This window comes from Apium graveolens, chromosome 3 (genome assembly GCF_009905375.1).
Source record: "Apium graveolens cultivar Ventura chromosome 3, ASM990537v1, whole genome shotgun sequence".
NCBI lineage: Eukaryota > Viridiplantae > Streptophyta > Magnoliopsida > Apiales > Apiaceae > Apium > Apium graveolens.
Genome location: NC_133649.1, coordinates 38,308,067 through 38,380,155, shown reverse-complemented (window position 1 = coordinate 38,380,155; position 72,089 = coordinate 38,308,067). Strand labels below are relative to the sequence as shown.

General features: G+C 34.5%; 4 protein-coding genes across 9 annotated transcripts; 3 read left to right on the top strand and 1 right to left on the bottom strand.

Moving 5' to 3' along the window:
* The first annotated feature begins 32,652 nt into the window (after positions 1 to 32,652).
* LOC141712154 (cysteine-rich receptor-like protein kinase 43) lies at positions 32,653 to 37,246 on the top strand. 3 transcript variants are annotated; one of them, XM_074514976.1, is made up of 6 exons: positions 32,653 to 32,792; positions 33,432 to 33,599; positions 34,733 to 34,943; positions 35,060 to 35,297; positions 35,476 to 35,626; positions 36,428 to 37,246. In XM_074514976.1, the coding sequence occupies exons 1-6, from the start codon at positions 32,757 to 32,759 to the stop codon at positions 36,797 to 36,799; spliced, it is 1,176 nt and encodes a 391-aa protein (XP_074371077.1). In that variant the 5' UTR covers positions 32,653 to 32,756; the 3' UTR covers positions 36,800 to 37,246. The 3 variants fall into 3 exon arrangements, with proteins under 3 accessions (XP_074371077.1, XP_074371078.1, XP_074371079.1); XM_074514977.1 differs by lacking the exon at positions 32,653 to 32,792 and adding an exon at positions 33,061 to 33,299 and having other exon boundaries at positions 36,428 to 37,243; XM_074514978.1 differs by lacking the exon at positions 32,653 to 32,792 and adding an exon at positions 33,061 to 33,337 and having other exon boundaries at positions 36,428 to 37,243.
* Positions 37,247 to 38,054: 808 nt separating this feature from the next.
* LOC141712152 (uncharacterized) lies at positions 38,055 to 44,770 on the top strand. 3 transcript variants are annotated; one of them, XM_074514974.1, is made up of 10 exons: positions 38,055 to 38,562; positions 39,706 to 39,801; positions 39,916 to 40,000; positions 40,244 to 40,365; positions 40,805 to 40,829; positions 40,923 to 41,006; positions 41,116 to 41,145; positions 41,241 to 41,346; positions 41,601 to 41,665; positions 44,172 to 44,770. In XM_074514974.1, exons 1-9 carry the CDS (start codon positions 38,473 to 38,475, stop codon positions 41,662 to 41,664), a joined length of 702 nt encoding a protein of 233 aa, XP_074371075.1. In that variant the 5' UTR covers positions 38,055 to 38,472; the 3' UTR covers position 41,665; positions 44,172 to 44,770. The 3 variants fall into 3 exon arrangements, with proteins under 3 accessions (XP_074371075.1, XP_074371074.1, XP_074371073.1); XM_074514973.1 differs by lacking the exon at positions 44,172 to 44,770 and adding an exon at positions 42,066 to 42,297 and having other exon boundaries at positions 38,056 to 38,562; XM_074514972.1 differs by lacking the exon at positions 44,172 to 44,770 and adding an exon at positions 42,041 to 42,297 and having other exon boundaries at positions 38,059 to 38,562.
* Positions 44,771 to 45,506: 736 nt separating this feature from the next.
* Positions 45,507 to 47,248, top strand: LOC141710680 (transcription factor BEE 3-like). Of its 2 annotated transcripts, none has more exons than XM_074513227.1 (6): positions 45,507 to 45,986; positions 46,132 to 46,251; positions 46,357 to 46,422; positions 46,508 to 46,576; positions 46,775 to 46,852; positions 46,943 to 47,248. In XM_074513227.1, the coding sequence occupies exons 1-6, from the start codon at positions 45,606 to 45,608 to the stop codon at positions 47,078 to 47,080; spliced, it is 852 nt and encodes a 283-aa protein (XP_074369328.1). In that variant the 5' UTR covers positions 45,507 to 45,605; the 3' UTR covers positions 47,081 to 47,248. The 2 variants fall into 2 exon arrangements, with proteins under 2 accessions (XP_074369328.1, XP_074369329.1); XM_074513228.1 differs by having other exon boundaries at positions 45,513 to 45,986; positions 46,952 to 47,248.
* Positions 47,249 to 59,147: 11,899 nt separating this feature from the next.
* Positions 59,148 to 65,746, bottom strand: LOC141712151 (cleavage stimulating factor 64-like). The gene is made up of 7 exons (XM_074514971.1): positions 65,589 to 65,746; positions 65,414 to 65,491; positions 64,676 to 64,714; positions 64,093 to 64,581; positions 63,930 to 64,013; positions 59,623 to 59,790; positions 59,148 to 59,516 (listed from the first exon to the last, which is right to left on the bottom strand). The coding sequence occupies exons 1-7, from the start codon at positions 65,682 to 65,684 to the stop codon at positions 59,391 to 59,393; spliced, it is 1,080 nt and encodes a 359-aa protein (XP_074371072.1). The 5' UTR covers positions 65,685 to 65,746; the 3' UTR covers positions 59,148 to 59,390.
* Positions 65,747 to 72,089: the final 6,343 nt, after the last annotated feature.

Genomic DNA, 72,089 nt, shown 5'->3' with positions numbered 1-72,089 from the left:
CCCATCCAACTCCTATCACACAGACAGGTATACATTGTGTCCCCTATAGTTAGGGTTGTTTATCTCAGTCAGAATAAGAGAATATCAAAGGAATCCAAGATCAAATGAATTAAATTGGAAAGATTTCAAAGCTGATATTTCTGAAGGAAATGAAATCCAGAGAACAAAATTCTGGCACTAAATGAGCAAGTGGTGTCACATCACCAAGAAACTATCCACTAAATAAGAAAAGTGGAATTAAATTATCATAACTTGACAGAGCAAGAGCTATCAAAACCTGAAAAATAGGCTTCATGACAGCCTCTGGCATATTTAAAACACAGTTATGATTGAAAATGAGTGTTAGGGAATATATCCTCTAACAATTACTTCTTTTGAGAAAGGCCAAAAGAAATTATAGAAAGAGAAGGTATTGCCAAAGTCTTAATGCTTATCTTCTGTTTGAATTCTTCTGTTGACTCGTCATCCGATTCTCGACACTTCTTCATATTCCAGGGATATCGATAATCTTCATCGTCGTCAAATCGTAGTAGCCTTGGAAGATTCCACCATAGAAGTTTGCAGCTTCTCGGAGTTCCATCCAGCTCAACACAACCATCTCGAACGAATGCGCCTATCTTAACTTACTCGTTGGCACTATATCAGATAGTCCAACAGGAACTCGATATGAGCTCAAACGTCCTCACATAGCTATACACACTCCTACACACTCTCGTTTCTAGTTTACTATAACCTTAGCTCTGATACCAACCTGTAATGCCCCCAAATCCGGGGTCAGAGGATTTGGTCGTCACTATGAAACCTCAATCTAAATCAACCTGTTTAATCAATAAATAAATGTCAGCGAAAGATATTTATCATTATGACCCCAAACTAATCCAAGATCTTTTAAGGTTACAGTTCTAGAAACAAGAATTCCAAATTCCATCAATAAATTCTTCACCTCCTTTTAAAACTCTTTTCAATAAATTCCAACTCAAAACTAAACCCACTAGTAAAACTTCAAAAAGAAGTATACTAGGCTCAACTATAAAATACACAATTATAATATAATATAATATAAACAACTTTACACAAAAGAACTTACACTAATTCCCAAAGCCTGGACCAACCACCTTTCAAGAGCTTCTTCTTGCTTCCTCGAATTACGCGGCTAAACAGCAAGCTAATCCTCACTGGAGGTTAAATTTAAAAACAGGCAAGTATGAGCGAAAGAAATGCTCAGCAAGATAATTATGACATATATAGGGTCGTTTTGATATAAAACTGACATCTACATTAGAGCAGAACATTTAAAATCATAGTTGCCGAATCATAAAATTTTAGTTGAGGAATCCCATATTTAATTCCTTAATTATATTGAAAACCATTTTGATATTTTTGAGCGAAATGCTTCAGCAATACTTTGAATCTTGACGAGAATAAAACTCGTAAAACAGTGTTTACGGAAATATCGTAAACAATTCTAACATGAAATAATGATTATGAATTGAATCGTAAACTTTACTCAAAACCGAACTCTTGAAATTAATACTTATTTTGTTATCATATCAAATTAGATATCACTACGAACTTTGATGCTCACAACATCCCATACTGAAGTCAACACCAATCATCTGTAATAATACCACCTTTGATATTTAACAACAAACTAAGTATTCTCAAAATAAGAAACTGAATCAAAACCACATTTCATCTTTTATCCAAAAACAAAATACTTAATAAATCATTCCTTGTAAGATGTCAAAAGCAATATAATAATTTAGATTGGAATCCTCGAACGACGGTGTGTTGCCGCCGGTGATCAGCCGCGGAGCAACACCGGTATGCCAAAGCATATCCAACTAAACAAAAGGGTACCCAAGGCACATATCAGCCTAGCAAGGTGTTATATCCTGTATAACACATAGCTCATGCTGGACCGCCACCATGGCCTCTTATGCAACCATCCAATCTTAAAACATTTTTATTGAAAGGGGTCATAATACTCGACACCCTTATAAATTTTATTTGCTCATTCACTTGGGCAGAAAACCAAAACAACGTCATCTTTCTCAAAATCCACAACATTTATAAATCCGATAATTGGATAAGTAAAATCATTTAGCTACTCTGAACATAGAATAGCGGAAGAATACTTGCATAAACAGAATTATTTAATTCAGCGATATGTAAAACATTTATCGTATCTAGACTGAGAATAGGGAAAACAATACTTGCATGATACGATTCAAAATAAATATCACTTGAACAATAAGTGATGATGGAAATACTTGCCTTTGGGTTTTTAGCAGTTAGTCACACTCGCAAACATGCATCTATTCTGACATTCCGTCTCAAGACATCACCGTCCTTCTTTTCAACACTTGACTGATATGCTGCTCCTGCGATTGCTAGAAGCCCGATACCCAATACCATTCCATCTCATTCTTTATCCAACATCTTGTCCCGATCAACTCGAGAGATCCGCATCTATAATTAAAAGATATAGCTTTAATTGTCTAAACGATAATCACTCGACGAACTGCGCGTCAAAATCCTATCGTCTACCCATACGATAACCCACACATAAATATAACAGACAATCACAGGACTCTTAATCCACATACACACATAATTCATATAACACGTAATCACATAACTCACGTATCACATAATTCATATCACACAGGACTCGGTACGTTTAAAACTGAAATTGGGTCAAAATACTATTTATCGATCAATAATCGACTTAGAATGACTTGTAAAACAAGTAACCTTTCGAAACAAAATGATTTGGGTCTCAAAAGTATTTTTAATGAAAGCGGAATATTTTTCTGAGTCTGTACGCGTTCGATTCGTATTAAACAGACGAACGGTTGATTTATTATGAATTTTTGAACATTTTTCGGAATAAAAACGGGTCTCTAAATCATTTTATAACTAAATAATAGTGCTCGAACACCCGAAAATTATTTTATAAGAATTATTGAGCCTGGAAAATAATTTAAAATAATATTTTAAAGCTCGAACTATTTTTTGGAATTTTTAAATCATAAGAAATAATTAACTCGAATTAAATAATCAATTAAAATTCATTAACTAAATAATTTGGATTTATTTTTGAATAATAATAAAAATAATAATCTTCAAAACTAAAAATAATATTTTCTTGGAAATCGGACAACACCTCCTCTATTTCTCGGACTGCCAGTCGATATCATATCGACACAACCTACAACAATCAATACAATAATTTATATTTACGCGTATAAACACTCCAGAAATAAATAACACGGCTACCTGAACCAAAACTCGGACCAAAAGTGACTTCTCCAACAATTCCTAAAAATTATGAAATAAATATATAAACACTAACATGCTATAATATACATAAGTACGAAGGCGGAATTTCGGAATCGTTACCCAAAATAAATTTTGATCACCCTGAAGAGAATATCTGATGTCCGGAAAATATCTCCATAAAAATCCGAAATTAATAGCCAAAGACATATACACGCTGAGATGCCATGTGGAGTAATCACCACCGTCATACTCCTTTTTAATGTCCACAAAATAAATTAAAACGAAAATATAACGGAAATATGCCCCGCAAATTTTCTTCTCAAAACCTTGCAATATATATACCTATGCGTAGGTATTGAAGCGCTTATCGTTTGTATATATACCAATTGAAATTTGGATATACGGTTGAGAATATATGAATTTTTGAAAATTAAAAGTATATAAATAAATAGAGAGATGAGAGAGCATAGACAGGCAGAGAAGAGGGGGGAGGTAATGGAGACTGCGGTAAAATAAAGGGATGGGAGTAGTTGCGTAGGTAAAAGAAATGGGGGTGGGCGGGGGGGTGGATAGCACAGGTGGGGGGCAACAGGGAGGCGGTGTGGTGTGTTTTGTTTTCGGTTGGTGTTTTTTTTTATCACAGCAGGGACACGTATCTTGCAATCAACAGGGACAAAACACTTGTACTAAGACTGACACGTATTTTTTTCTTGAGCCCGATTTTATTTTGTACATTGCATTTTAACGACCTAATTTGGGGGTAAAAATAATCTCAAAATTACCAAAATAATTTTAAAATTTCCAGAATAATTAAAAACTAGTAAAATAAAATTTTCATAATTTTAAAAATATTTTTGAGTTTAACATCAAACCTGCATTTTGCGATTTAACGAACACAGGTGCGGATAAATATAATCCGAAAAATTACCAAAATAATTCTAAAATTCTTGAAATAATTAAAAGTAATAAAAATAAAATTTTCATATTTTTTAAAGTATTTTTGACTTGCGCGCTATACCTGCATTTTAGAAATAATGAACCGAGTTGCACTTGAAACAAATTCAGAAAATCACGAAAATAGTCTTAAAATATTACAAATATTCCGAAGTTTATAAAAACATAAATTCTGTAATTTCAAAACACTTTTTGAAATGCAATTTATACCCGCTTTTAACAATTAAACGATTCAACGCGCGAGTAAAATTAATCCCAAATATTCACAAAATAATTTTAAAATTCTCAAAATATTCCAAACTTAAATAAATATGAGTTTTGTAATTTTTGAAAATTTTTGGAATTAAATACGGATTTTACAAATAAATAAAATCAGAAAATCATACAAGGCTAAATAATTGATGAAATATTGATTTCTAAATTTTATAAAATCCCAAAAATAATTATTTTAATTATAAAGTCATAAAATAATTTTAAAGATTATTTAAATATTTATGAAATTAAAAATTTCAATAAAATCACTTTTAAAGACAAAAACAAAACGATACGACTCAGTAATTAATAATACAAATAATCCTCAATTACAATTGAGTCCCACACAATTAATATTACATACAACACATAGCAGACATAATATACATCCAATCCCTAATATTACTAAATGAACCCAATTTACCGATATCAATAAAATGATCGGTTTTCAAATAAATTATTGAAAATAATACATTTAAGTAAATATTTTTAGAAATTAACAAGGATCGATATACACTTAACAATTAGAACATTACCATTTAATAACACCAACTCGTCAAACAAGAATAAAATATCCACAATTTTATTCCTTCATAATCAGAAAATCACCTAAACATATTCAAATAATAATTCTGAAAAATATGGAATATCACATCTAAAATTAAATAATATCAAGTAGTAATTGGCCAATGACACAACGGGCTTGTGTCGGTCATAGCCTTCCAACATGGTAGAAAGTGGTTCTTATTTTTAAATCATTGTCATTTCGTGCTACAACCGAGGGCTTTGATTTCGAAATAAGAAATACTTGTCTATTACATAGAGATGTGTACATTGAATTAGAATCTAAAGGTCGGTACGTGCTACAGCCGTGGGCCGTTGGAGACTGATTCAATTGTACGAAATGTTGGGTTAGACTTGACTTAGAATATTGAGTTGTCGTGCCACAGCCGTGACTCAATTATTTAAGAGGCTAAACTTATATTAGGGAATAACATAAGATGTAATTGACAAGAGTTGTCTGCCTATTGAACATCACATGACGTTTCGTGCCACAGCCGAGGTTGTGTGATGGAATGTAGGATCCCTATTCCCACTAGCATTATGAATGCTTAATTTTTACTTAGGGGGTTGAAAAAAATTAGATAAACTAGTGGGAGACACTTATGAATAAAGACCCGATTCATATAGTGTTTTGAAATGAAATTGAATATTTACTAAGTGTTGTTATGTGTTTATCATTTACAGATTTACTATATTCGTCATGTCTTCTGCACTATCACTCCGGAGCATACTAGATGCTCACAAGTTGACTGGTCCTAATTTAGCTGTTTGTTTTCACTGTAACAAGTTGGGGCACTGGAAGAGGAACTGCAAGGTTTACCTTGCAGAATTGAAGAAGAAGGGTAGTAAGACTACCGCTTCTGATTCAGGCATGTTCATGATCGAAGTTAATATCACTAGGTCAAATTTCTACTTGGGTATTAGATACCGCCTGTGGTTCTCATATTTACAATTCGTTGCAAGGATTAAAGGGAAGTAGGACTCTTGAAAAAGATGAGGTAATTCTACGTATGGGCAACGGAGCAAGGGTTGCGGCCATATATGTAGGATCATTTAGTTTACATATGCCTACGGGCAAGACTATTATTTTGAATAATTGTTATTACGTTCCCTCTATTATGAGGAATATTGTTTCTATTCCTATGTTGGATGTGGATGGTTTTTCATTTATTATTAAGAATGATGAATGTTCTATCCTTAGAGATAATGTTCTTTTTGGACATGACATTTTAAATAATGGTCTGTATGTATATGACGTAGAGCATAATTTACTTCAGATTGAACAAACTAATAAAAGAAAATGAGATGATGAAAATCTGACCTATTTATGGCACTGTAGGCTAGGTCATATTAGTGAAAATAGACTGCGGACATTGCATAAGGAAGGGTTACTTGACCCCTTTGATTTTGAATCATATCCTACATGCGAGTCTTGTCTATTGGGTAAAATGACCAAATCTCCATTTAGTGGACGTGGAGAGAGGGCTGCAGATTTTCTAGGATTTGTACACACAGATGTATGTGGACCAATGTCTACGCAAGCCATGGGTGGATTTTCGTACTTCATTACTTTCATAGATGATAGATCTAGATTCAGATATGTGTATTTGATGAAACACAAGTCTGAAGCCTTTGAAAAGTTCAAAAAATATAAACATAAAGTGGAGAAACAAACCAAACACAGTATTATAACTCTTCGATCAGATCGAGGTGGTGAATACTTGAATGGAGAGTTTCTAGATTATCTCAAAGAAAATGGTATAGTCTCTCAGTGGACTCCTCCGTATACTCCACGGTTAAATGGGGTATCTGAAAGGAGAAATCGAACTTTGTTAGACATGGTTCGGTCCATGATGAGCTATGCGAATCTTCCAGTATTCCTATGGGGTTATGCATTGGAAACCTCAGCATATTTACTGAATAATGTGCCTTCCAAATCTGTTCCTCAAACACCATATGAGATATGGAAAGAAAGGAAACCGAGTCTTAAACACGTTAAGATTTGGGGATGTCCAGCTTATGTCAAGAAAGTTGACCCAGATAAACTGGAATCTCGATCCGTAAAATGTAATTTTGTGGGATATCCTAAAGAGACTTTGGGGTATTACTTTTACACCGATCATCGGGTGTTTGTCTCTAGACATGCTACCTTCTTGGAAAAGGAGTTTATCCTTGAAGGAAACAGTGGGAGCAAAATTAAACTTGATGAAGTTCAAGAAGCACAAACTACTACGGATCAAGTGGAAACACCTGTTCAGACTGAATAACCTTCTGTGGAACAGCCCATTCGTAGGACAGGGAGAGTGTCTCGCCAACCTGAGAGGTATTATGGCCTTGTCATTAAGAATGACAATGAGTTGTCAATCATTGATGATGATGACCCTGTGACCTATAATGAGGCTATGAGTAGTGTTGACTCAGAGAAATGGCATAGTGCCATGAAATCCGAAACGGAATCTATCTATACCAACCAAGTATGGACTCTGGTTGAGGCGCCTGAAGGTGTTAAGCCTATTGGGTGCAAGTGGGTATACAAAAGAAAGATTGGAGCAGATGGCCAGGTGGAGACCTATAAGGCTAGGCTCGTGGCAAAAGGATTCAAACAAAGGCAAGGGATTGACTTTGATGAAACTTTTTCGCCTGTAGCCCTGTTAAAATCAATTCGGATTTTGCTTGCAATTGTTGCTTACTACGACTATGAGATCTGGAAAATGGACGTGAAAACGGCCTTCCTCAATGGGGAACTTGAGGAGGAAGTGTATATGACACATCCGAAGGGTTTTCTTTCCAAGGGAAATGAACACCTAGTGTGTAAGCTGCTGCGAACCATATATGGTTTAAGGCAAGCTTCTCGTAGATGGAACATCCATTTAGATGAGACAATCAAAGAGTTTGGTTTTATCAAAAACATAGATGAACTATGTGTCTACAAGAAGGTTAGTGGGAGCGCGGTAACATTTCTTGTATTGTATGTGGATGACATACTTCTTATAGGAAATGATATACCGATGATACAATCAGTCAAAGTATGGCTATCAAAGAACTTCACCATGAAGGACTTGGGAGAAGCATCCTACATTCTCGGTATGAAGATCTATAGAGATAGATCTAGAAGAATGATAGGTCTTACCCAGGGTACATACATCCAGAAAGTGCTTAAAAGGTTTAGCATGGAAAACTCCAAATGAGGTCTCATACCGGTGAGCCATGGAGTGTCCCTTTTCGAAAAAATGTCTCCTAAGACACCTGAGGAAAGAGAACGTATGAGTAAGATTCCTTATGCTTCAGCAATAGGATCTATCATGTACGCGATGTTGTGTACAAGGCCTGATGTTGCTTATTCAATTAGTGTGACGAGCAGATATCAGTCCAATCCAGGTGAAGACCACTGGAAAGCAGTGAAAAATATCCTTAAGTACTTGCGAAGGACTCAGGACATTTTTCTTGTTTTTGGTGGTGAATCTGAGTTGGAAATAGAGGAGATGTCAACGTCGAGAGAGTTGACACACATAACAACGTAGCAGACCCACTCATAAAGCCACTTTCTCAGAGTCACTTTGATCGTCATAAAGACAAGATGGGTATTAGATACCAGAGTGATTGGCTTTAGTACAAGTGGGAGATTGAAAGAGATATGTCCTAAGTCCAATCATGTATGAGGATTTAGGAATAACTTTTATGTAATTTATTTTGATTTCATTGATATTAATAAAAGACTTGTTTTATTTTTATTGCGGGCTCTATCTATTTAAATGTTCAAATAAGATATATCACAGTTTAGAGTAAAGCTTTTTATGGATTGTGATGAGATAATAATAATGAGACCTCAAAGATGATAACTCTAAACTTAAATAGTTCCTGGTCATAGGATTACTAACTGGTAATTAATAATCTGCAAAGATCGGTACATACTATGCTTGCTTCATTAAGAAGGACGTCTGTTCTCATAGACATTTGTGTGGTGACACTATAGCTAGTATGTAGGTGCTTATTATAGAATAAGTTCACTGAACATGACTCACACAGCTGAACAACTGATGGAGTTCACTCACGTGTCAGCAGTTGTTCACATAGTGATAGTTGTACAAGTATCCTTAGACTTGAGGTCATCATAGTCATCTTGTGTACACTGAATTATGCTTTGGTTTAGTTCTTAGTCTCAAGGGACAATTATAAGGGCTCTACTGGGTATAAGAATTTGCACACGAAGATAGTGTATGATCAATAAAGGATCTACCCCTTCCAGTGTAGGAAGAGAATGTTCAATGCTGATCCATTTATGTTAGTTCGGGAATCTCTGGCCAGAGTGAATGAAATTAGAAAGGAGTTTCTAATTTACATTAAATAGAACTAAGCATAGTGAATTGGAAAATAAGTGATTAAATAAGATAGGCTTGACACAAGTTCCATGCCTTGTATTTAATCGTGACATTGCAGGGTAGAAGGAATTAATTGTACGATAACTACTCACTGAATAGGTTCTTGGTATTCTAAGCAGTGAATTCTTATTATCCGGATAGTCGCGATATGCTGAGAAGTATCCCTCACGATGTAGAATAAATATGATTAATTAATTAATCATATTTAATGAATTAGAGAATTTATATAAATAATAATAAAATAGTTTTATTATTATTTATTTCTACTACCGGTTTAATATTGAACCTACAGGGTCACACCATAAAAGAGAATGATTTAATGGTGGAGAAATTAATTAATAATGGTTGATAATTATTTATTTATGAAATAAATAATTAATTGGCAAATTTAATAATTGATTAAATGAGATTTAATTGATTATAAATTAATTAAGAAAAAGTTCTTAATATTATTAATTAAGAATTTAATTTTTGGAAATTAAATCAAGTGAAAGGATTATTTCTAAAGTGTTTAGAAAAAGGATTAATAATTAAAAGGTGTTTTAATTATTAGTGAGAATAATAAAGGGTTAATAATAATAATATTTTATGGGAAAATTTTCAGCTGAAAATTTTGCCTATAAATATACTATTATAGACCATATTTTTGCCTCAAACAAAAAGATTTAAAAATCCTAATTCTCTCCATCTCCTCCTCCTTCATTACATCGTTTTCGTGGTGGATACCGGTGGAGTGCTTCACACTTGAGGAGCAGCTGCTAAGGATCTCCGTTCATCATTTTTGGATCGCCATTAAAGACCTCCATCTTTCCATTAAGGTAAAGCTTCTTAAGGTAAACATACTGAACTACGAATTAAATATTATTTTTCGCATGGATCCTGCGGAGGGTTTCATTTTTTTTAAGATTTACGTTTTCCCTACGTTTATGTGCTAAAAACCCTTCACATTTGTGGTAGTTAAGTATTATAGCATTAAGTTTGAATATTGTTTTAATTGATTTAAATTATGACTGTAGACAATTCCATTCCATATCAGTCTCATAATTTGAATTATATTAAAATAATATGCAGCAGTTATTTGTGTCATGTACGAATAATTGTGATACTTTTAGTATTAGTGATATTATTTAGAATTTTTGCTCTAAGTAATCAATACTTATCTTCAGTCACTTATATTAATATAGAAAGTGTGAAAATTTTTCTTAAGTACAACTATGGTTATAATGAGGATTTGGCTTTATTAGAAGCAACCATATGTTGTCCACTTAGAATAATTTTTGTACTTATTTGCAAGTTCCTAAACACTTTGATAATATATGCAATACTCAATAGATCAAAGTATATGGAACTTAGAACATTTTTCTAAGATTGCAAACAAGACAATGTTGGTTAATGTTGCTTTATTTATCGAACCAATATTGTTTGAGATATTACAGTTGTTAGGAGTTAACAATTGTATGACATATGAAATTGAATGCTGATGTCTTTTTGATAGATAATTGGTATTTAATTCATTGATATCTTATTTTAATATTTAAAATAGGATGCAACATAATTATTTGTATCCAAAGTACTTGACAAGTATCAGTCAATAATATATTTTTAATATTTTGTTGCAGATAATTGTGAGATTTTAAGTTCTGGTGAATTTATATGAGTTGCTATATCTGACAGATTCATTACAATTTGAAATTAGCAGCATAGTCAGTCTTATTAAGGATATTTATCAATAAACAATGTTGTTGATAATAATTTTATAAAGATAGATTATGGAGCTTTTGACATGAATGAAAATTGCTTAGACTTTACCCTAAGTGATCAATGCTTTTACAAAAACTCATTCATATTGAAAGACAAAATCTTTCTTTCTCTTCTTAATACTGCTAGGTCATCAGTCTGTATCTTATCAAATCATTTATCTTTTTAGGCATAAAAACAGACTTGTGCACTCGAACAATTTTAAGAGAAAAATCAAACTTCTTTCTACATTGGTGATTGCTTATTTTATTAAAATCTTTTGAAATCACTATTGTACATCATTTCTCTCAAAAGATTAAATGCAAAATTTTCATTTATTATAGATCTTAAGTGCATTTTTTCTCTATTTTGTCATATGCTCTGTGATGCAGGTTCAGCCTCCAATGGCATTCTTTCATTTGATAGTCATGAGGTTGAAAACCCACAACTTCTATCCCAGACGGTAAAGACAAACACAGAAACAGAACCAACCAACACTCTCTTACCCCTAAAATGAGGTATGAATGAGCATGAGGGAGAAAGTGCCTTAGTGCACCACATAAGGAAGGTTCTGAAGTCAACCCAGTAGCTATGTCTCCTACAAAGTTAAAATATATCAAAACTGAGACAACTGCTAGCTCCTATACATTTTCTCAAAAAGATGTAATGGCTGAAAAGGCACAAAACAGTTACTAGATTCATCCTCTCAACAGGTGCGTCTATTGAAATTCGCCTGTCGGCCAGGGTATCCGATGTAGTGTCATCACCTCAAACATAAACAATTCTTGATGCACAAGGATAGGTTACACAAACAAAGGATGAGTTGACGAAAACAAGAGTTTTGACCATTTTACGGTCAGAATCGATTGTTCAAGGTTCTTTAATGGACCAATTGCCTTTACAGGTGTTAGGAGAGGATACTGATCCAATAGCCATATGTCAGTGGTCAGTGTCTACCTTCCCAGGACTAATAAACCTGGATGCATATGCGGATAGTGGATCTGACATTGGTGCGGATCGGTAACTTGTTGACAATGATTCAGATTTACCTGATGAGTCACAAGGAAATGTCTTCACAGACATTAGAAGGAAACTTTGATCTTTATGCTAAATTCTTTGGATCATTGTTTACCTTCCCGGAGTTCAAATCTGGAACCCTAAAAGGGAAACTAGCAACTTGTAGATTATGACTCAGATTCATCTGACGAGTCTAACAAGGATGGAGATTTGCGAACTCACATTGCACCACCTGTGACCTCCTTAAGGATGGCTAAGGTGATTTTCCTTACAGGTACAGCTGGATTTTGGAGCATTGAGAGGAGAGATACACTTGTGAGAATGAGTGTAAACACGAGTGGAGAGAAGAGTGAAACACTTGTGAGGTACATGAAACAGAATCACACACTCACGGTGAGAAAGAAAGACAAAAACTATATCCCATTCCCTATCCCTAAACATGGTTCTTGATACTTCAGGTCTCAAATCTTTTTATGATTGGAACCTAACCCTTAGGGACCTAACATTTACAGATTAGATTAGAATACTTCAGGACCTTTGGGAGCTCACAATTGGTAACACTTGGTGATCTCACATTTAGGAGGTATAAGGAGTTGAGAAGATTGGTGAACATAATGATCAACAGTGAAGTCATTCTTGCAGCATTTAAAGGGACATGGTTGATCAGACTCTGACTTGTTATTTCTTTTCCAACCAAGTGAAAATATGAGAACTTGATAAGTGGTATTTTATACCACTTAGAACGTCTTATAATGGCTTGAATTGATGTCTTGAAATCAAGTATTTTGTGTATTTGATGCGTTTTTCTAGTGTTTGTGCATTTCAGGGTATTATTTGCATTTCTGGAGAGATTTCATCAAGAATAAACCTTGGCATGTGTTTGGCATTGCAAGTGGGAAGATAGGAGCATAATGCAGCAAAGATTGTGAGTAGAAACAGAGCATTTTCCAGAAGGGGTCTGAGCGCCCGCTCAGGAATGCTGAGCGGCCGCTCAGGGACGGAATTTTAGATTAATTATTTTAGACTCCTGGTTCTGTTTAACTTCCAACTTCTGAGTTAGTTGGGTTTTATGGGACTCCTATATAAGTAGTTTTCAAAGACGTTTCACATAGGTTGGATCGTAGTATTAATCGAGGAGCGAAGAGATAAGGAAGAAGACCGTTTTAGCACACCGCAACGAAGAGGAAGCATATTTTCTTGTGATTCTTTATTTTGTTATAACGTTGGATGCTAGTTTTCTTTGCTTTGAACCTATTTACTCTTGTGACGTACTCTGGTTTAATATAAGTAGTTTTAGTTATTATTCTCGTGTGTTATTATCATGTTTTCATATGAACCCATGATGACGATGAGTGCTATCATGGGCTAATCGTGATCATGGGGTCGTAACAGATTTACTATGGAATTCATTAGTTAGTGTTTAATACCTTAGTGTGTGATGATTGTATGATATCTAGTATTGGTTGTGCTTATTCTTCTTATGTGCGTCGCGAACATATAAGATAGGGTGTTAATCTCTTGTGAAGCGACGGTGGATCTTGAGATTTAGAACTTGCCATGCTAGCATAGGTTCATGTATGTGTATGCATGATTAATGGGTAACTCTAACCATTTTACTTGCCCTGTGTAATTATAAGGAATAACTTGTGCTTAAATCATTATGTTGTCAAATTCTGTAGACATATAGGGTCTCAACATAATTGATGCCTATTCAACTTCTATCTTAATAGTGGATGCTTGGTAGAATGGTATTAGTACAATGAAAGTTGGCTTTTATCAATTTCGTGTTGTTCGATTAATATCATCACTGTTGCATGCTAAGGGTAATGACAATGACTATTGAAGGAAGTAGTAATGAAGTTGTGATCTCATGTGTATTTTAATATTATTAATTCAAGTGTCAATTAAGTGCTTAATTCTCGTAGTTAATTATAGTCAATAATTAGTTAATCAAATCTAAGTGTTATTGTCTTAACATTGAGAAGTAATTATACATTGGTGAGTGAGTGTTAATTGAACATAATTAGTCTGAGTCTCTGTGGGAATGAACTAGAAAGTATTATATATTACTTGCGAACACGTATACTTGCGTGTATTATTAGCGCATATTTTCGCCCTAACAAGTTTTTGGCGCCGCTGCCGGGGACTCGGCGTATTTGTTTAGTTTATGTACTTACCATCAGTGGTCATTACAACTCAGTGATTAAGACGTGTTACTTATCGTTTCCAGTTGTGTTTCAGGTACTTTAACGAGTGTTTATGCAAACACGTTCTCGTACTCGCAAGAGGACTTTAGATACGGCTGAGGAGACAGACGAAGTTCTTGATATTCCGGAGAAGATAGATTTTGAAGATTCGGATTCAGGAAGTGAGCAAAAAGAGCCAGTAATCATGGGTGATCGTATAGTTCCGGCAGATCCAGCTCTTATGGACTTTTCTGATGACATTCATTCAAGCATTATGCACCCGGCTATTGAGGCCAATAACTTTGAAATCAAACCGGGCACTATTCAGATGATGCAGAATTCTGTTTCTTTTGGAGGTGCTGCTACTGAAGATCCCAACATGCACATCAGGAATTTTGTCGAGATCTGTAGTACTTTCAAATATAATGGTGTGACTGATGAGGCTATCATGCTGAGGCTTTTCCCACTCTCACTGAGGGATAAAGCTAAGGACTGGTTACATTTTGAACCAGCTGGGTCCATCACTATTTGGCAAGATCTTGCGCATAAGTTTCTGGTGAAGTTCTATCCAATGGCGAAGACTGCGGCTATGAGGAGTGCTCTTACTCAGTTTGCGCAGCAACCTATGAAAATCTATGTGTGAAGCTTGGGAGCGCTACAAGGAGATGTTGAGAAAGTGTCCATATCATGGTATGCCTGATTGGATGGTGATCACTGGTTTCTATAATGGTTTGGGGGCCCAATCTCGGCCCATGCTCGATGCAGCAGCTGGAGGCGCCTTGTGGGCCAAAAGCTATACTGAGGCTTATAATCTTATTGAGACTATGGCTGCAAAGGAGCATCAAAACCCAACTCAAAGGATGATGCCTGGGAAGGTAGCAGGTATTCTGGAAGTTAATGCAGCTACAACTATTGCAGCGCAGCTCCAAGCGCTGTCTATGAAGGTCGATTCTCTAGCCACCTATGGAGTCAATCAGATAGCTATGGTCTGTGAGCTTTGTGTAGGTTCTCATGCTACAGATCAGTGTTCTCTTGTTAATGAATTTGTTCAGTATGTGAACAATTATCAGCGACCGCAACAGCTTGTGCTAGCTACTCATCATCCTAACAACAGAAATCATCCAAATTTCAGCTGGAGTAATAATCAGAATGCTATTCTGCAACCATATCAGCAAGGCGTAAGTAAACAGTTCAATCCACCTGGATTCCAGCAACCACAGCATTATGCTCAAAGGCAATCATATCCTCAACAAGGAGGTGCAGCTCCACCTTCTAGTACTGATTTTGAGGAACTTAAGCTGTTGTGCAAAAGTCAGGATGTTTCTATCAAGACCTTGGAAAATCAAATCGGTCAAATAGCCAATGCAGTGCTCAATCGTCAACCTGGCACACTTCCCAGTGATACTGAAGTGCCAGGCAGAAAGGAAGCTAAAGAGCAAGTCAAGGTTATTACCTTAAGGTCTGGAAAAGTTGTTGACGCTGAAAAAGTAAAAGAAGGAGAAGCTGAAGTTGGTGATGAAGAAGCTAAGCAAAAGGAGAAAGCGGCGGAACCAAGGAAGACTACTATGGAACACACTCTGCCTGAGGGTAATACATGGGAGAAACAACTCTCTCCTCCACCACCTTTACCTAAGAGATTGCAACAACAAAAGCTGAATAAGCAGTTTGGTAAGTTTTTGAGGTGTTCAAGAAACTTCACATCAATATACCTTTCGCTGAGGTTTTGGAGCAAATGCCTAGTTTTGCGAAATTTATGAAAAGTATTCTTTCAAGGAAGGTGAAACTGGACGACCTTGAGACCGTTGCTCTAACGGAAGAATACAGTGCTGTGTTACAATAAAAGTTACCTCCAAAGCTTAAAGATTTAGGTAGCTTCACCATTCCTTGCACCATTGGCAAGTTGTCTTTTGACAAGTGCCTGTGTGATTTGGGAGCAAGCATCAATCTGATGCCGTTGTCGATCTTCAAAAAGTTGAATTTTCCTGATCCAAAGCCCACCTACATGTCTCTACAATTGGCTGATCATTCTATTACATACCCACGAGGGATAGTGGAGGATGTGTTAGTAAAGGTGGATAAGCTCTTCTTTCCTGCAGACTTTGTTATTCTGAATTTCGAGGAAGATAAGAAGATTCCCATAATCTTGGGGAGACCTTTCTTGGCTACAGGCCGTACCTTGATAGATGTGCAGAAAGGTGAACTTACTATGAGGGTGCAGGATCAGGATGTGACATTCAATGTATTCAAAGCAATGAAATTCCCTACAGAAGACGAGGAGTGCTTAAAGGTGGATTTGATTGATTCTGCGGTTACTTCAGAACTTGATCATATGCTAATGTCTGATGCATTAGAGAAAGCCTTAGTGGGGGATTTTGACAGTGAGGATGAGGATGGCAATGAGCAACTACAATATCTAAATGCTTCTCCTTGGAGGCGAAAGCTAGACATGCTATTTGAATCTCTTGGTACTTCTGACCTCAAAAATGCTGAAGGAAAGCTCAAACCATCTATTGAGGAAACACCTACCTTGGAACTTAAACCATTGCCTGAACATTTGAGGTATGATTTTTTAGGTGATATGTCTACTTTACCTGTTATTATTGCATCTGACCTTTCAGGTAGTGAGGAGGACAAGCTCTTGAGAATCTTGAGAGAATTCAAATCGGCTATCGGATGGACTATAGTAGACATTAAGGGGACCAGCCCTTCATACTGCATGCATAAAATTCTGCTAGAAGATGGTAGTAAGCCGATTGTTGAGCAACAGCGCAAACATAATCCTATCATGAAAGAAGTGGTGAAGAAAAAAATTCTGAAGTGGCTGGATGCAGGAATCATTTATCCTATTTCTGACAGTTCTTGGGTGAGCCCCGTGCAATGTGTACCTAAGAAAAGAGGTATTACTGTGGTAGCAAATGAGAAGAACGAGCTCATCCCCACTCGAACAGTCACGGGATGGAGGGTTTGCATGGACTACAGAAAGTTGAACAAGGCCACGAGAAAGGATCACTTCCCTCTTCCATTTATTGATCAGATGCTTGACAGGTTGGCCGGTCATGAGTATTATTGTCTTCTGGATGAGTATTATTCATCTACCAAGGAATTCTAAAGTTTTTTAGGGGAGCTAAGCACATGAACATCCCTTATGCATGCACTGTTACAAAGCTTTGCCGAGCAGTGGGAGTTCAGTGGCCGTCTCATGAGCAGTTGCAGCTGTCGGCCGCTCCTATTGACTCCGGGAGTCTGAATGCGATACAGGAGTAGACTAGTGGAGAGCCCGAGGAGCATGGGTCGGGTTATCGTCTTCCAGGAGGGCGTCCAGCACGCGGTGCTACCATGGCGAGACCAGGGCGTGATGAGGCAGGCTCTTCTAGAGCTCAGGAGAGTGATAGGATGGCTGATGCCCAGTATAGGAGGTTGTCGAGGAGGATGGATGCTATGTACGAGACGCAGAGCAGGTTTACTCAGGAGCTCACCCTTACGCTTGGGACTGCTTTTAGAGGCCTTAGAGCTGACATCTAGTGGCCAGTTTTTGGTGAGGACTCTGCATATCCGCCTCCTAATACTCCACCCTCTGAGGGTGATGATGATGATGATCTCTCCGAGTAGGTATACCCTATGTTCCTTTCTACTACCTTCACTGGGGACAGTGAAGATTTTAAGTTTGGGGGAGGTAGTTAAGGAATATTTGGTGTGTGTGTCATATAGTTATTCATGATAGTTTAGTTCATATAATTGCATATTTTTGCCATATAGTTTTTTTTATTTATTTATAGCTTTATTTATCAAGTCATGTAGCTCATGCATATACCATGATCCCTTTTGCGTTGCTTTACCAATTGATTTGTGGCGTTGATGCGAGTGCAGTAATAGCGTTAAAGTGATGTTGAGTCTTGTAGGTTGACGTGCATGCTAGAAATACTTGTAATTTCACTAAGTCTTAGAGAATGCTTAAGGACTAGATTGTTGTTAAGGTTTGATGATTTTCAAGGTTAATCTATTGATTATGCTTAGAATTTATAATAGGTTCTTAGTGATAAAAGGCATGAAAAGAAAAATTGGAGTAAAAAGTGGAATTCATTGCTAATTGTGGCTAGGCGTCAAATGGCTAGTAGTCGGCTCGTATTTTTATGCGAGTAGTCTAGGGTTGAGCAAGATGGAGTGAAACGCACTTGCTCAGAAATTTTTAAAAAATAGAAAAAAATAGAAAAAATAGAAAAAAAAAGAGAGAAAAGAAAAAATAGAGAGTTAATGCATAATTGATCACGAGTGGGCTCTTTGGTATTCGAGTTATTAAGTTCTTAGGGGACTTTGTGCCTAGTGACCTAAGGCTTTTATAGTCTGGGATCCGCTAACTTAACGCTCGCTACATGGATGCCATTGTATAAGTCTTTTGTGGACCTCACTCATTGCACGGTCAAATAAGCATTTGTGTGTTGTGTTAAATAAAAAGCATGATTCCGTAATAAGCTCCAGTAATCTTGAAGTGTTATAAGTCATTTTGTGCCTAGAATTTTATTCTTCGTATGATCATGTGATTATCTTGAGGATAGTCGAGTTATGATAATTGATCTAGTTTCGAAGCATATCTGTTAAGCATCCGCACACACCACGTTTTCAGCTGTATGTTAGTTTGCATGATTTTATTGATCTTTATTCGCCTAATTGCATTTGTTGAGATGTCGTAAGTTGGTTGGTTTGGTCGTAGTAAGGGGGATCGCTGCATTTCATATAGATTGCATTCATGCATGTTCTTGTTTTGTTTTTGAGTCTGTGACGCTTGAGGACAAGCATCGATTTAAGTTTGGGGGTGTGATAAGTGGCATTTTATACCACTTAGAACGTCTTATAATGGCTTGAATTGATGTCTTGAAATCAAGTATTTTGTGTATTTGATGCATTTTTCTAGTGTTTGTGCATTTCAAGGTATTATTTGCATTTCTGGAGAGATTTCATCAAGAATAAGCCATGGCATGTGTTTGGCATTGCAAGTGGGAAGATAGGAGCAGAATGCAGCAAAGATTGGGAGCAGAAATAGAGCATTTTCCAGAAGGGGTCTGAGCGCCCGCTCAGCTCTGCTGAGCGACCGCTCAGGAAGCTGAGCGCCCGCTCAGGAATGCTGAGCAGCCGCTCAGGGACGGAATTTTAGATTAATTATTTTAGACTCCTGGTTCTATTTAACTTCCAACTTCTGAGTTAGATGGGTTTTATGGGACTCCTATATAAGTAGTTTTCAGAGACGTTTCACATAGGTTGGATCGTAGTATTAATCGAGGAGCGAGGAGATAAAGAAGAAGACCGTTTTAGCACACCGCAACGAAGAGGAAGCATATTTTCTTGTGATTCTTTATTTCATTGTAACGTTGGATGCTAGTTTTCTTTGCTTTGAACCTATTTACTCTTGTGACGTACTCTGGTTTAATATAAGTAGTTTTAGTTATTATTCTCGTGTGTTATTATCATGTTTTCATATGAACCCATGATGACGATGAATGCTATCATGGGCTAATCGTGATTATGGGGTCGTAACGGATTTACTATGGAATTTTTTAGTTAGTGTTTAATACCTTAGTGTGTGATGATTGTATGATATCTAGTATTGGTTGTGCTTATTCGTCTTATGTGTGTCGCGAACATATAAGATAGAGTGTTAATCTCTTGTGAAGCGATGGTGGATCTTGAGATTTAGAACTTGCCATGCTAGCATAGGTTCATGTATGTGTATGCATGATTAGTGGGTAACTCTAACCGTTTTACTTTCCCTGTGTAACTATAAGGAATAACTTGTGCTTAAATCGTTATGTTATCAAATTCTGTAGAAATATAGGGTCTCAACATAATTGATGCATATTCAACTTCTATCTTAATAGTGGATGCTTGGTAGAATGGTATTAGTACAATAAAAGTTGGCTTTTATCAGTTTCGTGTTCTTCGATTAATATCATCACTGTTGCATGCTAAGGGTAATGACAATGACTATTGAAGGAAGTAGTAATGAAGTTGTGATCTCATGTGTGTTTTAATATTGTTAATTCAAGTGTCAATTAAGTGCTTAATTCTCGTAGTTAATTATAGTCAATAATTAGTTAATCAAATCTAAGTGTTATTGTCTTAACATTGAGAAGTAATTATATATTGGTGAGTGAGTGTTAATTGAACATAATTAGTCTGAGTCTCTGTGGGAACGAACTAGAAAGTATTTTATATTACTTGTGAACGCGTATACTTGCGTGTATTATTAGCACGTGTTTTCGCCCTAACAGATTTCCTTCAGACAACAGCATACATTTCTTTTCTAAGGGGGAGATAAAAGCTTATATAATAGTTTGGAGATTTCTCAACTAAGGGGGAGAAATAGCAGGGAGGAAATAAAAAGGTAAAGCATATGTACACTACACCACACCATTGTTGTTTGTAACTACGGATCCTATTGTACGGGAGATGTGGTAAACACAAGGTGATTTCCTAGTAATCAAAAGAAGTGGTTTGGTTCATCACTATTCTTCATAAGGGGAGAAGCTGTTTTCCAAAAGGGGAGTACCATTAGTTCTTATCTGCGGATCCTATTGTACGGGAGAGGTGGTAGACGAAGGTGATCTCCTTTAAGCATTTGATTCTCATAGGGGGAGAAGCAAGAGAGATATGCGCTTCTCAACAGGAAATGTGGTTGTACAAAAGAAGTTGTTGATGATTACTTCAAGACTGAGAAGTGTTATCTGGCAGAGATTTGAAGAACCAAGGAAATGAAGATAAAACTACTTGAAGATCAGTTCAGTGCTAGAAGAACATGCATCTTTCATTTCAGTTACTCAAGAAATCTGGAAATGCAGTATTTGATCCAGAAAACCAGTAACATTATTTACAAGTCCTGGTACATTACTTTTTCTAGTTGTTAGTTGAGTTATCCTCTCTATTTAATTTGTTTGTTAGGTTTAACAATCAAATAGGGGGAGATTATTGGCGAGACTGCGTATCTGTATGAACAGTTACGTGATAACTCAACACGATATGTTAGGTCACACACACTGTAGAGGGGGTGAATACAGTGTATAGCACAATCAAATCGAATTCTAACTCTAGATCTCAAAGGAGTACCTGATTTTTATTCCCTTTTCTTTTTCTTTTTCTTTTGATAAGTGAGGTTTATCAGCACTTAGTACATTCAGCAGATTTACTAATATCAGAACTTAACAGATGAGAAGCATTATTCTAGTTTTTGACTTAGTAATAGGATAGACAAAGTAAACTTAACTAAGCTCAATATCAGAATTTGCTTGTGTCAATAGATTTCCACATAAATAATTACTTCTAACATGGGATATCTAGTATATTAAAGACTACTAGGTCAGCATCTAGCACAGTTATCCTCATAGGATAGAATAGTCACGGAAATATTTATATCACTATCAGAGTTTAGAAATTCACATCAGACAACAATCAGTACTTAAACAATTTTCAATTAAGCACAGAATACACAAAGAGAGTAATATCTGTAAATACTGATCATAAAGTCTGATGCATCAGAACAAAACTAAGCAGATTTAGAGAAAGAACCTGAAACCATTCCAAGTTCATTTACCAATCTGGTAAAAGTAGCTTCACACAGTGGTTTTGTGAAGATATCTGCTAGTTGTTGATCTGTTGGAACAAAGTGCAATTCCACTGTACCTTCATCCACATGTTCCCTTATGAAGTGGTACCTAATGCTGATGTGCTTTGTCATTGAGTGTTGAACTGGATTACTTGTCATAGCAATAGCACTTTGATTATCACAGTAAATAGGGATTTTAAAATATGTTAACCCATAATCCAGTAACTGATTCTTCATCCAGATAATCTGTGCACAACAACTTCCTTCAGCAATGTACTCTGCTTCTGCAGTTGATGTGGAAATTGACTTTTGTTTCTTGCTAAACCAAGAAACCAATCTGCCTCCAAGAAATTGGCAGCTTCCACTTGTGCTTTTCCTGTCAATTTTGCAACCTGTAAAATCTGCATCTGAGTAACCGATTAGTTTAAAATCTGATTCTCTGGGATACCACAATCCCAGATCAGTTGTTCCTTTAAGATACTTGAAAATTCTTTTCACAGCTGTTAAGTGAGGTTCTCTTGGATCTGCTTGAAATCTTGCACAAAGACATGTAGCATACATGATATCAGGTCTACTAGCAGTTAGATAGAGTAGAGAGCCAATCATACCTCTGTAATCAGTAATATCTACTGATTTACCAGTATCCTTATCCAGTTTTGTTGCAGTGGCCATGAGAGTGGATGCACTTGAACAATCTTGCATTCCAAATTTCTTCAGCAAGTTTCTGGTGTACTTGGTTTGATAAATAAAAGTGCCTTATTCATTCTGCTTGACCTGAAGGCCCAGAAAATAGCTAAGTTCCCTCATCATACTCATTTGATATCTTGACTGCATCAGTTTGGCAAACTTCTTGCAAAGTCTGTCATTTGTAGAACCAAAGATGATATCATCAACGTATATCTGAACCAGAAGTAAGTCATTTCCATGGTTGAGGTAGAACAATGTTTTATCTATAGTTCCTCTGTTAAATCCACTTTCCAGAAGAAACTGAGCTAAAGTCTCATACCATGCTCTTGGAGCTTGCTTAAGGCCATAAAGTGCTTTATCAAGCCTGTAGACATGATTTGGATATTTGGGATCTACAAAGCCTGGAGGTTGTTCAACATATACTTCCTCTTCCAATTCTCCATTGAGAAAAGCATTTTCACATCCATTTGAAAGACAGTAAACTTTTTGAGAGCAACATAATCTAAAAATATCCTTATGGCTTCCAGTCTAGCAACTGGTGCAAATGTTTCATCATAATCTATTCCCTCCTGTTGAGAACATCCTTTTGCAACCAACCTTGCTTTATTCCTTGTAATTATGCCATCACTATAAGTTTTATTTCTGAACACCCACTTTGTACCAACAACAGATATGTTCTTTGGTCTTGGCACTAGGGTCCAGACTTTGTTTCTTTCAAATTCATATAACTCTTCTTGCATTGCTTGCACCCAACCATCATCTTGAAGAGCTTCTTCCACTTTCTTTGGTTCAGTCTGAGAAAGAAAAGAATTGTAAAGACATTCACTTGAAGTAGTTGTTCTAGTTCTGACACCTGCATCAGGATTTCCAATAATTAAGTCAGGTGTATGTGATTTAGTCCACTTCCTTGCAGATGGAAGGTTTTCTCTAGAACTGGATGCTCCCCCATGATCCATGCTATCTTCATCAACATTTTCTGATGTTCCCCCTGAAACTATGCTCTCTGAGTTAGATCCTTCAGAAATTAAGTTTTCAGAACTATCAGAACTTGGCTTATCAGAACTTGACGAATCAGAACTTGAAGAGCCAGTTGTATGTTCTGATGCTTCTTGAGATGTGGTTGTATCTTCAGTATGCTCCCCCTGCACAGGTGCATCTTCCTTTGGCGTAGTCACCACAGTTTCAAAAACATCAGAGTTTAATCCATCAGAGTTTGCAGTATCAGGATTTAGATTGTCAGGATTTTCAGTATCAGAATTTAAGTCTTCATTTTCAAATCTCAGCTGATCATGATCATTGAAATCTTCAAGTCCAGTAATCTTCTTATCATCAAAGGAGACATTGATAGATTCCATGACCACCCTTGTTCTCAAGTTATAGACTCTGAAGGCTTTTGTGGAAAGTGGATATCCAACAAAGATACCTTCATCAGCTTTTAGATCAAATTTGGATAGTTGTTCAGGATGAGTCTTAAGAACAAAACACTTGCATCCAAATACCTGAAAATACTTCAGATTTGGCTTCTTTTTCTTCACCATCTCATATGGTGTCTTTCCATGCTTGTTAATGAGTGTTGCATTCTGAGTAAAATAAGCAGTCTGCACAGCTTCAGCCCAGAAATAGGTTGGTAGCTTTGCTTCATCAAGCATAGTTCGTGCAGCTTCAATGAGAGTTCTATTCTTTCTTTCAACAACTCCATTTTGCTGTGGAGTTCTAGGAGCAGAGAATTCCTGCTTAATTCCATGGTCTTTGCAGAACTCTTCCATGATCAAATTCTTGAACTCAGTGCCATTATCACTTCTTATTATCTTCACAGAATCTTTGACCAATTTATCCAGTTGTTTGACATGATCAATCAAGATAGATGAAGTTTCACTTTTAGTGTGCAAGAAATACACCCATGTGTATCTGGTGAACTCATCCACTATGACCGTAGCATATTTCTTCTTTGCAATAGACATGGCATTCACTAGACCAAATAGATCAACATGTAATAGGTGATAGGGCTCAAGAATTGATGATTCAGTCTTGCTCTTGAATGAAGATTTCCTTTGTTTAGCCTTCTGACAAGAATCACAAAGGCCATCAGGAGCAAATACTGACTTTGGCAGTCCTCTCACAAGATCTTTCTTGACTAGCTCATTTATATTGTTGAAATTTAAATAAGAGAGTTTCTTGTGCCAGTTCCAGCTTTCTTCAATTGATGCTCTACTCATCAGACAGATTGCAGAACCATCAGTACTTGTTGAAAGCTTGGCTTCATAAATGTTACCACGCCTGTATCCTTTCAGAACAACTTTTCCTGTAGATTTACTTACAACTTCACAGTGTTCTTCAAAGAAATCCACATGATAACCTCTGTCACAGATTTGACTAACACTCAGCAGATTGAATTTAAGTCCTGAGACTAGAGCTACTTCTTTAATGATGACATTCCCTAGATTGATATTGCCATATCCCAATGTTTTTCCAATATTGTCATCTCCATAAGAAAAACTTGGGTCAGCCTTCTCCACAAAGTCTGATAGCAGGGATTTATTTCCAGTCATATGTCCTGAATATCCACTGTCCAGAACTAGGATGTTTTTCCTGTTGCCCTGCAATCACAAAAACCACTAATGATTAGTTTTAAGGACCCAAACTTGCTTGGATCATGTGGCCTTATTAAGTTTGTTAACATTTGCAGCGGATTTAGCATCAGAGTTTGTGTTAACATTTTTCTTATCAGCATTTACACTATCAGACTTTGTATCAGAACTTACACTAGAAGGAACAATGCTAACTTTCTTTAAAGAAGGTTTTATTTGATAATAATCATAGTACAAACTATGATATTCCTTACAAGTATAAATGGAATGCCATAAACTACCACAATGAAAACAAGGATTTTGTGGCTTATATCTAACATACTGACTCTTAACTCCTGACTTTGAAGGTAAGGAGTTTATGTTTTTATTCTTCCTGCAAAAAGAAGCCAGATGGTTAGAACTTCCACAGTTATGACATGTTTTTCTAGGAGCATCAGGAACAGGCTTATAATCATTACTTTTATTTACACCTACCTTTCCATTCCTATTTTTCCTAGGTGATTTTACCTTGTTTGCATTATTAACATCTTTCAGCTTATGCTTAAGCTGCTTCTTGGTCATTAAGCCTACGTTTACTTCAGTTGTCTTTTCCTGTTTTAGTTTTTCAGAAGTTAATTCCTTTTTAACTTCTGATTTCTCAGTATCAGACTTTACAGCTACAAACTTAACAGGTTTTAACTTTGGCTTTTGTTTAACAACTATAGGCTTAATATCTACAATTCCTTTATCATTCTTATCATCTCCATAACCTAAGCCCTCTTTCCAGTTTTCACTACTTAACAAATTCTGAGTTGTACTGCCAGAGTTAGTCCAAGTCCTGATAATCTCTCTTTCCTTTTCTAACTCAGCTTTTAGAGATTCATTCATTTTAAGTACTTCATCCCTAACATAGAAAGCATCATCTCTATCTTTCTGAGTTTGATGGAACATGACTAACTCTTTTTCTAAATAATCATTCCTCTTTTTACAAGCAAGATTTTCAGAAGTTAATCTTTCACATGTTAAAGTTTGGTCTCTATAGCTAATGAACATGGTTTTAAGATATCTTCTCAACTCATTAATATCATCAGTATGAAAGGCATAAGTAGTTTGAGGTACCTTTAACTCAGCAGCTTCAGTACTGCTTTCAGCATTTGCCATATCAACATTTGCCATATCAGCATTTGCCATCAAGGCATAGTTCTCCTCACTTTCAGAATCTGAGGTGTCTGTCCAGTTTTTCTTCTTTGTGACAAGAGCCTTGCCTTTGTCACTCTTCACTTTCTTGCAATCAGGAGATATGTGGCATTTTTCACCACAGTTGTAGCATTTGGCATTTGTATAATCTCCTCTGTCAGACTTTCCTCCTTTGCCTTCAGTTTTTCTAAAATTCTTCTTATCAGAACTTGCACCTCTCCTGGAAAACTTCTTTCCGTTCCTGAACTTCCTGTATGCAATCTTCGTGATTCCTTTCACCATAAGAGCACACAGCTTCATCATTTCTTCATCAGCATCCGTCTCAGGCAAGCTTTCAGTTTCTGAGTCATCATCACTATCAGAACTTGATGACTCAGTATCAGACTTTGTGAAGAGAGCTTTACCCTTGCCTTTCCTTGAGGTAGCTGCCTTGGGAGATTCTTCTTCAGCCTTAAGAGCAACTATCCTTGACTTTCCTCCTTTCCTCTTGCTTCTTTGTTCCATCTCAAGTTCATGAGTCTTGAGCATCTCATACATTTCATCAAGAGTCGTTTCATCAAGATTATAGTTGTCTCTTATAGTTGTTGCCTTCAAATGCCAGCTTTCAGGAAGAGCTAACAGGAATTTAAGGTTTGAATCTTCAAGATCATACTCCTTATCAACCAGTGACAAATCATTCAAGAGCTTGACAAATTTGTCATATAAATCAGTCAATGACTCATTTGGCTTTGAGTCAAAGTGTTCATACTCTTGAGTGAGTATTGTCTTCCTGTTCTTCTTGATCGAATCAGTTCCCTGACATCTTATTTCCAGGGCATCCCATATCTCCTTTGCAGTCTTGCAGTTAATCCTGTTTGACATTACATTATCAATGGAACTATACAGTAAGTGTCGTACCTTCACATCCTTAGCAATTGAAGCGATATCTTCAGCAGTGTAATCACTCTTCTCCTTTAGTACAGACTTTGCTGCTTCACCTGTAACTGCAACATCGAGCTTTGTTGGATTGTAAGGTCCTTCCTTGATTCTGTCAAGATATTCTGGATCTGTAGCTTCCAGAAACATAGTCATCCTCACTTCCATATGGGATATTCAGACGGTTTCAATATGGGAACTCTAATAGTCTCATATCGACTATGGATTTGTGTCTTTGGTGGTTCTTCAGTTTTGGTGGGCTTGGTTGGAGTTTCTGCTTCAGACATGATTCTTTTTGGATCTTAAACTGTTTGTGTATTAACAGATAGGCTCTGATACCACTTGTTAGATCACACACACTGTAGAGGGGGGTGAATACAGTGTATAGCACAATCAAATCGAATTCTAATAACATAAGTAATAGAAAACAAACTTTATTCAAAGCAATAAACTATGTTATAGTATGAAACTGTCCTCTCTCAGTGATGAACAAATATCACGAGAGCTGCTAGGGTTACAATGAATAATATTCTTGATAACGATAACACTTATAGTGTAAACCCTATGTATGTGTTTATATACTACACAGTTACAAGATAATCGCTAATTGATATGGAATATAATTCTGCTTCCTAAAATATATCAATCAGATATCTTTTCTTCCAAGTATTTTATTCTTCATAGAATTCCTTCTTCATGCATATCTCTTCTTACGTTTGTCTTAATCTTCTTTTCCTTTCAAGCAGCCGCCTTCCTTATCTGAACGTTTCTTTTAAGTCCTGATATTATCTTCTGATAAATATCTCCTGAACCTTAAGTACTGATAACTTAAGTTCTGACTTCAGTATAAGTGCTGATTTCAGTTAAGTACTGATATTTCTTGTTTAAGTAAGATCTGAAAACTAAATATAAATCATATTAGTCATGACATTATCAAATATATCTAACACGATAACAACACTAGAACATGACGGGTTAATAATACTACGTCTACACAAGAAATTAGGAAGAATGAAGACAAGGCAAATACAAAGAATCAGAAGATTAGAAGAAAGCCTGAAGTCTGTCTGAAGGTCACTGAAAAAAGTTCATTAATATGATCATGCTTCAGTGAAGAACAAAGGTTAAAGACTTTCAGGGTTTCAGAAAGGTTAAAGATTCAGTATACAAGTGTTATCGGAAGATTTCAGTGTATTGGCATTGATTGAAGATAGACAGTGTTCGGAGCATAGGAATCTGAAGAATTGAAGACAGGGTATAGACAGAGGTTAATGAAGACGTTGTCTAAAGTACCATAAAGGATTCCAGGGAAAGTACAGTTGTTTATTGACAGTCAGTGTCTGAAGCAATAAAGTTGAGGCAAGCTTAACAATGTAATCAAGGCTATAATACGAAGACCTGAATCGGGGTTAGTCGTCTGTGAACCAGACCAGTTGCACTAGGCGTCAACCGCTCGTGAAAGGAATCTGGGTATTATTTTTAGGATAATTGTTAAGTTGAGGAACGTACTTGGATTGAACGTTTATCTGTTAAAGTACGAGAAGAGGTGCGTGGGGTATACAGCTCAACAGCTCAGGGAACTGGCGAATCTCAAAGTTTAATTGTTAAATTAAATAAATTTATTTAAAGGACTTTAATATAATTTATTTAATAAACTTAAATTGATTTATCTTATAAACTTTAAATAAGTTTATTTTATAAATCTAAATTAGTTTATTAATATAAGTTATATTTAAGTTTATTTTATAAATTAATTTAGTTACAATTTAAACTTAAAAGGAAAAAGAAAAAGAAAATACAAAAAGAAAAAAAAAAGAAAAGAGAAAAAGAAAAAAAAGAAAAAAAGAAAAAAAAAAGAAAAAGAAAAAACAAAATAAAAGAAAAGGAATCAGGGGTGACAATTGTGTTTACATTGTCGCCACAGGATGTAATCTAAGTTTTTGATTAAGTACAGGAACATGTACTTGTTACATGTTAATAAACCTGTCGCCACAGGAGATTCTCCCTCCCCCTTTTGTCGCCACACAAATCAAGCAGCTCCCTTTTGCACTCCTTGTCGCCACAGAAAGTTGGTCGCCAAAGAAACCTCAGCCGCACATTTTATTGATAAAGTCTACACTTTGCAGCAGAAGATAATTAGCCATTCATTCTGAATTATTTACTGTTCATATTCTCTCCCAAAAGAGAAGTGAAAATGGCAGTATTGATTTACAGAGAAACTCAAGCTATTTGTATATCCGTTTAACTTCTCACCGGAGTAACGTTATAATGCCCGATTTAACTCTTATATATTCTTAGGGGCATTATAATCGTTACCCGGTAATTAAATCCTAGTACAAATAAAAGCTAGATTATTGTATAGGATTTGATTTGTAAATCTTTGTAGTAGCTAGGAACTTTGTTGTTCTTAGATTGTAGCCGGTTAATTTATTTACCGGAGTGTAGCAACACCCTCGAGATTTATATACGAATATATATTTCCCCGAATATCTTGTGTTCCTTATTTTTATCGTTCCATACACTATTCCTTTCAAGAACACGAAACCACTAACCGAGCACTAAATATTTTATCCGCTAAAGATTCGAAAGAATTTTTAATTTAGTGATTATCGTATTCAACCCCCCCTTACGATAATTCGGGACCTAATAACAATCCTTTTAGACTTGGTAAATTTAAAATCAGGAGGGAAACCGTGTATTTTATAGCATTTGTCAATTGTATGGCCAGTTTTCTTGCAATAGTTGCAGTGCAGAGAAGATCTCTTAGGATCAAAACCAGTCCTCTTTGGGAATTGTCCTGCAGTTGAAGGTGATCTAGTGAACCTTGAGGTATTAGCATTTAGAGAAGCCGAGTCAGACATGAAATGTCCACTTGAATGAATTTCTCTTTGAGACTCCTCTTGGAGCAAAAGACAATAGACTTGGCTGATTGAAGGCAGAGGAGACTTCATGAGAATTGAACCTCTAATCATTGCAAAAGAATAATTTAATCTCATCAAAAACTGAATTACTCTATGGTCTTGCTGAAATTTTGACATTTTATGTGAAGCTCCACACTTACAGCCACAAGTACAGGTAGGAATTAGACCTAGAGCATCAATGTCATCCCAAAGCATTTTAATCTTGGTGAAGAAATCAGTTATATTATTATTACCCTGGGATATTTCATTCAGCTCCTTTTGAAGGCCAAAGAGTTGAGCATCACTAGAAACTCCATATCTCTCTTCAAGTTCAAGTCAAATCTGATGAGCAGAATTGCAGTAGATCACACTTCTTCCTATAGTTTTGGAAAGAGCTCCAAGAATTCATGATATAACCATATCGTTACATCTTTGCCAGCTTTTATGAGAATTAGAACCGATCTCAGGACAAGTTAGAGAACCGTCTACAAACCGAGTTTGTTACGTGCTGAAAGAGCGATGATCATAGACCTTTTCCAATTACTAGAACCTGATCCATCAAAAGGATCGTTGACTAGTTTCATGCCTGGATTATCAGATGAATGTAGATGCAATGGATTGTCATGTTCAAACGATGAGTTTGATACTATATAATGACAATGAGAAGAAGTGGATCGATCTTGATTCTCATTATTACTAGTTTCTGTCATTTCTGATCGAGCGATTAAAGTAGCAAACGAATTGATTACAGAAAACCACAAAGTATGAGATAGTCTGAGATATAGTGAGAGATATTTCAAAAAAGGAGATTTCGAGAGAGAGATTGATACGTAGAATCAATATGAAGAGACAATTCGGTCAAAACGAAACACAAATCTTGTATACAAATTTCAATCTAAACGAAATATCGATAACGATGGTAATAAGATGCGGAATTGTTGTTAATAGATCAAAAAACACAGAAAGATGAAGAGAATTAACCGTTGAGATATGTAGATTGATCGGAAAGTAGAAATCACCGATGTGTTTCCTGTGCATACGAGGTGTTTGATGAAATTTATCGTGATTGCATAACCATATGCTCTGATACCATGTGAAAGTTGGATAATCTTGATTCACACATTTACAAGAAATGTAAACAATACTAAATATACAGAAGCAGAATCTATGAAGATTTCTTTATTGACATCTAGAACAATTGTGTATTTACAGGTGAGGTATAATGAAACTGTACAAGAGGTATATATAACTTACAATGCCACACTATGGGCGAGAGATTCTGTTATCCAGCTAAGCAACTACTGGTTTAACTATTTTGACTAAGTAATAGAAAATAAAGAAGGGATAAACTAGTGTCTGGCTAAGTTACAGCTCCAACACATATTAGTTTAATTGTTAGCATTATGGTCTGTGGATGAAAGATCGAAGAGCCACAAGAAAAGGATTGAATGATGCAAGTGGAGTTTAACACATGTTGGCAAGGTCTAAAGTGTTTAGCACGCATTGTGCAGGAGATGCTTATAAGGACGATTAGCAATCAACCGAGTGAATGGAGGATGATAATGTATAAAGAAACAAGAGTAATAAGCAGAAAATAGCAAACATACATTTGCAAAAGCTTAGGCTTTGCCTTTGGAAACATATAATGGGGGTTGAAGACTTTGTAATAGACTTCAATAATAAAGTTCAACGCAAGGCAAGCTGGGAAATTTAATTCATAAGAGCATCTCTCAACTAAAGAATAATAATATAAAACGCTGTTTTGGATGAAACAAGTTTAGTTATATGGAACCATGTTTAAATATTTTACCAATATAAAGTTTTATTGCACCTGTGTTTGCTAGTTTAAACTTATGTTTTGTGTAAATTACACAATAATTTATAACCAAGAACTACTTTCAAAGTCCAATTTTTAATGCACTACTCTGCTCTCTGCACTCTTTTCCATATTATTCTGCTAGCAAATGTAGACAGTTCTGTCTTGAATGACTTGACAAAAAAAATATAAGGATTGACCATGTCTTCGGAATTATCCAAAATAACGTCCATATTTCAATTTCAACCATCATGCAGATGAAGTTGGTTCTGTCTGATAATAAATAGGCAAGGTTTCAGCAGAAAAGTTGTGACGCACCCTGGGGCATGCTGCACCAACAACATCGATATCGATAAGGTTTAATGTGAAATTATCGTAATCTATTTCACTAACATAGTAAGAATCCTTAGGGAGGTTGAGCACAGGATTTTGGTTGGTGTTGGAACAGTTGAGTCCGAAGCCGGGGTAGCCACAGAATTGTTCTGATGTTGTTCCGTCTATCTGCCAGAAAGGATATTTGATCTCAACACCATTACATTCGTGTGACGGGCAAGGATCTTGCCCATTAGAGGTTATAAAGATTAAGGAGCATAAGAAGAGGAAGTAGAGTATTGGAGACATTGTCACGGCCTTGATGTTTGAAGAAATCAAATGCTACAAGTCATTAGTAGTTCCTCATAAAATGTAGTATATTACAATTGTAACTTTAATGAAACTTAAGGGAAAGCTCAGTCAAACTATAAAGGTACTTGTTTACTTGTTCTCATTTTCAGTTATTAGAATCTAATCAATCTATATTGTTATCATCCTCTCCAAATGTGAACAAAGACTTTTCAAGTAACGCAGTTTCTTATCCTGCAGGAGTACTCATTTAGTATATCACTTTCACAACATCAAATATTATTGCTACTATTCTACACACACAACTGTATTAAAACTCTTCTTTTTTATGACTTACGATTTATATCTCATTAATAATCATTAGTAATAAACTTCGCTCTCTAGGATCAAGACTTGAGAGGTCTAATTTCCGTTCGAAAAAAATTCAAATCTTATAAAAAAAATCACATGAATGTATAAACGTGTTTACTAGTATTCCTCCAAAAGAAAAAGTGTGTTTACTTGCATTAAGAATGGAAGTATTGAAATAATCAACTACACAAAATAGCACATGTGTGCAGACAAGTCACACGTAGCTGGCTGAGAAGGAGTACGATTTAGTCAAGCAACAAGTCTTCTTCCTCTACTTCATGTTTGTCAAAACCAAACTAGATTTGATCTCCACTTTCTGTTTGTATCATTACACATTTGATCAGTACAAAAATGTGTTTATTTTTATAATGCATGAATGAGGCTTTTCAACTTTTTATTTTCTTGTTTCAAGAACCGGCTGAAACGCGGTGGAGAAAGAGAAACAGCCGCCGGAGATGAAGCTGATGATGGAGTTAATTCGTGGAACTTGTTTTTTCCTCTGCAAGCTCTGGAAGTTGCTACTAATTTTTTCTCTGAACCCAACAAGCTTGGTCACGGTGGCTTTGGCCCTGTTTTTAAGGTACCCTCTTTTTTATAATTGTACTATGTAAATGTGTACGCTAAAATACATATCACTTATTCACTTGTGTTTCTTTTTGAAATTGATGAACTATGAAATTAAATGTTGATCAATGTGTATGAACCTTTTTACTGAATCTGTAATTTTGGATAAATTTTGCTCCCAAAGTGTTTTTTTTTGTATAAAAAACAACTTAACAGTTGTGCTTTTGTGTAAATGAGTTTTTTTTGGATCCTGCTGGTGAATTCTTGCAACTTTTTTTTATATGATTTTGGGTGATATTGCTAGATTTTTCGGAATTTTGTTATGCTCTCGCCTATACTTGTTAATTTAGGATTATAAGATTGATTTTTTTTTCGTTTTCTGGATTCTTATCACTGGTTTAAGGAGATTTGATTGGTGATTATTTGTGTCAATGTTGTTAAAAAGGTAGCCATATCCTTTGGTTGTTTGTGAGGTCCATTTTATGTTTTTCTCTCAGGCAGTCAAACCTCTCAATCCTACTTTTTGCAAGCTATTGACAAACTCTAATTATTACATTATGTGAATGAGTCTATTACTTTTGCTTCATCATGTAACTTCTTACCTTGATCTGTAGTTAGTTTCAGTTACTATAAGGTATACTTTGTTGAATATTCATCCCGGATGGGATCGCTAGTTACAGTAATTCTATGTACAAATTATCTCAATTGTCATTTAATGTGATATTAAGCTCAAAAGCTTGGCTTGTTTGCAATGCTGCCTATTTCAGTGTATTAATGTTGTTTAAGAATCTGTGAAATGATGCCTAACATACTTACACTGAAATTACACAAAAAGAAAGAGAAAAAGAATAGTTGGATCTATCCTAGCTGCGACTTGCCACGGACCTGCATACAAATATGGGTAACATCACGTAGAACTGGAGAAAGTATCTCTTGTTTAATACTAGTATGGTAACACTAGGGAGATGTATTTTGCATCAATGGTACATTTTGGATATTGACCTTGTCACAAGAGATTGACAATATTAATAGACTCATCGAAGAACATCAGAAATGGTCTAGTTTTGTTGTTTTAAGTCCTCTTTTTACTTTCTACGGGTTTTGAACAAAATTAATTTGAAGTATAAATTTCATATATATTTTGTGCAGGGACTCATGCCTACTGGTCAAGAAGTAGCTGTGAAAAAGCTATCACTGAGTTCGAGGCAGGGACTAAGAGAATTTACAAATGAAGTGAATCTATTACTGAAAGTTCAGCACAAGAATCTGGTCATGTTGCTTGGATGCTGTGTTGAAGGGCCTGAAAAGATGCTTGTGTATGAGTATCTTAAGAATATGAGTCTTGACTATTTCCTGTTTGGTAAAATAGATCTCTCTGAATGCATAATCTATATGTGTGTGGAATCTGATATAATTACTAGTAGGACAGGTTTTGCAGATATTAAATTTGACAACAATTGCATGTTGGTTTTCCAGATAAAAGGAAGTCTTCATCGTTGAATTGGATAATAAGATTCCAAATCATAACAGGGGTTGTTAGAGGTCTTCTTTACCTCCATGAAGAAGCTCCTGTAAGGATTATTCATCGAGATATTAAAGCCAGTAATATATTGTTGGATGAAAATTTAAATCCCAAAATCTCTGATTTTGGCTTAGCGAGGCTTTTTCCAGGGGATGATACACATCTCAATACATTTAGGATTTCTGGTACCCAGTGAGTGATTTACCAATCTTGCTTTTACTGTTTTTTATATTATATTTCCCTAAGTTTGTTATGCCCTCACAGAAATTGATACACACCAAAATTTAATTTAAGAAGTAGAAGAAATCCATTTGGTCGTGCCGGTATAATCTTTTGTTAATGATGTATATATACTCTCTTGTTAATTCAGTGGATATATGGCGCCTGAGTATGCTATGCATGGATATCTGTCGGTGAAAACAGATGTTTTTAGCTTCGGGGTTTTGCTGCTGGAGATTGTGAGTGGGAGAAAAAATCTTGATCGGCTGCTTGGCTCTGAAAAGGAAGATCTTTTGACTTATGTGAGTTATATCCCTAAAACCTAAGTTGTCTCAGAAATAGCTAGGGACATGGTCATTCTACTCTTCCTGTTCTGTTTTTCATTGAAATCTTATCTCTGGTGATCCCAGGACCATTCACAGTATGATTCATTATTATGTAACAGTCGAGGAGCATATGGCAAAAAAAAAAAGAAAAATAAGAAAAACTCAGATGTTATATCGAAGAAATATCAACAATCAAAAACATCTCTTTTGAGCAAGTCTCAATGATGCCATGCTAGGAAGCATTATTTTTTTTTCATTCAAAATTCAGAAATCTGACCCATATGATTGTCCTTTTGTCCTCGGCAAGTTTAATGAAATCATCCTGTTATATGGTGACTGATCTCAGATAGGGATTGTAATTTAGATTTGCTTATATATATGTCTTACCAGCTAATTTGCTGATGAAATTGTAAATGCTTGCAAGGTTTCTGGATGATGCGTAGTTTTCAGATCGTGTTTGAATGAATATGAATTTCCCCTTTGAATGAGACTTTTTAAGTGAAATTCTTACTATATCTGCGTATCAAAAGCATTCAACTGAAATGAGTCTTATTTTCATGTTTATCTGTTAAATTGCTCCCTTCACATGTAAAAAATACGAGTAATCATGAGATCAGAATAGTATGAGAGGCAATAACTTCGACAGTACATCAACATAGGTTACATAGTACTAATCTAGAATGTACTTTCTTCTGCTCACTAGATAATACCTTAATTCTTATGAAAACAAATGACCTAAAAAATAATTGTTTGACCATCTCTAGTCCTCTTTAATAGGCATGGGAACTCTTTCAAGCGAAGAAGACAATGGAATTAGTTGACAAAAATCTTATTGAATTTAATCCTGACGAGGCAGCAATGTGCATACAACTTGGATTGTTATGCTGTCAAGCTAGTGTCTCGGGGAGACCAGATATGATGTCTGTTTATCTCACACTATCAAGCGATTCTTTTACTTTACCCAAACCGGGCAGACCTGGAATTCAGGGCCGTGCAGGACATTGGACAACGACCACTTCTACTGCTCTAACTAACACTAAGGATAGTAGCATGCAAACTGGTATAACAAAGGCATCTGCTGGCAGTAGCACGATTGAGTATTATTCTAAAAACTCTATGTCATATTCTTCCATGGATGAAGGTAGATAGATATCTTCCAAATTGCTTGTAGGATGTTCTATGTAAAGATTCTTTGTAAACCTTTATTTACTTGTTTAGTGTTTTGTATGTAAAAAGCAATTATATATTCTTTTATTAATTATAAATTTAGGTTAAAGTTGTAAAAGACCTCAGTGTAACTCTGTCTTGGTATAAATAGATTAAAATCTTTCCATAAAATGCTTTGAGCTACAAAATTTAAATATTTTCAAGAAGCTTTCTGCTGTTGTTGGAAGGAGATAGAGAATGCAGTTTTACAGGCCCCTGAAGTAGTTTTTGCAACTCGCGGATGAGCGAAGCAGCGAGATTTGGTTGTCCAGAGCAGTTCAGTGCGAAAAGTGGCTCTGTAGTTTATGGGCTGCTAAGATGATCATGGAGTCTACTTTTTCCACAAGCTCTTTCTTTAACAACTTATATAATGGGTATCTTTCTTTAGAGGTTTAATTTTATGTTGAAATTAAGTACTTGAGTTTTTATAGCATTTGACTGGTTTAATTATATCTTTTTTTTCTCTGACAGGAGACGAAAGTTTTTCAAGCGAAGACGAGAAATTAATTAGTTGGTTAAAGGTTACAAATGTAATTTTGATGAAGTGGCAGCAATTTGCATTTAACTTGAATTATTCTGCTAGAAAACTAGTATTACTCATCTGGTGCAGCAGTTTCATTCAGAAATATTCTAGTTCAGTGTTGTAGCTTTCTACCGATTATGGTAGATACATGACTTTAAGATTTCTAGGTAGGTCGTTATAAAATATTATATGTATAGCCTTCTCTACTATCTACCAAAGAAAGCTAACCAATTATTATATGTATTTGAGGTTTAATGGCTTGAAGTGCCTTGCGAATGTGTTCTTAGTATAGTTCATACTTCATACCTGTTCACGATTTTATCAGGATATCTTAAACTGCTTTTTGGCTGTTCATAATCATTTTATCTCTGAGTTGCAAATTTTGTTGTTGCGCGAAGAAATATTCTTACACGACTGTAATCTTCTCGGCCATGATGATGAGGTCCTAATATGCATATGAATATACTGTTATCTCTTGAGTCATGGACAAATGTATATTGACGAATTAGACTTCCTTTTAATTAAGGAGCCAGAAGCTTGTTTACATGGCAGAGAATATGTTATTGTCTATATGAAGTCATAAAAAAAATTAGTTTTTGAGTTTTAAAGACCTGTACAAAACTATGGGAGTGATATTTAAATAATTATCACATAAGAAAGAAGTATTGTACAAGGGTGAAGGTTACAGATACTTGGGTAAGCATGAACATATACATGTGCCACCAAAAAAATCTAAGAACATTTTCTTTTGCTACAAAAGAATCCAAGAACTTTCCTTCACAGCTTTCTAGTGTTTTTTGATTTTTCCTAATATTATAGTTCTATAGTCAACAGTGAGCCTTTTTTTTGCATAGAATAAAAAGATTCAGTTTGTCTGTTATCTCCTCTCTTCCACTTCATACTCAGTATCAGGAAGTATTCATATCTCCATACTTGGATGACATTTACTTTATCTACATCTCAGCTACCAAAAATTAATTTATTTCTTATTTTCTGAGCAATTGTTCCTGCATCAGTTTAGCCTTTTTCAACTTTGATATATTCACTAAATTTCTTGCAATCATATAGAACAGGTGTGTACATAAATATATAAATGCCAAATTGGGAGCTAAAGAAGTGCTGCAACCATGAGCAAGTTGTTTTCATCACCACCATCTCTGTTTGCACAGTTGTCATTCTTGCGGTATGTTCTTGCTTCCCTCTCTGTGTATGTACATAGATCAGAATCTCCTTCTAGAAAATATGATTCTTGAGTTGGTTTCTCGTAATTGTAGATCATCATTTTTTCTGTATCTAAGTATGTGCTACTTCATTAGATTGATAAAAACTTGTGTCGATGTCTACAGATCGTCTTCAAGTCAAGATTAATAATCTTTTACCAGTCCGAGTGTAAATAAAGTTGTGCGAATTGTTCAAAAACTGTTGGGATCGTTTATTAATGAGAGTTTAGGCCTAGTGTTATTCGCCTTTGCAGTTCTATTTGTAGGACATGCGGATGTCTGAAGTTTTGACATAAGATAGTGCTTATGCGATTTTAAGAAGGGGGTCCATGTCCCTGACATAAACCTGTTATAACACACTATATAACGTGGTAATTTATCATGATACGTGTGAAACTAGGGTTTCCCAAGTGAAGGCAGGGCACCCCCTAACATACGTTTGCTCTGGACCATCTCCCTTTAAAAGAATAAAAGGTTTTTTAAGTAACTATTAGTTTGTCTCGTTTACTTTTCCATGATGTGCTGTTAGTGTTCTGGTATGCAGTTAGTTTAAGTTAGTGTTCTGGTCTGCTAGTATGTTTGATCTGTTTGAGTCCCTGTTCTGGTTTCAGCCGCGCTGCTTGGTCTGTACTCTTGCCCTCTCTCTATAACTAAGGGGCGTTAATGAATGGTATTTTAAAAAAGAAGTTTTCAAAAACCAAAGAGTAGTATCCGATGTTGTTCTAGTCTTAACTTATGAATTTTGGCCCTGATAGTATCTGGTATTCTATTTATCTTAGTTGGGATAGCTATTGGTAGTATCCTGTATTTTTTTAGTCTTTAGTTGATTATAACCCGCCATCACTGAATTTTAGACTAAAAACCAAACAAACGGCTAGAAGAAAAATATATTTTATTTTACCTGTCAAGTAACTTGTCAGCCATTTGATTATCACAACTCAACTCTAAGTATGTATTACTATCGCAGAAATGGGACTGGGTATTTCTATATGACATCTCAGGAAGGTTAAAACAGCCATATTTTACAATCACTTGTTTGTGCTTTGTGTTTCTTTTTTAGACTCCTATGCAAGTAGTTAACTTGTTAATCTTTGTTCATCTTGCAGCTATGGAGGACAGTACTTTTAATGCCATTCAAACTTGTTACAGTATTTATTCATGAAGCCAGCCATGCTTTAGCTTGCAAACTTACATGTGGACATGTAAGAAGCTTATTTAGAGTTTTTATAGTCTTTGTCCTCCAAACGTCATCGTATTTGAATCGCATAACCTCAACTCTTCAAGTTGTAGTTATAAATACCTTAATATGCATGCAGGTGGAAGGAATTCAAGTTCACGCTGATGAAGGTGGAAGTACACAAACACGCGGTGGTGTATATTGGTTCATCTTGCCAGCAGGATGTAAATTCTTTACCCTATACTAGACACCCTGCTCTTAGTACCCTCACTTTATTTCAAGTGTGAAGTATAGATTAACACATATATGGTAATTCAGTCGCATGTAACAGGTTCTCACAAATTTATTAGTCTTTTACGCATTTTTATCTTCCTCCGCATATATTCACTGACACTAAATGCACACTATTGCTATGCATAATTCCTAAAGCAGTGCGACTAAACTTATAATCCTTCTTGCAATTTTAGATCTTGGATCGTCCTTCTGGGGAATGGTTTTGATACTGGCGTCCACAAATCTTCTTGCAGCAAGAATTAGTGCTGGATGTTTAGCTGTTGCTCTAATTGTTGTGCTTTTAATTGCAAAAAATGTAAGTGGGCTTTATTTTTTACATTTCTTATATTATCCCAAATACATTTTTAAATATGTAGGCACCCTTAATCGTCTTTGCTAATAGATAGAAATCACCTTTTAAACTTCACTCGAGACCACTATTCAATATTTTTGAAATATTTTGGAACATGTTATTTGAGTAAGATGTCATTTCTTAAAAATTGTGTATAATACCTGCAATTTTTTAGTCAAATGGAACTTTTTTGAAGATTTTCTTTCCTAAGATTTTAGAAAAAGCAGTTCATTTAAATTGTTCTATAAATGATGAATGACAAATGTTTTAGTATTGGCATGGTTCAATAATTCTTATCATATCATTTTCTGAAACAAATCAATTTTTTTAGGATATTGTTTCAGTACACGATATGATTCCCAAGACAACATTTTTGATTAATTATTCACTTGTGTCATTATAGTGGACACTGCGGGGACTTTGCATTGGTACATCTTCCAGAATCTATAGGTGTCTTGATCCCTTCACAATAACTGCATAGTCTACGAGTGGTGATACTGATATTCTTTCTAAACCATCAGGATTTATTGTCTTCCTTGCCATAATCTGGGTTCTGCAAGAAACAACAGATATCCGGATACTTCGTTATGTCATTCTATTTATTGGTAAATATTCTATCGGCTCTCTGTTTCTATCCCACATTTGAATAAGCGTTTCATTAAATATTTTAAACTGCTAAATAATGAAAGAAATTTCATTCTGTGCTCTCTACAGGTGTAATGAACAGTTTATTCTCTGTATATGGTAAGGTCTTCAAAATGATTTATTAATTGTCTACTCATGTCTTCATATAAGAAATTGGTCAGAACCTAAAGTCATCTTTTATGGTATTCATACAGACATTTATGATGATTTGATATCTCGAAGAGTTAATATAAGTGATGCTGAGAAATTTGCAGAAGTTTGTCCTTGTCCTTGTAATGGTGTTGGATGGGGTGTCATTTGGTAAGCAAGTTTATCCTGGACAAGCACACCATCATCGCAATCTTTAGAGTAGATAATTATAATTTCTTCCCTTTTCAAGATTATATTATTTTATTGTGAACCAGAAAACTATCAAAAGAAGCTATAATTTCTCATTCATAAGGGTTCCTATTAATTAGTTTCAGTTTTATTGCTAAACAAGAAATTAACTACCAATGAAGCTATCATTGCTGCTCATTGCTGTTCCTTAATGGTTATAAATGACTTAATTGTAGGGGGATAATATCTTTTATATTTCTTTGCGGAGCCATGTACCTCGGTCTGGTGATTCTTTCTTAAGGTATATTCTCATCTTTTTAAGGTGTATCACTGTCCAGACTTCTTCTATTCTAATAGCTTAATTTGCGTAATGCTTAGATTTATCATTTCAGTTCCCTAAACTGTATGTACTGTAATTATCTTCATGAACGCCGTTGCTAGGAATACACTTGGAATTTTAAGATGTGATTCGTTCTAATCCTCATCAGCTGCAATCTTGCATAGCATACATCTAGAATCTGTAATATAACTATATAAGCATATATCATAAGCATTAGCATTCTTCTTTACAGTAACAAATGCATGGTTCGTAGAGGTAATGCATTTGTCGAAAGTTTTGTTCAAGCACTCAAATTGTTGAAAGTAGATCAAAGTATTTGCATGTCCAATCTAACAGGTCGTGAAACTGGTATTGCATTTAGCGGCAGGCAAGAGATCGGACCGACAAGTACCTAGAAAAGAAAAAACAGATGAAGCTGATGGTGGAGGCAATGAAGCCTGGATGTCTTTGACAAACATTTGGACCTGGGACCATTTTTAGATACGTGTATAGGGATCTTTTGAAAAGCTAATTACAACTTACCACTACAAATTCAAGTCTAATTACCCTTTTGTTGTAGTAATTTTTCTAATCAAAATTATATTTTCTATTTACCAATAGTATTACTTTCAAAATAAGAGCAACTTAATATCATATTGAAGATATCTTAAGAGTTTTCGTCAGAGCCGACAATGATCGTCGAAAACGATTGAGAACTCATCATACAAGTCAAGTCAGATTGAGGAATGATCCTTTCCAGAAGTAACCTTTGGAACAAACTTCTTTGGCATTGCTCTGAGGATTTTCCTATTAATCTCAGATTGAGGAATGATCCTTTCCAGAAGTGAGATAGAGTTCATCAACGTCAGAAACCTCCCTTGAGCATCTCGCACGCTTTCATCTCTTTCCAACCTGAAACCTTCATAGTCACTCATTAGCATACTTAATTTTACTTCACGTACCTTAGACGTGCCTTCGTGACTGACTTTGATCGTATCCCAGATCTGCTTGGCAGTAGTACATGCTGATACTTTTCTTAATTCTGTAGCTACCATGTCATTGAGAAGAGAGTTCATCGCTTTAGCATTGGAGTTCATTGCATTCACTTCTTCAGGAGAAAGATCCTTGAGAGATTTCGGCTTCCCTTCTTTCATAGGAATTGTAAAACCATTTTCAACAGCATCCCATTCGAAAACATCACGCCGGAGAAAGATTTTCATCTGAAACTTCCAATCATTGTAGTTTTCAGCACCATGAAGCAGTGGTGGATAATTGTTTGAATACCTATCTGGTTGAGCCATGGATCGCTAGCAAAATAAACACTAAAAAGAGAATTAAATGCACCTGCTCTCATACCAATTGAAATTCGATGGCTCAATAGATAATATAATATTCTAACTGTCAAGGCAAATGGGACAGTCTCTTATGCAAATGGGACAGTCTCTTATGCAAATGGGACAGTCCCTTTACAAATGAGACAATGAATGAGACAGTCTCAATTAACTGCAAAAAGTAAATAACAATAATAGAATGCAGAATGCTGAAAACTGAAAAGTAAAAACACCAGAAGTTTTCACTTGGTTCGGCCCCTACATCTAGTCTATGGCCTACATCCAAGTCCCCATGCCAACTAGCATAGAGAATGTATTATATCCACTTAAAACAAAGTACTTACAAACTTTCCTTGATTACAAACTTGGCACACTTGAAAGAAACTTTTCCCTAGCACACAGCTACCTAGCACAAAGCTACTTGGCCTTCCTGTTGTAATCAAACTCCCACAACCCGGGACAAGTGATATAATACACGATTCAGTTACAAGAATATAATGTGAAAGTTTACAACTCAAACTAGGTTTCTTGTTTTCTGAATATATATCTCTCGGGTATAGAACAAGAAAGTGATTTCAGATGATGAAATATTGACGTGAAAGCGTTTGCAACAAATCTGAAATGAATGAAGAGTTGTATTTATAAGCAAAGTTCTAACAGATTTATTTTCAAACAAAAGATAAGGTTGGAAGATAAGTTTGTTTGAAAATATTTGAATGAAACTTTGAAACTAATCTGTTAGTAAGTTGAAAAAGATAAATCAAGTAAAGATAAGTCTCGAGAGATTTAAACTTGATTTATAAGATAGGGTTTGTTTGAGATAAGGTTTATCCAGATAAACAAGATTTACACAAAACCCTAACAAACCTAAACCTGAGAAATACTCTCCTGGAAAATCTGAATCAACTGCATTCTGCAATATCTGAACTCTATTATTCTGTTGCGTTGAATTCTGGAAATCATCATAAATCCTTGTATTCCAACACATACATCTAGAATCTGTAATATAACTATATAAGCATATATCATAAGCATTAACATTCTTCTTTTCAGTAACAAATGCATGGTTCGTAGAGGTAATGCATCTGTCGAAAGTTTTGTTCAAGCACTCAAATTGTTGAAAGTAGATCAAAGTATTTGCATGTCCAATCTAACAGGTCGTGAAACTGGTATTGCATCTAGCGGCAGGCAAGAGATCGGACTGAAAAGTACCTAGAAAAGAAAAAACAGATGAAGCTGATGGTGGAGGCAATGAAGACTGGATGTCTTTGACAAACATTTGGACCTGGGACCATTTTTAGATACGTGTATAGGGATCTTTTGAAAAGCTAATTACAACTTACCACTACAAATTCAAGTCTAATTACCCTTTTGTTGTAGTAATTTTTCTAATCAAAATTATGTTTTCTATTTACCAATAGTATTACTTTCAAAATAAGAGCAACTTAATATCATATTGAAGATATCTTAAGAGTTTTTGTCAGAGCCAAAAATGATCGTAAAAAACGATTGAGAACTCATTATCCAAGTCAGATTCAAATTCATGATAACTAAAATGATTTGATAATAAATTCTTCGAGATGGAATAGACATGAAAATAAAATATATGACAATTAAAATGACTTGATAGTAAATTATTCGAGATGAAATACACATGAGAATAAAAAATTTAGTATTCATCAAGGTGGTGAAAGTTCAAAGTTGATTATCTGCAACTGATTCTAATTATACTGAGCATTTCTCTTCTAAATAAACAAAAAATGAGGATTCTCGTATCTATAAAAGCAAGTCTAGAATTAATTCGTATCCGGAAAAGATACCGGTACCTGCAACTACTCCAGAAATGATTGCAAGTCTGAGTGATTTCTATGGTGAAAGCGTGTGCTGTTCAGTGTACTTTGCTTTATGGATATTGACTGGTTGCATAAACAATCCAAAGAACCATCGTTACCATATGTTTAAAAATCATGATCAGGTGCATGGAACTTAAGCCACCCAACTACATCAACAGCTTACCTACTTGTCCTCACTCACAGATTGCTCTTAACTCTTAAGTATCCAGCTTTGCTAAAGCTCTTTCAATTTAATTTTCCATGGGAAATACATGATTCTTGTGGCCAGAGATGCCCCCACATTATTGGATATATACCTTGAAATGACGCTACTTGGGGAACACAAATAACAGATTCTGAAATTTCCACGTGGCCACTCCAATTGCATTTCTTCAAAAATCTTTCATTTAACAGATACAATCATATAATTCAATGTAAATTAGGTATCTGCTTTATTTTATTAATTTATGACACAATTTCCAGTTAATATGAAACTAATTTTTAAGTCGATTAAATTCTTGTATAAAAAAAATTATACTGAAGCTCATGTTAAAATTATCTAAGTTCACTCATTTTTTAACCAAAAGATCACCAATCATTATTAGAAAGCATTTGTCCGCTATTTAAAAAAAACACGGATAGAGGGACGCTTAAGCCAACCATAGTCGTATGTTATATATAGAATTCCACAATCTATGACTGTCAGAACATAATTCCTTAGGCTCTTTTCTTAAGCTCTCTGGAAAACACAAAAGTTCCATGGCTGAATACACATCAGACATGCAAAGCTTCAAAGCACAACTTTCTTTGTTAGAGTTTGATCCAAACATAGAACTCATCATGAATCAGTTTACACACTCAACCCCAAGTGCCATAAATACTTCAAACTCAAATATCAATAACCTCATGGTGTTTCCTAACTTCAATTTCACTTCTCAAATTCCGCAATTCCAGAGTAACTTGGAAGACAATTTTCGAGGATTTTCTCGTAATGATAACAAGAATGTCGCTCCAGAATTCGCGCCTGTGCAGGAAAATAATTCCTGCAACTCGAAGAAGAGAGTAGCACGACATGAAGTTGAAGGCTGTTCTAGTAATTCATCTCCTCAAGCTTCTGGTAGTGGGAACAAGGGAAAAAATGTAAGGTCCTAGCTATATTTTTTGTAAAGATTAATTTACAATTTTTTTAAAGTTGTTCCAGAGTTATTATGATATTTTGTCATTTCTTTGATCACTTTGTTCACTGATGCTTTTTTAATCTTGTTTTAATTATCTTTGTTCATAGAGTTCTGGGGCATTGAAAAGATCAAGAAGTAGTGAAAAGGAAGGAGAGAAACCAAGTGATGTGGTACATGTGAGAGCTAGAAGGGGCCAAGCCACTGATAGTCACAGTTTAGCAGAAAGGGTAATACTTTTCTCCTTATATTTGGTTCGTAATTTATTATCTACTTCGCAAATCCACATAACTTGTTACAGCTTGACTAATAACGATGAAGTTGATATGAAACAGGTTCGAAGAGGGAAAATTAATGAGAAAATAAAATGCTTGCAAGATATTGTACCTGGTTGCCACAAGGTGAGTTTTCGTTTCTACATTGTTTGAATTACATATATCCACAATTAGTAGCTGTTTTCAATTCACTATTTCACTGTATCTGCAGACAATGGGCATGGCAGTGATGTTGGATGAGATTATAAATTATGTACAGTCTTTGCAGAATCAAGTGGACGTGAGTCGTTAACAATTTTCTTCCATTTCTCTTTTTAACATAAAATATAGTAACTAGTAAGCGAAAAAATTAAAATTAAATTTAAAATACCCTCGATATCAAAGTGCTCAAGCAGGGTATGAGAAAGATAAGACGTTAACAGAAATTCAAGTACCATATTTTGTATATAGACTAATTATTTCTGTTGTTCATTGTCAGTTCCTTTCTATGAAGCTTACTGCAGCAAGCACATTTCAAGATTTTAACTCACATGCAGATGCATTTGAACAACTACAGGTACTTGAAAACTAGATATACTCTATGTTTTTGGATGTTAAGATGATTAAAAAATAAATTTAATTAATTTTAAATGTTTGTGTTTTGGAGAATGTGCAGAGGGCAATGGCATATGAAGCACAAAAGATGCAAAGAGTTGTAAAAAGAGGAAATGAGGAAGTTGGTTCCACTGAGTTTGGTCCCCTTGACCATAGTTTTGGCTCTTATCCTACATTGCCATACAATTGAATAATTGATGAAAGAAAGATCCTGTTTCCTCCATCAACTCTAGTTTGCTTGTGCCTGTCTCATTTTTTTTATATGTCAATTTCACAGGTGCCACTGTATACATATACTTGTCCTCACACATGTGGAGAAATACTTCAAATTTATATACAATGACAAATTTTACTGGCATGCACTCATTTTCTTTCTCGTTTTTGGTCTGAATTTCTGAATGTAGTTTTTGAGATTCATAAATTATTAAGAAGAGATCATTTTGTATCCAAGTGGCATAACAAATACTACATGCTATTAGCATTCTCCACCTACTAAATACTCCATGATATAATTAAAAAAGTTAAAAGATTGCCTACTAACTAAGTCCAAATACATTGATCTCCAATCCAATATATATCTGATGTTCAGGGGACTTGGTTCGAATTATTTGATCAAATCAAAATTTGATTGCACTGTATTGTATTGTTTTTTATAGACTCAATAATTATGTGACAATCCTTATACTAGAGTTCATTTCTACTCATATCATAAATTCTTAATATGAGTTTATTTGTACAACTAAATTATTAATAAAGAACGTCATAAGAAAATACACAATTTATATAAATATTCATGTTATTTTTAAGAGTTATATTTTAGGTGAAATGGGGCAAAAAGCTATTTTACGGATACTCGTCCCAAAAATGTAAATTTTATTAAATTGGAAAGTGAAAAGATACGCATATTTGAGATAAAAGATATGGGTTGTGAATTGCAAATAATTCCTTTTTTAAAAATATCCTCACTTATTTCAGAAGTAGAATTTCTTTTTTATATAACAGTTAAAAAATTGTGCAAGCAAGGTTGGATTGAAAAAGAAGAGAAAAATGGGAGAAAGTAGGTTACTGTTACAAGTTTATGATGAACTAATATATTCATGTTCTGAAGTTGGATAGTGTTCATGTTTATATAATTTTCAAATTTTCAATCCTCCAGAAGAAATAGTATCTTGTTGATCATAGATCTTAACAGATAAAAAGATACTTTATTAGCAACAGGCCAATATATTTGTGCAAAATGTATAACAGGCTAACAGCTGTGATTTGGTAAAATTCCAAGTCCATTGAAATGGATAAAGTAAACCATAGACAAATATATCCATGAAATCTGATTGATACTGCCAATACATGGAACTGAATGATTGAAAGAATATGCAGATTATCCAGAAAAAAAAAACATTTAATTTTTATATACTTTATATCTCAGACATTTTCTTTACCAGATATTTGTAAAAACTGTGAGGATTTGTATATTTTTAATGCAGATGCATTGTATCTAAAACAGACAGCTTCACAGGACAAAGCATGCCCGAAAGATAATGGGGACAATGTGGGATCTCTTCTCTTAACTTCTCTATCAAAAATAATAAGAGCTAATGAACCTCCCAAAGGATCATCTGGTTCTTTCTTTTGTTTGCTTGAACCCACCCATTCTTTTTATGCAGTATTTTAAACTTTTCTCCCTTTTAAATACCATTATAACAGACTTTTTTATTTCTTTGCTTGTTGGAGAAATGCATGAACAGAGGAGGGGGATAGTGAGAGCAAAAAACATATAAATGGGTCCCAAGGGAAACAGATTGAAATTTGATGGATAAGAGTTGCTATAGATTAGTTTTGAGTGGCAACATTTATTGGTGAAGTGGCTTGGGGACAGCAGAAAGGGAAACAGTAACCGATATGGGCAAGTTCAAAGATCCCAAAGTCCTCTACTTGCATTTTAAAGGCAGTGGATCTTCTTTCAGTTAATTATATAAATACTTTTTTATTTTTATATATCTGTTAATATTTTTAAATATTAATGTAATTTAATTTCAATTTAATAAATATTAATCATAATCTGACTTGATATATCTTTTTAATATATGTTAAGTGTGTTCATCTGTTGTAAACCTCACTAAAAAATATAGCAACATAGAAGCAAGTGTATAAAGAATTTAACAAGTTTAGGCCAAGACCACAGTTAACAAAACAAAACATGCAGGTAAACAAAATCAGTAACTGAAATAACGTAGAGAGAAAGAAAGATGTACCCGAAACCATAGCTTTTAACAGTGAATGAAATATAGGTTCACAGATACAAAATGCCAAGAAAAATGAGCACAGCTGAGTCACCAGGCCTTGCTTGAAGTCTTGGCTGCTCTTGAAGAGAATATTGCCCCTACCTGCTGCGTTTGGGATGCTCACAATATCTCCACCAGGATAAAACAGCTCGGAGTTTATGTTAACAGCAGCAACAAAAGCTCCATTTCGACCAGCACCTCAGTTGCCGGAATAATATCAGCACTTCAGGACTTGTGGGAGAGAAATGCAGAGAGGTTGAAGAGAAGAGAAGAGAATGTAGTGTGTTATTCCTTATTCATTCAGATTAGCCTCTATTTATAGGAGAGGAAAAATGAAACTGTCCACACACTTAATGTCTGAATTAAACTGCTTCATTAATGAAAAAATCAAAACTGATCAGATTTTGAATTCATTAATGAAAAAATCAAAACTGAACAGCTTTTGAATTTAAATTATTTGTAACAGCTTTTCACATTAACACCCACATTATTATCAGAACTTAAGTTAAGTTCTGATTTGATTCATCAGTACTTAAGTTCTGATTCTGATATCAGAACTTGTTAAGTTCTGATTTTATTCATCAGTTCTTAAGTTCTGATTCTGATATCAGAACTTGTTACAGATCAGATTATTTGCAGGTTCAATATATTTAGACTAAGCCCACTAACAAAGTGACTTAGCCTATTTCAGAGTACCCAGCCCAATAATCCAGTCACCGATAAATAAATTCGAATTAAAATAATTCTCAAATAAATAAAATCCTCGCCCAGGTCGCCATAATCCAGTCACCGATAAATAAATTCGAATTAAAATAATTCTCAAATAAATAAAATCCTCGCCCAGGTCGCCTCGCGTACGCGAGACGCCGAGACATTCGCCCAAATCGCCCTTCGACCCGACCCGGTCCGGTGCGGGGCGCGCGTGTGCGCGTGAAGCACACAACAACACAATGGACCATCACACACCTTAGTAGTTGTATACTACTCATGTGGGTAATACCATATAAAGCACACACCCTCCTTTATTTATTTTAATGTGGGACAAACATTCTCAAATTTTTCCAAGCTTTTCCAAGCTACTTTCAACTCTCATTTCATATGGATTTCATTAAGAAAATTCTTAAAACCATACCTGAAAATTTAAGTTCAAATATCATTGAACAATTTCCAATCATTAGATTTTAGGATTAACATCAAGAACATAATTAAATTAAACTCTAAAATCCTAATTTTCTAACAATCCCCCACAAATCCATACAGGAATGTGATCAATTTCCCATCATGACTTGTTTTTCAGAGTCGGTACCCTTCCGGGTTTGAACCCTCCTAATTCCTCTACTTCAATGGCTATCGGACTCAGATGGAATGTTTCACCTTGAATCTTAATCCGTTTAGTATAACCATATTCCATAGACGACGACAAGTCAAAGGTTATGGTGCCAATCTACAGCTTTGAGACATTAATGGTCATGTCTCGATCCTGTTCGTCGAATGCTTCAAGGATTAACCCTATCCTCTAATTGCGACCACACAATTACATTCGCTTAGCTGGGCATCTCCAGAGATATACTGCCTCTATCTCGTCAAATGACTTGATCCCATTCAGAGTTTTAACACTCTTGCTTTTCTGGCAGTGTCAGTACCTTCTAGGTTTACAGGGGATAGACTCAGATACTATAGTATCATCTATGTAGAAAAGGTACTACCAACTCATCCTTACAGCTTGTTATTACCCATTGAATACACTTCGAGGGATCTCCTCTCATGTGTATTGGGTTCCCACTGTTGATGAATTATGATGGGTTGACAATCCCATCCCCAACCTTGACTTAAGGACCACTGCAGGTTCCAGTCCTTTAGTAAGAGGATCAGCTATATTATTCTGAGTTCCTATGAACTCTATAGCTATGATCCTATCAGTCACTAAACCCCTTATAGACTTGAGTCTAGCTTGGATGTGTCTCTTAGTTTTAGCATTATGTTTTTTACTGCTAATTTTGTCGATAGTTGTTCGACTATCACAGTGAATAGCAATAGCAGGAAGCGGTCTGCTTACTACAGGTATTGCAGACATAAGTCCGTGTAACCATTCAGCCTCCGTCCCTGTGGTATCAAGTGCACACAACTCAGCCTCAAAAGTAGACCGAGTAACTATAGTTTGTCTGCTTGACTTCCAGGATATTGCTCCACCAGCCAAGGTGAACACGTATCCAGTCACTCCATTGGAACCAGACTTCTTAGCTATCCAACTTGCATCACTGTACCCTTCAAGCACACCAGGAAATCTCCTGTAGTGTAAACTAAGGTATATTGTGCCTTTTAGATATCTAAGTACTCTATCAAGAGCATTCCAATGAGTTCTGTTTGGACAGCTTGTATATCTAGCCAATTTAGACACAGAATATGAAATATCTGGTCTAGTACAGTTAGCAAGATACTGCAAGCTCCCAATAATCTGAGAATACCTTAACTGAGACACAGGCACTCCTGAAGTATTCTTGACAAGGACAACTTTCGAATCATAAGGTGTACTAGCGATTCTACACTGTGAATAACCATATTTCTCAAGTATAGATTTCTCTATATAATGAGATTGAGTCAAGGTTATTCCTTCAGTGGACTGAACCAGTTTGATTCCAAGAATCACACTTGCCTCACCCATATCCTTCATTTCAAAATGTCTTTTCAAGAATTCTTTAGTCTCGTTAATAATCTCAATATTAGTTCCAAACAATAAAATGTCATCCACATATAGGCACAAAATAACACACTCATTACCTTTAACTTTAGTGTAGACACACTTATCACTTTCATTAATCTTATAACTGAAAGGCAATATAGTTTCATCAAACTTTTTATGCCAATCTCTGGGAGCTTGTTTCAAGCCATAGATGGACTTGATCAACTTACATACTTTCCTTTCATTGCCTGATGCAACAAATCCATCAGGCTGATCCATATAAATCTCTTCTTCAAGTTCACCATGAAGAAAAGCCGTCTTTACATCCATCTGATGGATGATAAGACCATGGACTGAAGCCAATACTATAAGCATTCGGATTGTTACCATTCTTGCAACCGGAGAGTATGTATCAAAATAATCAATTCCTTCCTTTTGCTTAAAACCCTTAGCTACCAGTCTAGCTTTATACTTATCTATTGAGCCGTCAGGGTTCAACTTCCTTTTAAAGACCCATTTGCACCCAATAGTAGAACATCCAGGAGGGAGATCAACCAACTCCCATGTTCCATTAGAAACAATAGAGTCAATTTCACTCTTGACAGCGCCCTTCCAGTGCCTTGACTCAGAAGAATCCATAGCTTGCCGGAAAGTTAAAGGTTCGTCCTCGATATTGTAAGTGATGAAATCACCTCCAAAATCCTTGACTACCTTTGCACGCTTACTTCTCCTTGGTTCCTCTAGTTCCTTAGGAATAGAGCTACTACTAGGTTCCGCCCCCACATTTGTCATCTTTTCCACATGATCAGGAATAGAACTTGATGTATGAGTAGGATCTTCCTCAGAAGTCGTTTCAGGAATTCCAGTCTTCATAGGGTAGACATCCTCAAAGAATGTCGCATCTCGAAATTCAACTATCGTGTTTGCCACTATACCATCTATGTCAGATTTTAACACTAAAAATCTCATAGCTGTAGTGGTTTCAAGATAGCCCAGAAAGATACAGTCAACAGTCTTTGGACCTAGTTTCTTTCTCTTGTGTTCAGGAACAAGCACCTTAGCAAGGCACCCCCACACACGAAGATACTTAAGACTAGTCATCCTGCCTTTCCATAACTCCAAGGGTGTTTTATCCATGTGTTTCAAAGGGACTCTATTCAAAATATGGCAAGCCGTATTTAGAGCATCTCCCCACATGTATTTAGGCAACCCAGAGTTAATAAGCATACTATTAATCATATCTTTAAATGTTCTGTTCTTTCGCTCAGCAACCCCATTAGACTCAGGTGTGTATGGTGGAGTAACTTCATGAACTATACCATTATTTGCACAAAATTCATTAAAAGCATTACTCGTATACTCACCACCTCTATCAGATCTCAATCTTTTAAGTAACTTACTAGTTTGTTTTTCTACTTCAGTTTTATATATAATAAATTTACTAAGTGCTTCATCCTTATGTCTAAGTAAATAAACATAACAGTATCTACTACTATCATCTATAAAAGTAATGAAGTATCTAAACTGGTCCTTGGTCAACACACCACCAAATTCACAAATATCAGTGTGTACTAAATCTAACAAGTCTGAATCCCTAACAACGTTATGAAAAGGTTTCCTTATCTGTTTAGCAGACACACATACTTGACATTTAGAATTCTTTTCTATGGTATATTTTGGAATCAACTCTAAGTTCATCATGTTCTTAAGAGCACCAAAGTTTAAATGACCTAGTCTAGCATGCCATATATTTGAGGACTCAATACAGTTAACAGTAGGAATAACATTATTATTCAAATTTCCCAAAACGGGATCCGCATTAATAACAAATAAACCATTTGATAAGTAACCCTTGCCAAAGAATGTACCAGTGTGAATAAGAACTACTTTATTACACTTGAACGAAATTTCAAAACCACTAGAAACTAAACAGCTTCCACTTATTATATTTTTACGCATGTTGGGAACATGATGCACTCTCATCAGAGATAGAATACGTCCTGAAGGGAACTTCAGATCCACGTTTCCAACTCCATGTACTTGAGCAACACTAGCATTCCCCATCTTCACAGTCAGGCTATGACTCTGTTGATAAGATACAAATAAACTAATATCAGCACAAATATGTACATTAGCTCCAGTATCTATCAACCATTCATTTGACAGATAGGTAGAAAATATCACAGGGTTGTAGGATACATACCGGTCAACGTCGGTTTCAGAAGCCGTAGCCTCACCAACAACCATGTTCACTACAGGCCCACTTGCGATTCCAAGCACAACATTTGCTTGCGCTACCTCGGTTTTCTTCGCTTTCTTCGTAGGGCAGTCCTTACTCTAGTGCCCAACCTGCCCACAAGACCAGCATGGTTTGTTTGCCTTGGGTTTCTTGGCCTTGTCCTTGTCACTCTTAGGTTTATTACTATTAGCTTTCTTAGCAAAAGCCTTCCTCTTTTGTCCTACAGTTGCTATGTTTACCTTCGAGGTACCGTGTTCAGTTGGCATCACATGTCCCTGTTTGGACTTGTGTTGTTCTTGCACCGAGATGTCCAGCATAAGGTTGGTCCAGGTGATCTCTCCTTTCTGTCTTTTCAGGGAGAGAGAGAACTCTTCCCAAGACTTCGGGAGTTTTTCAATCACACTCATCACCTTGAACTTCTCCGGGAGATTCATTCCAGACTCCTTCAAAGCATGCACTATCATCTCAAACTCATGCACCTGCTCAGTCATGGACTTATTGTCCACCAGCTTGAACTCGAGGAACCTTGCCACAGAATACTTTTCTAGACCTTGTGAGTCAGTATTATGTGTCTGGTCCAGCTTCTCCCATAAGAGTTTTGCAGAGTAGGCATCAGAAGAATAGACATCAAACAAAGTGTTTGTTAGTGCCGCCAGAATGGCCGCCCTAGCCACTCCATCCTTCTCAGCCCACTTCGCAAAAGCCTTAACTGTGTCAGCCTTCTCTTGATTCACTACTGGTTTCTCATATTCCACAACCGGCCACAGACCCTTTATAGTCAACCACAACTTCATCCTTTTCTGCCAGCGAGAAAAGCCAATGCCACCGTTGAATTTCTCCGGTAAACCGGTTAGTTCAACAGCTTGTGGGAAACTATAGGTGGTCCAATCAATGGCCCCAGCAGTTGCACCCGAACTGCTACCACCACCAACGATAACCTCACTTTCGTTAACCATTATGCTAAATTCTATATAACTAATATTCTCTTCAAGAATGTTGTAAACCTCACTAAAAAATATAGCAACATAGAAGCAAGTGTATAAAGAATTTAACAAGTTTAGGCCAAGACCACAGTTAACAAAACAAAACATGCAGGTAAACAAAATCAGTAACTGAAATAACGTAGAGAGAAAGAAAGATGTACCCGAAACCATAGCTTTTAACAGTGAATGAAATACAGGTTCACAGATACAAAATGCCAAGAAAAATGATCACAGCTGAGTCACCAGGCCTTGCTCGAAGTCCTGGCTGCTCTTGAAGAGAATATTGCCCCTACCTGCTGCGTTTGGGATGCTCACAATATCTCCACCAGGATAAAATAGCTCGGAGTTTATGTTAACAGCAGCAACAAAAGCTCCAATTCGACCAGCACCTCAGTTGCCGGAATAATATCAGCACTTCAGGACTTGTGGGAGAGAAATGCAGAGAGGTTGAAGAGAAGAGAAGAGAATGTAGTGTGTTATTCCTTATTCATTCAGATTAGCCTCTATTTATAGGAGAGGAAAAATGAAACTGTCCACACACTTAATGTCTGAATTAAACTGCTTCATTAATGAAAAAATCAAAACTGATCAGATTTTGAATTCATTAATGAAAAAATCAAAACTGAACAGTTTTTGAATTTAAATTATTTATAACAGCTTTTCACATTAACACCCACATTATTATCAGAACTTAAGTTAAGTTCTGATTTGATTCATCAGTACTTAAGTTCTGATTCTGATATCAGAACTTGTTAAGTTATGATTTTATTCATCAGTTCTTAAGTTCTGATTCTGATATCAGAACTTGTTACAGATCAGATTATTTGCAGGTTCAATATATTTAGACTAAGCCCACTAACAAAGTGACTTAGCCTATTTCAGAGTACCCAGCCCAATAATCCAGTCACCGATAAATAAATTCGAATTAAAATAATTCTCAAATAAATAAAATCCTCGCCCAGGTCGCCTCGCGTACGCGAGACGCCGAGACATTCGCCCAAATCGCCCAAATCGCCCTTCGACCCGGGGCGGTGCGGGGCGGGGCGCGCGTGTGTGTGCGCGCGCGTGAAGCACACAACAACACAATGGACCATCACACACCTTAGTAGTTGTATACTACTCATGTGGGTAATACCATATAAAGCACACACCCTCCTTTATTTATTTCAATGTGGGACAAACATTCTCAAATTTTTCCAAGCTTTTCCAAGCTACTTTCAACTCTCATTTCATATGGATTTTATTAAGAAAATTCTTAAAACCATACATGAAAATTTAAGTTCAAATATCATTGAACAATTTCCAATCATTAGATTTTAGGATTAACATCAAGAACATAATTAAATTAAGCTCTAAAATCCTAATTTTCTAACATCATCAAACTCTCCACACCGCAAAAACCGTCCACATCACAGCATACCGCAAAGACCGGTTTTTAATTTTCATGATGTGGTTGCGGTTTGAACTTTTTACAAACCACGTGTTATAATGCGGGTTAAGTTTTGGATGTTTGATATCATGGTTCAAACCACCGGCGAATACAAGATTTAGTTTCAGGGGAACGAATATATATGTATTAATTTTAAAAGATGAAGTACACTATTAAATGCTTTTTTCGGAAAATATCTCTTCATTCTATTATGGAAAAAAGGAATTAAAATTATGTCAAATGTTAACGAAGTACATGGTAAATTTTATAGAGACATATAAATAAATACTGGGTTGCGACGAAAATACAATTTAATTTATAATAAATAATTAATTTTTATTATCTTAAATCTTCTAAACTGCTTAAACCTCTCCGGTGCGATTAGTGTGGTTTAAGATTACCCGGTTTAGTTGCTGTTTGAGAATTTAGTTAATTTGCAATCTCCTTTTATATATTAAAGGGCAACCAAGAGCAAATTGAGTCATTTTAATGGATGTGAAGTTACGAGTTTACTTTTTTATTTTCAAAAATTACACAAATGGCATTCTAATATAGTTTAAGCTAAAATTAAGAAAAAATTGTGTTTACACCAAAATTCAAACCCCTACCATCTATCAAATTACATGTACATATCAAATCTTATTAGATAAACCATATCATCTCTTTCTAACATAATATTTTTCTATTATTTTAACTTTTGAGTAAATAAAATGTTGCTTTATATTATTTATGTAACTCCATTTCTTAGTTTCCGTATAACTGTATCTCCTCCAATATATTAAAAAAGGACTACGGTCAAATTGAGACATTTTAATGGTAGTAAAATTACAATTTTGCATTTTATGTTTGAAAATTTTAAAAATGTCATTCTCACGTAATTTTTGTTAAAAATAAGTATCGAACCCCAAACTTTCTATTCAAAAACTTCATACCACTATCATATCACTACCATTGTACTACATAACTTCTTGAGTTTATTTAAATTTTTTATTAGATAAGCCACATTCTCTCTTTTTTATCAAATTCTTTTTTTATTAATTTAATTTTTGAATAAATAAAATGTTGATTTATATTATTTACGTGTCTCCTTTTTATTTAGTTTTCATAGTTTTATTATAAAATTTAAAAAATGCCACCACCTTTCACTCACCTCTTATTCATATATATATATATATATATATATATATATATATATATATAGTATTTAAAAAATGTAATAATTTTAAAATAATTAGTACTTTTATTGATCAATTTTTTTAACATTATAATTTAATACATATTTTTAATTTGTAATTCATTTGCATTATAAATCAATTTAAATATGATTTGATATTAAGATTATAAGATATTATCAATGTTTTTATATATTACGAATTAGTAGACTATTTATATATATATATATATTAAATAATTTTTTATAAAAATAGTATTTAAAAAATATAATAATTTTAAAATATTCAGTACTTTTATTGATCAAATTTTTATATTATAATTTAATACATATTTTTAGTTTGTCATTCATTTGCATTATAAATCAATTTCAGTATGATTTGATATTAAGATTATAAGATATTATCAATATTTTTATATAATACGAATTAGTAGACTGTTTTTTATTTTAAAAATATATTAAAAATATCAAATTATTATTTTTAATATCCGCATCCCCGTGGGAATCCCCGTTCCGGCGGGAATCGGTAATGAAAAGAATTTCCGTTTAGGATTTAAGGTGTGTTCGGGGATCAGCGGAGATAGTACTTCCCGACCCCGTATTAACCAAATACACATCGCAAATAAATTTCAAATATTTTAGTTATAATAATATAATTTTTAATTTTTTTTTATCGAGTTAAGTTAAGATCGAACTCTACGATAAAAATTAAGCCCTTAACACTTAAGTTATCTAATACCCTGCAATAGTATGTATGAAAATAAAAAGAGGTAAGAAAAATCCTGTAAAAAGTTAAAATAATTATTTATTGTATTCAAAAATTATTTCTATATAGATGCAAGTTTATTCGAGATAATATATAAATATATATTTATATATAAGTATGTGTCTTACACGGGTTTTTACGCTAATTTTAGTTAAAATTGTACCGCGAACACCTCTAATATGTATATTATTCCAATTTATGTAATGTTTTTGAAATGATATTTATTTTTGGAACTTTATTATTTCACGATTATTAAAATTTATGTTGTCATTAATTTGTTCGTTCATTATTTTCTCAAATTTAAATTTGGTAAACTTTTTTCTAAAATATTTTTATGTTACATATTATTTATCTCTTTATCTCAGTTTTTAATAATAAATACATGATCTTATCTTTTCTGTTTCTGATTATATTAACACCCTTTCAATTCATTCTTACCAGATTTTATACATCGTAACTAAACGGACTTTTATATCTCAACATCTTATCAATTTTAGTTCTTTAGACAAACTCAAATTTCAGACATACCTCATTTTATACGTATTTGACTGTTCTCGCCACTAATTAATAAGACTATGGAAAACAGCTGAGTAACACAAGCAAATGTAAAATCCAAATTCTGAATGCAAGTTATAACTTTATCATCACAATGTACTAGAATGCACAACAGAAGATAATCAAAATTCTATGCTCTAATCTTTGTGTGCTCCAACACTAACACTAGCTGAGTAACACCGGCAATTGTAAAATTCAAATTCTGAATGCAAGTTATAACTTTATTATCACAATGTACTAGAATGCACAACAGAAGATAATCAAAATTGTATGCTCTAATCTTTGTGTGCTCCAACACTAACACCAGCATTGCCTGCTCTAATCTTTGTGCTAAAGTATAAAGCAAGGTGATATAGGCGGGATGAAATTTAGAAAACTAACAATCAAGAACTATTTTATTGGCGGAGCATCATCTGGAGCTGAAGCACCTGATTCCTTTGCTCTGCTGGAAGGAGATTAATCTGCTCGGGTGTAAGGCTCATAACCTGCTGCAGTATTGCTGCTTCCATGTCAGGACTTAGCTGCAAGATTTTCAAAATTGAAGTTAGCAAAAGGCGGAAGAAAGCAGAACTAAGTAGTCTGTTTGAAGATTGTTTACAAGTTGCTATTAACAACTGTGTATATTACCGACTGGGGACGACGTGGGTGACTGCCAGGACCAATCTGGCCACCTCCGTACTGGGGTATTCCAGGTAAAAATTGTGTTCCTGTTGTGCCTCTTAGACCAGTGGTCCAAGGAGATCCTTTATCTGCTTGCACTCGATTAATTTCCATCCGCATATGTGGACTTCCACCCTGAAAATATAGTACAGCATCAGGCAAGCATTTTAGATTTCAGGTTTTAAAAACCAACATGTCCAGAGATGTGACATTTTTCATTTCTTTTTTTTCCACATAATGAAAGTAAAAGAGGCCAACATTACAGTCCTCTGATTGCAGTCTCCAGCAATCAGTGCTGCTCTCCCCTAACTGGCAGGCTAATCCAATATTTTACTTCCTTTAAAAGTTTGTTTGCAGAGTCCTATTTGGAGACAAAGAAAAGTGTTCCATGGAAACATAAATGCTGTTATGATAATTACTGCAGTAACATTTACATATATTTTAATAACCCTTTGGAATTTTCTTCTCATACCTAATCCACAAACTAAATAGTTTAGAGATAAATATTTTAGAAAATCATCCTTTAAATTTGTAACTAGAACCATTTTGCAGAATAGGGCAAATGTTATTGTTGCTAATAGGAGACTGCTGCAGTCATAGGCAACAGATGATACTGGCTAACGGTACGTAAGGCGTTTAGAATCACAAGCAGCACTACTGCAGTTGCCACCGGATATCCAAGCTAAATGAAAGTTTATATCTAATTTTTAGCAAAAAAATATATAAAAGGAGCACACATGCAGTTTAACAACCACAAATGGCTAATAGTATGCAAGGCAAATAATACGTAATACTCTAGGCAGTACTAAAGCATTTGCACGTGCCGTGGAGAACAAACCTTAGTGAAATTTCATGTCTAATAATTATCAGAAAAATATATTAAAAGGACGGCATACAGTTTGTCATTTGCACCAATAAACACATATGAAATTTGACAACACGACAACCGGCCAATGGTATGGAAGCAAGATAATTCTATAGGTATAAATATTGCAGGTACAAAGTACAATTGGATACCACAGTCACATTAAAGTTTAATCACTTAAAAGGTAAAATTACACAATTAAAATATTTTGTGGTCATCTTATTTCTATGTATTGCTCACACGCAAAATACCCAGAAGTAAGAATCAAATTACTGGTTTACACATGCATCGAAAATGAACCAGTACTGTACAAAAGACCTGTTACTGCTTACCTACCTACATATATGTACAAGAACGTTCTTATAGTCCGTGCACAGGTCTAAATAATTAAAAAATAAATAAATTATTTTACTTTAAATTGATATTTCTTGAAAATTTAATTAACTATTAAATAAGTTAGACATTACAAACAAAAATTAATATAATATATGTATTTATTGCAGAAAAAAGAGTAATCTTTATAAATCAAGTGAAATTCTAATTATTATTTTTTATTTTTTAAAGGATAGTGAAATTCTAATTAAAAAACAATGTATAGTAATTTCAACAGAATTTATTTTTAAGTAATATCTTATATTTATAGTAGAATTAGAATTGAATTTTTAAATATTATTAGACTTATAATTTTATTTACATAGAATAATCTTTTGTTCGGTTATAATATGACTTTAATAATAATTGTTGAAAGACAATTTGGAAAATAAGTTCATTTTTTTTATAAATTGAAATAAAACTCTAGTAGGAGCATTCAAATATAAATCTAATGAGTATATTATTATAAATATATAACTGTAAGTGCATAAAATAAATTGTCTGCACCTAGTATATAATTTTTACAGTTGTTAGGAGACTCTTATGGAAAACAATTCTTAATGAATTGAAATTTAACTTTGATACTAATTTAAAAATATAACTCTAATAGTTATATTATTATTAGAATATGTGTTAACCGACTACCAAAGGGATCATACCAGACAGAATACCGACCGTCCGAGATCTCTTGTTCGCTTATATTGATATAGCATTGATGTTACATTGCACTATATTGCGTTTCTAAAGATGAATTTGGAATTGTAAATAGCGCTACTCCAAAGTGGGTTGTAGCTTCTCTGAGATGACATTTGGTTTCAAATGAAGTAACTACTACAATTCCGAATTTGGTTTCAGAATTCTATATATTAGGAACTGCAACCATAATTATTGTTGGCGTTGTATTGATGCATTCAGTCTGTTTCTGAGTCCATGGCATTTTATTGGTTATGTTACAAGGATAGTTGACCGGGTCACGAAATGAAAACAATTTACTGATTGTTAAATGCAAAAGGCATCTTAGTCCCAAACGACAATTTCGAACAAAATTCAAAGAGTGAAAAGCACGTCCCACTTATTGAGGGCTATGAAATCAAGCCTATGACATTTAGAAGCCATAGGCTACTCAAAAGAAGTTGTCATGCATTAAAAAATCATCATTCTTAACAATTTAAATGTAAATTTAGAGAATTGTGGTGCCTAGTTATCTATACTATATTATTATAGCCGAAATATTGAAAGTTTCATGGGAATTTTGGTTGGTACAAAAAGAATGAGAACGTAAGATTTGCAAGTAAATAGATGAGAACCATTAGATGTAACATTGAAGAATTTCTAAAATTTAAAGCAGGTGTAAGGTTCAAATCCCGTTAACAACATACTATAGTTAAATATTTATGATGTTGATATTAAAGATACAAATAAATGGGTAGGTTTCGAATCCCATCAAATACATATCATTATATATCAATTTCAATAGTGATACAGGTCTTCTATAGCTTTCTTTATAATGGAAAATAACATGTTAAAATATAAATTATAAAACATTATTAAAATTATAAATGCAATGCACGGGGTATTAGTTGGTAAAAATTTATGCACAAACAAATATAATAAAATTATCTGACTATCAGGTAGGAAAAAAAATTTTACTACAAGAAGCTTTCCCCCTTCCATAAGGTGTTCCATGCAATATTTTAAATAAAGATCGAAGTTAAGAAATCCGCTCTAATAATAGGCTTGGCTCATACATATGAATTTTGGTCTAGAACATGAAAAACTTTACACTGAAATTAATTTTAAAATTAATCAATTTGTTCAAATGAATTGATTTGACTAAAATTTGTTCCAAGTTTAATATAAAATATGTGAATATGAGTGTTTGACTATTTTTTTTAGTTTACAAGTAATTTCTCGAACATTAATAACTAAATTATACTTTTTTAAAATATATATAATATTCTAAAATGACCAAAAAGATAATATTAAATATATTTTTCAGATATAACTAGCCATCCTTAGAAAAAACTTTTAAAAATAAATAATTATTTATGGAATCCGTTTAAGTGGGCCTTATAAAGGTTATCCGATCGGCCCATCATCACACTTTTTATTTAATTTTATATGTAATATTATGGTTTAATATTTATAATGTTAATTTTAAAGATACAAATAGATGGTTAGAGTTCGAATTCCTCAAAGAAATATCATTACATTTCAATTTTATTAGTAATACTGGTCTCATTCGATTTATTTTCTCTATAATGGAAAATTACATGTTAAAATACAAATTATAAAAACTATTAAAAATTATCATTGCACGAATATAAGTTAGTACAATTTTATTCACAAACACATATAATAAATTTATCTAACTATAGCACCTACGAAAAAATTGACTTCAAAGTTAAGAATTCAGCTGTAATCAGCTCCGTTATCCGGACTCTTCATTTTTGTCCTTATTCTCATGTCCACCGGACATGATATGGACACTTCTTATTAAAATCGGACACTTTAACTTTTAGCATCCCAGTTCAAAATGAAAATTAAGGTCTCCGTGCATATTGTTTATAGAGAAGTAAGGTCTATGAATGACTTGTCTTCATGTTATTCTTTTGATTTTATACTGCAATTTAACATACATAAATGAGCATTTAAGATTTATGAGTAGTAGAAACTATTTTTAAGAATGTACAATATATTAGTCCATATAAAGTTTTACTTGTCTTAAGCTTAACATGTCAAATCCCGCACCCTATCCAACTTTGGTACCATATTCAAGAATCCTAAGTTTCTTTTTACTTTTGCTAATTGAAAACACACGCACATGTTGGAATCCCAAGTTTATTAAAACTAATAATCCAACTCTTGGAACCGCATCCGTGTCCGGCACCCATACCCAAGTCTGGGTAACATAGGTAATCAAAGACTTGGCTCATACATTCGAATTTAGGTCTAGAAAGTGAAAAACTTTACACTACACCGGTACCATTGAAACAAAGAATTGCTTACAAAAAGATAAAATAAAGAAAAGGAATACCTGGTATGGAGTTGGTTGGTGAGTAGGTGTTGGATGTCCCTGAGAAAACAAAGGCCCCGTGGTAACTGGATGTTGGTACCCTGACTAAATTATTTAGAATTAGTTTTTTTGTTATAATCAATCAATTCCGAGGGACTCAATAAAGTAACTACAAACTTCTTACATGAAACATGGGTCGTGCATGATGCATCCGAGGTGCACCAAAGTGCGGTAAACCTTCATTTCGTCCCATTTGAGGGTGAGCTTGATGACCGAAAGCTGGGGCGAAAGGTGATTGCTGTTTTGGTTGCAGTGGTGGTTGATGCTGCATGTGGGAAATACCACTTGTGTGTAATGGTTGTTGTGACTGAGTTTGGGCTTGGTGTGCAGCAGAATGAATTGTAGGACGCAAATTGTGAACTTGAGGGGGTTGTGGTAGCGATACTGCTGTTGCTTCAGCACTTACATGTTCTACAGGAGGCTGCCATAATGGTACAGGATGTAATGGTTGAGGATGGGATTGAACACTTAAAGAAGGAACAGAAGGGGATGGCACTGGCAACATATTCTGTTTTTGTTGCATATTTGGAGGATTTTGTGCCTCAGTTGCATTTGTTTGGTCCTGCACACCAACTTGACCAGCTATTGTCGAAGCTTCCTGGACAGTAGATTGCTGAAATAATTTCAATGATGGTTGAGAACTCTGTATTGTTCGTGGGATGCATGGAATCTAATATTAATGTTTTAAGTAAATTAAAATAACATACCGCTTCAGCAGGCTGTACCATTCCCAGCATTATCTGTGCCTAATAGACACAACAAGAACAGAGAGTAAGAAAATTATAATGAGTCTATGACTAACATGGTTCAATTAGTCTGTTTAGTTCCGACCAAAAAAAAAATTGCTGTGTTTAAAGCAAATAAAACACAGAGCACCCCCATTCTCAACAACAACTGTTCGTATTTCAAATGATTTCTTATATATACACATGCAACTACGTAGGGGAGGTGTGCGCCTTGCCTAGCAATTAATGTTGTAAATTTAGAAGACAATTTGAGAGTCTTTCGCCCACTTGATCTTACACTTAATAGTCAATACTAAATCTTGCAAAGGGTTTACATAAAATTTGAGTTTTGAGTAGCTACGATATTTTATTGGCGAATTTCATTGGCGAATTTCTCAAAGTTTTGCTACATTACTTCCTCATTGTTCAGTAAATTTTCCTACTCTGTATAATCAAATGTCACAAAATGCTTAGAATTAGTATATCATATCATTGCATAAATTTTACAAACATCAAGAAATAAACAAAATCGCCTCCACTCTCAAAGAACTAAGGAAATTAATGAAAACATGACTGTAAATTAGATACACTTGATACATACAAAAAGACAGTAAAATAGCACAATCACACGTATACGCAAAATGAAAAAATAAATACATGTTTGAAACCCTAATTTACACAAAACACTCAAAATAAAGAAACATATAGATAGAAATGAACCTGAAAGAGAGCTCTGGTTAATGAAGGATTAGTGATAAGAATGTGCCTGGCTTGTTTCTGGTTTTGTTCAATCAATGCCTAATACAAAAAACAAGCATATATTAATAACGTTTTTAAACATTAATTTTTAAGAAATACAGAGAAGGCTCAGAGAGAGAGAGAGAGAGAGATGTACTTTCATCTGAGACATAATTTCGTAAAGCTGATTCTTTGACATTCCGGCGATGCTTTCCGATAATTCAACGCCGGCGAGCTGCGGCAACTCCGCCATTATTAATTCTCTCTTCCGATTTGGGGCTAATTGTAAAAAGAGGTTAATTTTTATTTCTCATTCATAAATGTAATAAAATAAATCAATTAGAACAAAATATTATAAACAAATCCTTTAAGCGATATTTTCCATTTTAATTTTAAAGAATTATTTTAAATTTCGAAAATCCTTGGGTTTTTAATTTGTATAAAAAATTCTTTGATCTGATTCTATTTAATAAGGATTGAAATAAGTATTTTAAAATATGGGATTAATTTAGATTTTTAAAATATGGGATTTTGATAGGTTTATTGTGTTTTAATTTTTTTGAAATCGTAGCAAAATTAATGAAATTTTAAAGGATTTGTATAAATTTTGAAGGTAAATTATCGGTATTCAATAAAAATTGATTTTTTTTAAAAATATGGAATATTTAATTTAAATTTAAAAAAATTTATTAAACCCCAGTGATATTCACTTTGGATTTTAATTTTTTTTATTAAATTTTGATATTCAAAAGTCTAAGTATTTTTTGTATTTGATAAAATGATAAATTTGATTAATTTACTAATTAATTTTCAGTCTTTTTAAATCTGACCAAAATGAAATTTGAAAATTTTATCCAAATTTTTATTTTAATCGTCATGTTGAGCGTCTAAAATTATAAGGAGTTAAAGTAACACTTCAACAAGATCACTCAAATCCCTATTTTCACATTAAAAAAATGGATATTAGGTGTTTATTTTTAAAGTAATAATTTGTCTTCGCGTCCCTAACAAATTGTGAGAATGTTGGATAATAAAGTCGAATCTAATATGACACCAACATGACCTTTAGTACCACCTTAAAATAGTCACTTTGATGTGTTACAAGTGAGTTTAACATGATTAAATCTCATATCATTAATGTTGACTATGATTAACTACCGAGGGAACGTTTGTATTCTTTATTATTAATTTTAAATTAGACTTTTCTTTTTCCGATTAATTTATTCACAAAATTTTTGAATCTTATTTTCACATGAATAATGTTACATGTAAAAAAAGTTATTTACAAATAACTTAGAAAAGATTATGTAATATTTTATTTAATCTTACTAGTGTAACCGTAAAAAGGAGGTTTTTTTTATTTAACTTTGTTAGAAATAATCAAATTTTATTATCGGTATTTGAGTTCAAGATTTTGGAAGCTAATCTTATAATTTTATTATATCAGTATGGATGATAAATTAATCCGATTTGAGGATACCATGCAAAGTCTGAAAATTTGAATGTACCAAATTAGAAATTTTGAATTTGGATTTAATTTGGCGATTTGATATAAGATTCGAAATCCTAAATTCAAATCAAATCATATAAAAAGTCGGTACATGTATTTTTATCGTTTTAATTTCATGAAACTTATTAAATTCTACTTTTTGAGAGAGCAATACTTTTACCTTTAGGTTTTTGTGATTTGTCAAACGAAAGTGAAAATTAAATTAGACACTTAAAACCCTCCCTTAGAATTTTATGTGTGACACTTTTCGGAATTACGCCGAACTGAGATATTCCAATCAAATCGTTTAAAAAATATTTTTTTACATTTTGTTTCGAAATGACTTGGGATAGATATATCAATCTAAGAATATATTTTATACTATGTTGTTTGTGTCAAATAAACAAAGGCAACAGCTTTATGTACAAAACTCGAGAATTTTCAAAACAGCGCTTATACGAGTTATAAATTGTCAAATTATTTAAAAGTGTGTCATGTCTACATATTTTAATCTCAAATATATTGAATATATTTATTGAATATTATATTCAATTTTTAGTGCCAAATGACTCGCCGATAGACCGAATATTAATTTTATTCCAATATACCCTTAAATTCTTATTTATACGAATAAAATCATTTTTAATTCAAATTTAATTATTTCTTGGACCTCATAGTCATTATCTCATAAGTAATATTATGTCTGAGTATATGTCAAGTCAAAACTTTTGTCTGACTCGTCGGTATACACAAACGAATATTTTGGATGCTCCGGAACGCTGTTTAACATTCGAAAAATCCTAAAATATTTATCAGAAATCTTTTATACTTGAAACTTGAGATTTGTCCTTTATATATTTCCTTCTACCATGTAGATTATTTTCGTAAATTATAGATAATATTTTCCAGGACCCTCTAAAATCGATATATAATTGATTTATGGGTCACTTGAAAGTCATAAAAGGACAATAAATTTTAAGGTGAAATTTTTTCCATGTTCGCCCGGGAATATTTCTAGTATTTCATCAAAATTTTATAATATTTCGATGATTTTTCAATTCTTTTTTGTCGTCGGTAAGTGCACTATTACATTTTTAATCTTTTAAAAAAAAGGTAAAAACGTCCCAGTCTTTTTAACCCAAAAAATTTGAATATTTTACAGCCATGCATGAGTTGTCAATTTTATGCATTGGTTACTTTTGTCTTAAAAAAAGGTTGTGTTCAGTTTTTAAGCCAATAAGTGTGAACTTTTTTACTATAAAAAGGCCCATTTGGTCCTCATTTCTTCAATCCATCAAGAGACATTATTATGTTGGTAAAAACCACTTAGAAATAATCTCAAACCAGTATCAAAAACTTTCCAAAACATCTCTTGGTCATAGCCTAATTCATTTCAAAGTTTTACACAATTTAGGCTTATTTTTCACCATCTTTTCTTGATCATAAACACACCATTTGGCCCCTTCATTTTGGCAGCCCTATTGTCCATCTTTGGAAGCATCTTTCAGCCTCTTTTAAACTCTAATAGTTAATTCTTAAGCTTCATATTCCGTTCACTTTCCAGTGACTTTTTCGGCGATTATTTTTGTGTGTTTTCGACTTCGATCCTAACTCGTATCACTTGTAGTTCTCTCGATTATTTGAAGGACTTGAGCCTTTATAAGGTCAAAAGTGATAAGTCAGTGTAAGTCATATGTCATAGCCTATTTGTATATACGAGGATTCAACTCAACTCAAATAAGAATATAATAAGTAAATAGTGGATCTACCGTCAGAGAGATCTCGCAAAGTAATATCTGTCAAAGGATTCAGAGACAAGGTTCATCTACAGACTTGAGGAGTTAATTCACTGGAAGAAGTTCAAGAAGTTGATCATGCCTCAGTGATATAAATCAAGATCGTGGATTTAATCAAGTGACAGAGATCTCGTCAGGGTATCAATAAATTACAAGGATTTAATCTGAAGAAAATCAAAGTGTCAAAGTCAAGATATGAAGAAACGTCACAGAAGTTAGTCACTCATGAACCAGACAGTACATCGAGTGTCAATGTTGAAGTGGTGGAATTGATTCATAATTTTCAGTGATTTTCAGAAGATTTGCAGAAGAATGGTTGCTGCTCAAGACTAGAATTAATTCTCTATTAATTAATTAAGTCATCTAATTTAATTAAGAAAATAAATTATATCTGCGAAGAATAATTTATTTATTAATTGAATTAATTGATTAATTAATTCTGAATTAATTCTAGGAATTTTCAGAAGTTTAATTGGATTAAATTCAAGCATTAAATCAGCAAGACAATTGAAAATGAACTAGCATGACAATCAGGATTGTCATACCGATTGTCATGCTAGGCCATATTCAATTGTCACACCGAAAGTTACTCTAGGAGGATGATTGTCTTGCTAGTTCATTCTGATTGTCATGCTAGTTCATTCAGATTGTCTTGCTAGTTCATTCAATTGTCTCACCGAAAGTCTTGCCAGCTATAGGATTGTCATGCCAAGTCAATTCTATTCGTTTGTTGATTTAAAAAGAAGCAGAGAAGCAGCAACTTATTATTAAGAACACAGAAGTCAAGAAACAAGGCAGAAAAGAAAATCAAGAAGAAATATTTCATCTTTTCATCTGCATACTTCAAGATTAAATTTCTAGATTGTAAAGTTAAATCCAATCCACTAGAAATCTTTATCTTGCTCTTGTGTATCAATCTAGCGGATTAAAATCCCTAGAACTTAATCTCAAATCGCGTTTAGCATTTGATTCTAATTATTGCAAAAATAGAAAAAGTTCATGTCGAATTTATTCTAGATTTGTGATAATTGATTTGAGATTAATACCTTGTAATCGATACAGTTGTTGTAACACATTTCAAGTTTAATAATATTTTTATTTAACTTGAATTTTGTTTCACATTTTTTATTCCGCATTTTATTCGATTATTTGGTAACGTTTGTATTCAACCCCCCTTCTACAAACACATTGGGACCCAACAATTGGTATCAGAGCCTTCTGATTAACGAACAAATCAAGATCCTAGACTTTTGTGATTTTTCAACTCCTTGAATTTTTATTTATTCAAAAATTCATAATGACTTCACATAAAGTTGGAACCGTTAAAATTCCACAATTTGATAAAGAGAATTATATCATGTGGAAGAAGAAGATGCTATTATTTTTACAAGTTGCAAATCCCAAATATTCAAACTTGTTAAAGAAGGGTATAAAAACTCCGATGGTTATTGAACCGGAGGTAATAATAGATGGTGTGGTGACTACTGAAGCTAGAACCTATCCAAAAGAGCCTGAAGATTTTACTCCTGCTGAGAAGGAAGAAGCCTCCTTGGATGCCAGCCTTCAATTAATATTAATTGATTCCCTTGATCCCTTGATGAACAGACATGTGATGAACTGTAAAAATTCCAAACACATGTGGGAAACTATTGAGGTGATTAATGAAGGCACAGAGGAAGTTAGGGAGAACAAGTTGGAAATCCTAACCTCTGAATATGAACATTTCAAATCAAATCCAGGAGAAGGAATTACTGAAGTGTTTGAGAGGTACAATGCGTTGATCAACAACCTGAACATCAATGGAAAGTATTATTCAATCAGGGAGGTCAACAAAAAGTTCCTTTTAACACTGCCAGCTCATCTTGAACATAGAATCACTGCCATTAGAGAAGCTAGAGATCTGAGTGAGATTTCTTTGGACAGGCTCTATGGAGTGTTAAAAACCTATGAGTTGGAGCAGATTCAACAGAAGGAAGTCTACGGGAAGGATAGAATGGTCAGCACATCTACTGCACTTGTAGCTGAAGGTCAACAACAACAACAATCTCAACAGTTAGAAAGAATGGTACAGTTTTCCAAGGGTGAGGAAAATGAGTTAGTAGCAGAATATGATCCTCCTACTACAAATCAATCAAGTGATGATTTTTATTCCTTGGAAGAGCTGGAGCAATTGGAAGATGAATCAATGGCCCAAATTGTCAAGAGATTCTCCCATGTCAAATTCAGGAGGAATCCCAAGCTTAAGTACAAGTCCAACTACAACAAATTCCAGAAAGGTGGATCTTCATCCTCTAACACCAGCAGTGGTGGGTATAAAACAGGGATGGTTGATCGAAGCACCATTAGATGCTATAACTGCAATGAGTTGGGACACTTTGCCACATAATGTAGGAAGCCAAAGCAAGTAAGAAAGAACTCTGAAAGGGCTTATCTGGCAAAGGGAAGAAGCTGGGATGATACTGACAGTGAAGATGAAGATGAAGGAAATCTTGCTCTTATGGCTATTGATGGAAAAGCTTCATCGTCAAGAATAGAGGTAAAACTTTCTGATGCTGAAATGGTTTATCATCTAAGAGGTAACTTAGATTGTGCACGTCGTGATAATGAACTGTTAAGTTTACAGATCACAGACCTTGAGAAAGAGGTCAATGAATTAAGACTTGTGCACATTAATCAAGACAAATTAAAAGAACAGGTATCTTTTCTAGAGAATAGAGTTGACTGTTATAGAAAACTCGAAACTATTCTCAAAGACAAGATCACCGGTCTTGAGACTAAGGTTAGAGCCTACTTCAATTCTTGTTCGAAGGCTAAAGAGTTCTACAGTAAGCAAGCTGTTAATCAAACATCTGGAATAGGTTATGATTACAATGCTGCTATTGGAGAATTAGGCATAAACTCCCCTCCTCATGTATGTGCTAAAGGGAGGGAAGTACCATATGTGCTTAAGGGTGTTGATGAACCCCTCTATAAAGCATCAATTGCTGAACCATTTGATGCGACCTCTTCTGTTATTCAAGAAGAAATACGTGCTGAAGATCATGCTAATGAGAAGATTGTTTCCAAGTCAAGTGTGTCGAAAGTTCCAGTCAAAGTTGTGAAAGCAACTGAGACTAACTCAGACACACATGAGTTGGATAACAAAAATGCCATGTCTGCCATGCATAAATTGCCTGCTATTAATCACTCTCATAAAGCATGTGGTGTTGCTAATTGTATGTCTTGTGCTTTTAATATGATGTATGCTTATTTTAATGGTAAGCATGTGTCTACTGATAAGACTACTCCTCGTCAGCATGTGAATAACAAGAAGTATGATAGGTCTAAGACTGTTAGTCCTTCTAAGGCTAGAAAGGAGACATTTGTGCCTAAG

Coding starts and splice junctions, on each gene's coding strand:
- LOC141712154 (XM_074514976.1), top strand. CDS start 32,757: ATGAAACTTAAGGGAAAGCTCAGTCAAACTATAAAG. Junction 32,793..33,431: donor AGCTCAGTCAAACTATAAAG/GTACTTGTTTAC, acceptor TCTTGTTTCAAG/AACCGGCTGAAACGCGGTGG. Junction 33,600..34,732: donor GCTTTGGCCCTGTTTTTAAG/GTACCCTCTTTT, acceptor TATTTTGTGCAG/GGACTCATGCCTACTGGTCA.
- LOC141712152 (XM_074514974.1), top strand. CDS start 38,473: ATGCCAAATTGGGAGCTAAAGAAGTGCTGCAACCATGAGCAAGTTGTT. Junction 39,802..39,915: donor GCAAACTTACATGTGGACAT/GTAAGAAGCTTA, acceptor ATATGCATGCAG/GTGGAAGGAATTCAAGTTCA. Junction 40,830..40,922: donor ACTGCGGGGACTTTGCATTG/GTACATCTTCCA, acceptor CTAAACCATCAG/GATTTATTGTCTTCCTTGCC.
- LOC141710680 (XM_074513227.1), top strand. CDS start 45,606: ATGGCTGAATACACATCAGACATGCAAAGCTTCAAAGCACAACTTTCT. Junction 46,423..46,507: donor TTGTACCTGGTTGCCACAAG/GTGAGTTTTCGT, acceptor CTGTATCTGCAG/ACAATGGGCATGGCAGTGAT. Junction 46,577..46,774: donor CTTTGCAGAATCAAGTGGAC/GTGAGTCGTTAA, acceptor GTTCATTGTCAG/TTCCTTTCTATGAAGCTTAC.
- LOC141712151 (XM_074514971.1), bottom strand. CDS start 65,684: ATGGCGGAGTTGCCGCAGCTCGCCGGCGTTGAATTATCGGAAAGCATC. Junction 64,582..64,675: donor TGGTACAGCCTGCTGAAGCG/GTATGTTATTTT, acceptor AAATTATTTCAG/CAATCTACTGTCCAGGAAGC. Junction 59,517..59,622: donor ACCCACGTCGTCCCCAGTCG/GTAATATACACA, acceptor AAAATCTTGCAG/CTAAGTCCTGACATGGAAGC.